Genomic DNA, 72089 nt, shown 5'->3' on the forward strand with positions numbered 1-72089 from the left:
ATGTCATATATATAGTGTCACTATATATAATTCTATATATTATATTTATAAATTATATATAATATATATAACATATATATAATATATTTATAAAATATATATAATTTATATATATTATATAAATTATATATATAATATATATGTATAACATATATATTTATTATATATATAAATCAATGTATATAAATTCTAGTTATATAAATTTATATATATAATTATATATATAAATTTATATGTAGAAATTATACATATATAAATTATATATTTATATAATTTATTATATATTATAAATTATATATAATATATATTTATAATTATATTTAAATACATAATTTATAATTATATATAAATTATATATATAGTGACACTATATATATGACATATATATGTATGACACTATATAATTTATATAATATATATAAATTATATATGTATAATTTATATTATATATAAATTATATATATAATATATAAATTATACATATATAGTGACACTACATATATATGACATATATATATGTATGACACTATATACATATAATTTATAATTATACATATATAATTTATATATATATAAATTATATATATAGAGTCATACCACTAACAAATCTATACAAAGAGATGTACTAACAAACATTATATATAAATCAAATGAAATTCTAAAAAATGTTCAAGAAACCTACAGAAAGGCAGGAAAAAGAAAACAAAAAGAAACAAAAATAGAAAGAAGTAAAACACAAAAAATAAAATGGAAAACTTAAGTCTTGACATATCGATCATCACATTAAATGTAAATGGTCTAAATATATCAATTAAAAGACAGAGATTGGCTGAGTGGATTAAGAAACCATATGCTATGTATACAAATACCACTTGGAATATAATGATATAAGTGGATTGAAAGTCAAAGGATGAAAAATATATATCATATAAACTTCAATACAAGACTATATTAATTAATTGACTATATTAACATCAAATAATTATTATGTAATGATAAAAGAGTTTATCTACCAAGAAGACTAAGCAATCCTAAACATATGTGCATTAAACAATAAAAGTGAAAAACACGTAAAACATAAACAGGGAGAATTGGAAAGATAAATAGACAAATCCTCAAATATAGTTGGAGACTTTCAGACTCTTCTCTCAACAATAGAGAGAACAAGTAGACAGAAAATCAGCAAAGATATAGAACTCAATAACACCATCAATCAATAGGATATAATTTGTATTTATAGAATACTTTAACCTATGGCAGTAGAATACACATTATTTTCAAATGCCTATGGAACATATACCAACAGAATTTTCCTGGACCATAAAACCAACTTCAATACATTTTAAAGAATTAAAACCACACAGAGTGCATTCTGTGATCATAATGGAATTAAGTTAGACATAAATAACATAAAAATGAAATTTTTTAAACATTGGAAGACTAGACAAAATTCTCTTATGTGTCATAGAGCAAATCTCATGGCAATTAAAAAAATGAGCTTCATGAAAATGAAAACAGAACACATCAAAATGTATGAGACAGCTGAAGCAGGGCTGAGAGGTAAATTTACATCTCTAAATGCTTAGATTCGAAAAGAAGAAATACCTCTTATCACCCTAAGCTCCCACCTCAATAACCTGGAAAAAAAAGAGCAAAATAAACCCAAATTAAGCAGGAGAGCAATAAATGTAAAAGCAGAAATCAATGAAGATTAAAACAGAAAAACAATAAAGAAAATAAATGAAACAAAAAGCTATTTAAAAATCTATAAAATTGACATACTTCTAGAAATATCAAAGAAAAAAGAGAGAAAAGACACAAATTATCAATATAAGGAATGAATATCATTAGACACTCTGCAGACATCAAAAAGATAATAAAGGAATACTATGAACAACTTCTCATATAAATTTGACAACTTAGGTGAAATGGACCAATTCCTTGAGAAGTACAAAGTACAACAATTCACCTCATATGAGACAGGTAATTTTAATAACCCTGAAACTCTTAAAGAAATTAAATGCATAATTTAAAAACTCTCAGTAAAGAAATCTCCAGATCCACATTGTTTCACTGGAGAAATCTATGCCAATTCTGAAATAATACTAATTCTATAATATCTGTACAATCTCTTCTAGGAAATATAATTGGAAGAAACACTTTATGATTTCTTAAAAAAATAGAAACTACCTTATAACTTGCAATTGTACTCTTGGGCATATGTTGAAGATTAATGAAAACTTATGCTGACAAAAATTCCTGTGCCCGAATGTTCCTATCGGCTTTATTTGAAATAGCCCCCAAATGGAAATAATCTAAATATACTTCAGTGATAAATGGCTAAATTAACTATGGTAAATCTGTTTCATGGGATATCGCTCAGCAACATAAAAGTACAAACTATTGATGCATAGACATTTCGATGAATCTCCAGATAATTATGCTGTGTGGGAAAAGCCAATCAGAAAACATTACCTACTATATAATTTATTATTAAAGTGATACCATTTTATAAATGGAAAACAGAATAGTGGTTTTCAGGGATTGAGGACAGTATATATGGGGTGAGGATTGAAGTGGAAAGGAGATGTGTGGCAATAAAAAGAAAACATGAGGGATCCTTGTGGTCATGGAAATGTACAGTATCTTGATTATATCAGTATCCTGGTTCTGATACTGTACTGTAGTCCTGCAAGATATTATATTTGGGGACAATGGGCAAAAGGCACACAAGATCTCCTTGTATTATTCCTTGTAACTGTCTGTGAATCTGTAATGATCACAAAATAAACAGTTGAATAAAAAAGCATCTCTGTATTACTGTACAATTTATAACAGAAAAAAAATTGAAGCAATCCAAATGTCTGAAAACAAGAAATGTTAAAGTAAATTAAATTATAAACATACCACAGAATATTATGTAACTTCTTAAAATGATTTCAATATGTTACAGAATATTTCTGCTATAATGTGAAGTGAAAAAGCAGTATACAAAATTGCTCATACCTTATGATCTCAATCATGTTTAACAATTGCACTAGGAAAACTGGAAGACATAGTACTAGTGTATGAATAGAAAAAATAGATTAGTGAAATAAAATAGAAAGTAAAGGATCAGTCCCACATACACAAGGAAATGTAGACTATGATAAAGATGTTATCTCAAATTGCTGGGGCAAAGATTAACTTTCAAATAAATGGTGCTGGGACAATCTGTAGCCATTTTGAAAAAGATACAATTAGGCCCACACCTCACAATGTACATAAGAACAAACTCCAAGTGGATTAGGGATTTGTGATGATCACTTTCTAGTGTCAATTTGACTAGATTAAAGATTTTTAGATAGCTGGTAAAGCATTCATTATTCTCAATGCTTCAGTAGGCACTGAACTCATCCCTCTCTTGTGGGAAGGGAAGCCCAGGTGATCTGGCACTTGACAGAAAAATTGGTCTGCTCTAGACGTGTGTCTATGAGGGTATTTCTGAAGGAGATTGGCATTTGTGCCAGTGAACTGAATGGGGGAAAATCTAGCCTCAGTGTGGTCAGGAGCCATCCAAGCAGATGTGGACCCAGATGGGAAAAAAAGGAGGAGAATGGGCTACTTCTCACTCTCTCTTCCAAAGCCAGGATGTCCACTCTTCCTGCTGTTGGACCGGTTAACTCTAGATTCTCTGACTTACAGACTCTGCGACTTGCACCAGGGTTCTCAGGCCTTTGGCGTCAGACTCAGAATTACACCAGTGGCTTCCCTGGTTCCAATGCCTTTGAACAGGGACTGAGACACACTACTGGCTTCCCTGGTTCTCCAGCTTGCAGATGACATGTTATGGACTTCTCAGCCTCCCTAATCAAATGAGCCAATTTCTCTGATAAATCCCTTCTCATATATATCTATTTATCTGACTATATCCTATCAGTCTGCCTTTCTGGAGAACTCTGACTAAAACCGAATCTAAACACAAAAAAATTAACCACATAAGTATTAGAAGAAAATATGGACAAATTCCTTTATAATCTTGGTGTGCAAAAGGGATTTCTAACTTAGCTCTCAAAATCCAGAGGCAAGAAAATAAAGACTGATCAATTTGACTAAATAAAAATGTAAAAATGCATGGCAAAACTCTATAAACAAAGTTAAAAGACACATTGTATGCTTGTACCACAACATCTCATTTACCTTATAAATACATTAGTCTACTATGTACCCACAAAAAATAGAAATGAGAAAAATTTAAACAACCAAAGTTAAAAGACACCTGGTTGGGTAAAAATATTTACAACTCATGCCACACGGACACAAGCTAATATTCCCAGTATGAAGATCTTTTAAAACTTGACAAAGGGAAAAAATAGAAAAATGGAAAATGCATAAACATAATTTGGTGAATAAACATAATTCACCAAAAAATATATATATCTCCCAATTATATAAATATGTTCAAACTCATTAATAGAGAAATGCAAATTAAAACAATAGCGATTTATTGTTCTTGGATATTTATGTGTGTGTGTGTGTGTATATATATATATATATATATATATATGCACATGTATATATATACATAATGAAGTCCTTTGTCTCTAATCTATGGGTCTCATGTCATCTATCAGCAACCATTAAACTGTGGTACCTAAATGCCCATATATAGGGTAGTGGTTAAATAAATTATGACACATCTGTCAAAAACTGTGACGTGTCTGAGATTTAACCATTTCTGCAAGTCAAAACACTGCCACAATTTCGTAGAATCTGACAGAAGGCATGAGACTCCTTGGTCAGACATGAAGGACAGTTTACTACCTAGAGTAAATGTAGCCAAAGTATGCCATCTTTGGCACCAGCTTTATGAGCCCCAATTCCCACCAGGTAAAGCAAAAAGTAGCAATAACACCTTCATATACTCTGACTGTACAATGATTGACTTCCTGTACAATTGAGGAATTCTGAGATTAGAGTGCATGTATCTTTGATATTAGACACTAAACATGCCTGCCCTTTATTCGGAGGAAGATGCTGTCTCTATATATCAAGACGGTTGGCTATACAAACATATGCAAGATAGTCTGGAACAAAGGGCAGTCAGTGTCTTGCTCAAAAGATGTAAAGAAAGGCAAATATCCCCAAAAATATCCATGCAATGAAGCACTATATAGCTGTTTCAAAAGGGAAATTCTCTATGAATTGATTTTTTTTGTAGAACACACTGTTAGTTGAACACAGCAAAGTGAAAAAACAACCAAGACAACAATAACACCCAAACAAAACAAAGCAATACAAATACACACAAGAAATGAAAACACAAAAACAAAACCAGGTAGTTTACTACCTTTAATATTAGGAAGAAGAAGACTTAAGAAAATAGATACCTGCGCATTTGTGCAAACACACTCACACATCCCCCCACATACAGTCTAAAATAAACAAAATCATAGGAAAGTGGAAGTAGAAATTGTTAATAGTTATCTACAGGGACTGGGTTGGAAAAGCGTTGTAAAGAAAGGACTAATGGAAATGAGACGGTAGGGATAAAGAGAGAACACTTTCCTGATTATACCTTTTTGTTTAGCTTTGACATACCATAGTAATATTTCACATTTCCACTCACTCTCCCCCGGAATCAGTAAAATCAACCAGGATGTGGGAAAATTATAAAATAAATGCATCAACAAATGAACTTAGCTGTATTACAGACAAATAATACAACCACAGTGAATGGGATGGGAAAAAAATAAGTAACTCTGGAAAGTATTATTTTGATGGTATACCATAAGGCTAAAGATAAAAAAAAAATGTACACAGATACCATACTCCAGTTAGCAAATCTGTTTTTCATGTGGAGGAGGAGGAGAAGATATGTACTAGCAATTACGTAACTACTTGATCTGAACAAATTAGTGACTATATTGTAGTTAATGAGAGTTGGTATCATCTTACTGTTGGAGAAAGAAATAACAAATAAGGAAGGGATAGGGGTCTGATGCTAGAACAGAATGAACACTGTGGTGTTACGTTAGAGTATGTAACTCACACATACAGTATGCTTAATATGTATGGAGACAGATATAAAAATAAATATTCATAGGTGTGTATGCACATACATGCATTTCCAAGCTCTGTCTGCTGAGTGGGTTTAAGATTAACCTGCTCTCTCCTCACTGCAAACTTTCATAGGCACAGCACACCCAACACTGTGGTGCTAGTTTCCTAAATGCCATTTTTCAATAAAAGAAGTCAGAGTTCAGTAAACGAGCATTTGATTCTAGGTCAGGGGCAGGGAAAATATAAGATGAGCACTGTAGTACCAGAACTGTTTGAAAAGTGATGGAGAGCATGTCCGAGAGCAGGTGCCAACCTGAAGGAACTCCCACTGGCCAAAGCTGAAAAAATTTGGCTGATAAAATAAATAATGATAGCATGGAATTATAACTCATAAAGTAAGTAAATATGGAATCATTGATATAAATCTATAATACATAAATCAATACGAGATAAGTGGCAGCCCTTGCTTACAGAAGAATTCCAATTAATAAATATAGAAGAAATGAGGAAATTTTAAAATGAAATGACCATTAGGCACATATCACAATAACAACTATTGCAGACAAAATCTGATAGTGGCCACCATCAGTGGGTGAGGTTTGAGAGGAAGCACGATCCAAGATATTTATCAGTTACAAAGATGGGAAGAGTAATTTTACAGGGAAAACAGGTATGACCTTAACCTAAGTGATCAAGGTTGCCATTACCAGTAATAAGACTATCAATATCATGTACCCCCTGAAATGATGCACTGAGCAGGAGGCAGCATCACTTCTGTGGTATTATAAAAAATGCATATTTTCAATCTAATCATTAGAAAAGCCTAGAGAATCCAAACTGAGAAACAGCCTGATGAAAAGTATAAGACCAAGAAAGATAAAGACTGGGGAACTGTCACAGATTGGATAAGACTAAGAAGATACAATAACTAAATGAAGTGTAGGATCCTGGATTGAATCCTGGAATAGTAAAAGTACAATAGAAAAAAAAAAACTCGAGAAATTCAAAGAAGGTCTATAGTTGTGTTGATAATATTGTACCAATTTTAACCTCCTGATTTTGATAATTGCACTAAGGTTATGTGAAGTTTTGACATTAGGGAAAGCTGGGTGAAGGGTATACATGAATACTTTATACTATTTTTGCAACTTTTCTGTATGACGATAGTTATTTCAAAACAATATGTAAAAAAATCTGGATCAAAATAATACGTTCACAATATTATCCTTTGTTTAATAATTCATTTATTACACTTTAAAAATAGTTTCCAAATTTTATTTTGAGCAATTTATAATTTCTCCATTTGAAAACATGAAATATTTTTAAACAAACTAAAAGTTAAGAATACAACAGACAACTATACCATCCAAATTCAATGATGCTAATATTTTGCCATATTTACATCAGTATTTTTTATGGATATGAGATGTTATAGAGACATTAGAATCCTTTTTTCTTGATCTTGTTCATCTCCCTCCTCCTTTCTAGAGACAAAAATTAGTCTAAAAAGGATATATACATGTATAAATCCTATATAGACACACATTTGTCTACAAGTAATGCTTAAGATTGTTTTGTGTGTTTTAAACTATATAAAATAGTATACATGTTCATCTACAAGCCTTTTCACTCAATATTATGTTTTCGGGATTTATTCATGTTCTTTTAAATGTCATATAGTATTTCTCTGCATAGGTGTAACAGTGCATTTAACCCTTTGCCATCGATAGAACTTATTTTTGTCTTGTCTCACCTTTTTGCAATTACAATGTTGCAGTTACATCATGGGCATAACTTCCTGTGAGCATGTGTGAGTTTCTGTAATAAACTTTGTAGAAGTATAAATTCTGAATTGTCGGGTGTGTGCATCTCCAATATTATTATATGTTGCCAAATTTTTTTCCAAAGTGGTTAAACCAATTTGTACTCCCACTGGCAGTGTATGAATTCCTATTTTTCCACATGCTTGCCAATACTTCTATCATTAGACTTTTAAAATTTGCCAATCTGATGAGTGTGAAATGATATTTCATTTTTGTTTTAATTTGCATTTTTCTGCTTAGTAATGAGGTTGAACATCTAATTTTGTCTGATTCATGGTCATTCGTGTTTCTCATTCTGAAAATTACTTTTTCATTACCAACTAACTTTTTGTGACAACTTTATATGTGCTAGTAAAGAAAGAAATGGAACTAAGCATAGAAAATTGACTGTATCACAAATGATACAGTCTTTGATTGTATTGGCCAAGATACAATGTCCATAGTCCTGGGGTACTGTATTTTGTTCCAGATATCTATCTAAAGAATGGTAAGCAGAATAATGAAGAATCTTGAAATCATGAAATATGAGAAATGATTATAGCACTAAGGAATGTTTTTCCAAAAGTGTCTTATGAGGGATGTGAAATCTGTTTTTAAAAAAAATTGACACGCTCTCAGGAGTCAGAGGACATATATGTATTAATGTTTCAAAAGTGCCAAGGCCCATGGCAGAAATTTTGAGGAAAAATGTTTGAACTCAAGATCACAGAGATTTTTTTTTTTACCATTAAATTTATTCTGGGATGGAATTGGTTACCTGATCCCTGAACTTGTTCAAGCTGAGGTTTGTGGGCCCATGTGTCGGGAATGTAGTTAGAGAGATTCATCTGTAGGGGAGGACCCTAAATTAAATAATCTCTAGTCCAACTCAAAAGTCTATGTTTTTATATAATAAACAATTCATAGAATGAAATTCTAGGAAATCCACAAATGAGTCATTTTTTAGTGTTCATAATTATGGTGGCTCAAAACATTGCTTGAGGTAATGGTGAGTCAGTCTTTGATTTTTCTAAAATTTCTCAGCACAACAAATAAGCCTTAATTGGCTAAACCAAACTGAAGTGTTAACTCAGAATTCAAACTTGATTTTCATCATGGCACTTTAACTTCATCCCAGCTTCACTCCTACTCCACGCAGCCCTCTGCCTTTCAGGTCCTATAATTCCTGTGGCAAGATATTGTATATATGATTATGGGCATACACACTAATACCATTATATCTTTTGTACCAAGAAATATGGAAGCCCAGGATAGAGTTGGTAAATAGAAGATCCTTTAGGGAAAGGAGAATGTTTCTATCATTAGGCAGACTCTAATGGAGTTGTTTTTGAGCAACCAATGGGCCCTTTACAAGTGGATTTGGGGAGCAACATAAAGAATTTTAGGTAGTTAGAGGGAGAATTTTCTGTTAGATTTTCAAAAGGCCTTAATGAGTGTTAAGGGAAGTTGAGGAATCTTTTATGAAGATATTTAGCAAGACAAACTTACTCTATGTGCCAGTGATGGCTTAGATATTGTTCTCCCTGAAACTTTCTCTTTGGTGGAATGACCCCTGAGAGGTTCCATCAAGGCCTCATCATTCTAAGTGGACTCTAACACTTGAAGCTCTTATATGTTCTAAGGATCACAAGTGCTTTCCCTCTAGGCCAACCCATTTGGAATTTTAACTAAAGGGCCCAAGTCCAGTGCACTGACTCTTTTGGTATTTACTGTTTACAAAGTTGGTCATGAAGTCCCATATGCTCCCAGATGTCCTGCTGCACTCTTAGATCATGTCTTCTCCTGTTATTTTTTCTTCTGGACCAGATGGAGGCTGGTCCAAGTCGTGTATTGGTCTGCTAGAATTACCTTATGTATTGAGCATTGGCAGTGATGCCTGGTACCCTTTAGATAGATATTTGAAAGCCACTGGCTATTTATTTTTCCTCTCTGGCCAGGAGCCTTTAGAGGAAAAGCCAGATCAGAAGAAAGTATTAAGCTATTTCTATCCTTTTCCCAATTGTGATCCTCACAAAATTACTCCACCCTTCATATTTCTGTATGTCCCTGACAGAGCAGTGTACCTGTTTACAAAACACACAATTCTAGTCCAACCTCTTTCTTTTATGGCTGAGGAAAGGAAAGTCTAAAAAGGCTGAGTGACTTTCCCAAGACCCCACAGTACAATAGCAGTGCAGCCAAAACTAGAATTTAGTTTGCATGCCACTCTTCCGTTAGAAAATCTTTCCCATAAATTCCTGAGGGCAAGCTCTCTCCTTAGCCGTCTAGATAGGCCTAGATAAATCAAGACGCTGCTGTGAGCATGGTTTAGGCTAATGAGGTCAGTGCCCACTGCCGAGGGGCTCCTGAAAATGAGTAGATGTTAAGGTGTTTGTAGACATATTCTGGGTTTAGGGCACATAGTAGTTAAAGGTAAAATCCCCAGGAGGAGAAAAGAAATAAGAACCAGCTGGTAAGAAATGCAGATAATCAGGAATGCCATCACCAGGAGGATTGGTAAATTAAAAGGATTGAGTGAGGAAAAAAAAATAACTTGAAAATTTATGTAAATACAGTGAATCAAAAGATGGCTTTGAGAAAAACATTAACATAATTATGATTCTGAGAGTATAAGATTTTGGCTAGATCATTAATTTGGTTTCACTGGCAGCAGTAAGTGGAGAAGCTAGGAGGAAGTTTGCTGAATAAATGTGCCTGGAGTTGATTGGAATATATGTATCTGCTCTGCCTTGTTCTGTAGCACACACAACACGCACATGCTCTCTTTCTTTCCTTCCTGTAGGGGACACTTGTTGTGTCAGGCACTGTGAGCTCAGAAAGACCTAGAGGGCACCAAAACTTGAGGAGTTACCTGTTTTCTCCTGAAAAACCCAGAAGACTTTTTTTTTTTTTTGCCATTTATGATGATTGCAAATGTTTGAAGAAAGCAATTAATAAAGATGAAAGGATCCACAGAAAAGAGACTAGGAAACTGAGGAGTCAGAGAGGTCACTGCAGAGAATAATGCTAATCCCCTATAAGCAGCAGCCGCAGCAGCAGCAGCAGTGGTGATCTGGAAAAGGATTACCTTCTGGATTTCTGAGATGATTGTGTCCTGGATGTATATTGGCCCAGAGTCTGATTTAAAATATTCCGTCCTGATTTTAGACCATGGCAAACAAAAGAAAGCCTTGCCTTTTGGATGCCACCTGATGTGATTGGAAGGAATGTAAGAAAGACACTGTATCCAACAGTCCTTCCCATGGTGGATCAATAGAATGCCAGAACAGAGAGGGAATTAAAGAGGATCCTGATCTGTGTTCCTCAAGCGGTCTTAGGCATTTGAGGCAAGGCAGTTTTTCCCTACATGTTGTAACAACTCAAAATTGCTCCACCCTTTATATTTCTATATGTCCCTGAGAGAGCAATCCACCTGTGTACAAAACACACAATTCCAGACCAACCCCTTCCTTTTATGGCTGAGAAAATGAAAGCCCAAAGAGGCTGAGTGACTTGTGAAGACCACACAGTACAACAGCAGTGCAGCCAAAATTAGCATTTATGTACACTGCTTCTCCCACATGTGGAGCTGTACCTATAACTATGCTCATAATTTCACTAACAGAGATTCATTCTTTTGTGATTAGATTTTTAATTTCTAGCAATCTTCATCAGTGTCAAATAGTTCTAGGAAGTATGATATATTACTTACCTGTTGAGTTACTTTAGAAACTTTAAAAGATCAGGACAAAGAAATGTTGAAAGAAAAGGAGGGAATGGAACAAAAGGTAAGTTGAGCTCTGCTCAGGTAGGACAACAGAAAATGGAAAACCTGGATTGGGTGCTGGGGTGGGTGGCGGTAGATGCAGACACAGGCTGCAGTTATAAGCGATGTAACAGACAGGTGCACATGTGGCTATAATGCCTTGAGCCTGGCCATCAGACGCAGCTCGGGAAGTCAGTCTCTTGACTGCAGTTTGTAGTCACACCTCATAGAATTTATATCATGAATTCATCTTTGAGGCAGCCTTTTTCTAGTACTCTTGTCCAGTCTGAACTTATTTCTAGCTTCTCAGACTCAGCCTACTTATGTTCAGGATTCCAGCCTGACTTCAATAAATTCCTTCTTCAACTGAGACAGTTTGGAGCAAGCACTTGGAGGAGCAAATCTTGGCATTCAGCCAGAGCTGTGGCTGAGTCTCAGCCCTGCTGCTTCCTAAGTTGCTATGACTTTAGGCACATCTTTTTTATTCTATTTTAATTAATTCTTATTATTATACTTTAAGTTCTGGGATACATGTGCAGAACATGCAGATTTATATGCCCAAAGGATTATAAAACATTCAATTATAAAGACACATGCACACGTATATTTATTGTGACTTTGGGTACATCTTAACCTTTCTGAGGTCTGTTTCCTTCTCTGTAGAATGAGGTGGTGGGAGGGTTTCCAAAAGGGAGTGTGTAGTGTAGCTGGCACCTGGTCAGCACCAAACGTTCTCATCTACTCCTCCCGGCCTAATCATAAATAATCTTCTTGAATAAAATTCATTTTCCATTTTAAAAATCCTATAGCTTTTCCAGCATTCTCTTCAGCCAGTTTTCTTGTTGTTCTTTAAGTGCATGCAAAGAGCCATTTTCTTTCATATTACAGAATCTTCAGCAGCTTACATACATATTCAAGTGCATTCAAAGGAGTTCAGTTTGTCACCGAGTGTCCTGGTTTTTCTATTGCAACTAATTCTCCAAGATACATTGGCACATGGTGCTCAGAGAGCGTTAAAGCTCCTTAAAGCCCTGCAATCACATGTAATAACTGTTTGGTTACACCCTTCCAAATTTACAGGACACTGCAACCAAATTACTCTGCTTGTCCAGTATGAATTCCTTATGATTCTCTGCTCTGAATAAAACAGAGATCAAGTCTTTTCTTTATGTTCCTTTCCTCACAGAAGTCATAGTCCATTATGGGGCACCTTGGAGGGATCTATTACTTTTAGTGAAAGGCAGTTCTTCCACACGGTTTTCCTTAAGGACTTGAGTTTTAGATATATACCTCTGCTTGTGAGACAGGCCACTGATGAGCATCTGTGTTGTGACAGCATGATTATGCATGTTGTGAATAAACATGCTTGTGTACGCTTGTGTGCTGTCACAGCAATGAGCAGCATCCAATAAATACCGGGTTAAGAGTATGCCAGCATCTTCCTAACAGCTGGCACTGCTGAAAAACTCGCCTGCCTTATTAACACTCCACTTATCTGGAATCTGCTCACTGAGCAGAAACAACTTCATAAATTTTTGCAATTTGCATTCCACTTCGCTGTTGCTCATTAATGTTGACCTCATCCCTTCTCTGCTAGAAAAGACCAGCCTCCCATGGCCCCGCCTGCTAGATGTCCCTTACCTCTGCCTGTCGACATCAAAGGCAGAATCAGGGTTAAGGCTTGTTGATGCTTCCAGGGCTGTACAAGAATCATGGCATTTCCCCTCTTCATTCAGGAGAAAGTGACATTTCCAGCATCCCTTCTTCCTCTTACCCATTTGTAACCTCTTCTTTTTAAGGAAGATTAACATGGAGAGGTCCAAACCTTCTTCCAAATGGGAGGGAAAGAAAAAAGCAGGGAGCAATTTGGTTGTCCAGGAAAACAATATTCTAATCCCCTCTCAGTGTCTTTCAGAGATTAGTCAATTGTGTTCACAATGCATGTCATTTTCTCACTTAATCATTCTGATCTAGTTCCCCAGCCTTTTAACCTTTCTCTCCTTTGCCCTGGCTCTCTTATTCCATGTGGTGTTTTCAGCTGTTTCATTAGCCACAGTTCACAACTCATAGCATTCGGTTAAATATATTTTCAGGCCAGGTGCCTTTTCTTATTGGCCTGTGTAGTAGGGGGAAGCTGATTCCTTTTCCCTGCTTCTATCTGCTTCTCCCTCCTCAGCAAAATGTCCTTATTATCCTTGATTGAAAATGGTGGTTTGCCTGCTGTCTCAGGTCTCTCTGAAATGGCCCTGTCCTAGGGTGCCAGATCCTGAGCCTCCGTGGACTACAGAGGCAGCTCTTGAATGCAGTAGAACCTCTGAGCAGTGGCTTCATTAAAAATCATATCACGGACTCAGTTTTTTTCCCTGTCCCTGACTTGATGAAAACAAAACAAGAAGAGGTGGGGAGGGAGGAAGGAGGAAAGGTAGAAGTGAATTGCTTAATGGAGACAGTCTGAATATTTAATATGCTGATTTTATTGAATAAAAGGTGAAAAAATGGTTCTTGTTTGTTGCTTGCCTGTCAAACCATGGCAAACAAGCATTCTTTTCCCTGACTGGAGCTTTTTATTACTGTATGGATTCTAGAGTGTAATTATGCCCTATATCTGAGCTGCATTATACACACAATTACAATACCCCAGCTGAACTATTTATTTATTACCAGAGGAGACATGTGTTCAGTTTCCTAGGAGGCTTATTTTGGGTGATGGCTCTCAATGTTTTGCCCTTCATCAAGATGAAATGTCCAGGATTGACCCCTTGCTTTGAGCTCCTATCCCGTTTGTTGATAGCTTGGATGAACTTTCTAGCCACATTTATCCATGCTGTTAGAGACAAATGCTGGGCAGAAGAAATTTTAGGGCTATAAATGTTTAAAAATGTTTGCACTGTTTTCAGAGCTTTCATGGGAAGGACTTTTTATTCTAGCTATTATCATCTTAGGAAATCTGATTTGAAATCATTTAAGAAAATAGCTTTCTCTAGATACAGCCTGCCTGTCTAGCAGTTCATAAAGAAAGAACATACAGCTAAATAGAATTCACATCAATAAACATTTGTTGAAAACCTTACCATAAGCCAGGCACTGTGTGGGCAAGAGGGCATGGAGATGACGAAGACTCAGTCTTTATCTGGGAAGATCTCTTAGTTCCTCCTGAGAAATAGATCTATAATTAATTCTGAGAAATGTAACAAGTGCTGCAATGTTGGCTCATTCGTTCATTTTTAATTTTTGTTGATATCATACAATATCCAATCACTAAGTGGGGGATATAGATATATTGGGGAAAACAGATAAAGTCTTTACCTCTCAGGTGTGGTCTCATTATAGAAGGGTGATGGAGGACCAGACAGATAATATTAAAGTAAGCAGATAAAAAATTAAGACAATTTTTGATACTTATGATTGCCATGAAAAATAAAGCAGGCAAATGTGGTTGAGAATGTGTGGAGGTAGAAAAGGAAGGGATGGGGTGCTTACCTCAGAATAAGTGTACAGCAAATGTTAGTTCCTTTCTCTGTGAGCAGGTGTCATTTGAGCTGAGATCTAAGGGGTGAGAGAGAGTTTGTCATGGAATAAACTAGAGAATGTCTTGAGGAAAGAGCTCTCTGGATAGACAGAACAGTAAGTGCGAGAGCTCTGAGGCAGGCACAGCAAGAAGAATGTGTGATGGGCCCATAGTGAGGGAGAGAGTGGAGATGAGGATGAGGAGGTAGCTAAGACTGGGTCATTTGTATCCTGCCCGCTGTGGAAAAGAGTTTTGGATTTTATTCTAATTTCAGTGAGAAGTCACTGGATATATCTGATGGGATTGTAGTAAGTAGCTCCACACTTCCTTAGCTTATAGTCAGACACAACTTTCCAAACAAGACCGATCAGATGTTTTCCTCCTGGAGCAAAAGGAGGAGAAACTGAATAAAAATGCCTATGATTCCTCACTTTTCCTAGTGCAAGTCTTATGAGGGCCTCTGCTTAGCATCAGGTATCTTATTTATCATCTTGCACCATCTTGGTTCCTGCTCATTTGTAAGGCTGGTTTTCCAATCTTCTGTTAATTCTGTGAATCTCAAAATTACTTCTAACAAATTCTTTTTGGATTGAGTTAACCAGGTTTTGTTGAAATGAAAAGACTCAAACTGAGACAAAGAGATATGTAGTGCCTTCCTACCTCTTATGAGGGTTGGGCAAAGCCAGACATGTAGATCTTTCTCAAGCTCACTCCAACAGCCTTAAACATGATGACAAAGCATCCCAGATTCTTGCTCTACCATTTCCAGTGGCATTGTTTCCTGTTGTTTTATGCTTTAGTCTTTTTCTGTGTCTTTATTAATATCTTTAGTGGAAATTTGGGAAAAGCTAGATGAAGAATTTTAAATTTCGTGTCAAATTTAGCTGCATATAGTTTTCAAATTAGCCATGAAGTTATTAAATTTCACTTATTTCTGCGCTATTTGGGTTCAAGTTGTCTTAGGTAAAATTTTGGCCTACCTCCCAAAACTTGCCTTACCTAATAGAGTTGGGCTACAACATTGAATCTTTGAGACATTTTAGAGAATCCTGACTGAAGGCAATTCTGATGTGGTTAGAGGAGAAAAGAAACATCTTCAAAGATCAATTTTTTTTTCTGTCTCTCTTGTCTCTTAACAACTTTTGCCTAGACCCTTTTCCTTTGTTAGGTCTCTGGATTCAAACATTGATGGCTGCTTCCTAATGATTTGCTAACTCTTTTATATATTTTTTTATTTTGGTAAAAATATGTCCAGATGCTGCCAGAATAATGCTTTTATTGCTGTGTCTTTAAAGCTCACTACTTATTTGTAAAGAATTTGTTAATTTACTCTTTCTATGTCTAAATACCCACTCTTCTCTCTTTTGGAGTCTCTCAAATATTCCTTTATTTCTTCTTAATCTCAAATTTATAATAACCTTTTTGAAATATGATTACTTTAAAAGTAATTAAATTAGGATTTAAGTATATTTTTTCCACTTGAAAATTTTCCTTAATATTTTTCTTTAAGATGACATGACATACATTTGAAAATAGGTTCTCATCATTTCTCTTATTAATTTTCCTATTTAGTTTGTCCATAAATGCACACCATGGAGTCCAAAGACAAATACTTCATGAACCTTTCTTTGGTGCTCCAAGTGTGTTTTCTCTTGGAGATTATTTTTAGTCAAATTTGCATCAGAATAATAGGCAAGAAGGACAAGATGAATATAATTAGCTGCGGGAGTATGTCTACTATGAAGGTCATGACATTAATGAGAATTTTAGAAGTATCGCAGGGAGAAGTAAATGTTTATTTGGGTTGTTCTTTTTTCTGCCACTCCTTAAAAACTTTGTTTTGAAGACTGAATTTTCATTTATTTTTTAACCAAAGGTAATTAACTTGTTCAAAAATCTTAAACCACAAAGAAATAATCTAAAGCCATGCAAAAGATGTTTAGACCAGTAGCAAAAGACAATGTCAATGGATGGAGCTAGATGTGAAGATAGGAGTTATAACACAGGTTATAAATGATATTGTAATGGGTTAAGTGCAAGATGCATTAGTATAGAAGGAATTTCTACTCCAGTCTTATATACGGAGTGGTTTCCAAAGGTACAGGGTTTAAGGGAGACCTGAAGGAAAAGTAAGAGTCAAGCAGAAGCAGAGTGGAAATGTCTAGGCAAAGGCAACTGTTTAACTATGAAGGCCTGCAGAAGAGTCGATGCTTCCTGGCACCCCCAGTATGCCTGGGGCAGGGCCCAGTGAGGCATGGTGATGGGGAGGAAACTGGCGCTATGATCTACATAAGGCTATCATTATGTGAAATGTAGATTTCTTGCTTTCTCTTCACCAGTCATCCTTCTGGCTATAATTCCTGTTTCTCATCATTCTAGAGTAAATGCTAATTTATTGACAAAGCTGGGGGCATGACTAAATGAGAGAGCATATATGTGGTACAGAAGATAGTATGGGTGTGGTAGAGAAAATTGCAAGATTCTTTCCTTCATGCTGCTCCAAGATTTTCTCTCCTGTTCTCCTGAACTCTAAATAGGATGAACTATCACACCCATGATTATGTCACATTAAACCGCAAAGGGATTTTGCAGATGTAATTAAGACTGCCAAAAGTTAACTTTTGAGTTAATCAAAAGGAAAATTTTCTGAGTGAGCCATGTATAATCGTATCAATTGTTTGAAAGCAGAGTATTTTCACTGGCTAGTAGCAGAAGAAGTCAACAAGAGTCTAAGTGTGAGAAAGAGTCAATGCACCCCTGGTGGCTTGATGATGGAGGTCCCTAGGTGTCAAGGAATGGAGGGACATCTCTAGAACCTGAGAACAGATCATGACTGATGCACAGAAAAGAAATGGAGGCCTTCATCTCCCAATCTCTAAGAAATGAATTCTGCCAACAAACTGAACTAGCTTAGAAGTGGATTCTTCCCCAAGGTCTCCAGATAAAAATCCACTGTGGCCAACATTTGATTTTAGCAGAGGACTAAGCGGAGAACTAAGGTGAGCCCACTTAGATTTCTGGCCTACACAACTGTGAGACAATAAATGGGTATGTGTTTGTGGTAACTTTCTATGCATTAAAAGTAAACTAATATAATGGGATTAAATTTTTGGCCCACTTTGGAATTAGACAGATCCAAATTCAAGTCTTTAGTTTTCCACTCACCATTTCCACGATTATGGGAAAGTTACTTAACTTCTCTGCGTTTCAGATTCCTCATCCATAAAAAGAAATATAATAGTAATAATATTTGCCTTATTGAAGTAGTAGGAAGACCAATTGAGGAAATATACAGAATGTGCTTATCTCAGAATAAGTGAACAGTAAATGTTAACTGTTTTTATTATAGTTTTTATTGCTACCATTTCTTCCATGTAAAACACCTAGCAGAGTGTCCAGCACATAGTAGGTGCTTAGGCAGTGCTACTGCCTTTCAGCTTTGCTTCACCTTCCCTCAGTTTCTTGGTAGCCCCCAGTTCTAACCGCCTTCTTCCTGCCTATCTCCTCCACTTGGTGAATATTGATTTTGAGACTGGAAGGGAAGCATTTATCATTCTTAATTGCAATAAAATCATTACAATGGTGTTAAACATTCAAATAGAAATTAAGTTCCACTGCATAATGCAAAGACAACTATTAATCTGTGCCGGTAGCCAAACCCCAGGAAAAGTGATATGGATAAAATGGATGTGATATATTAATAACATCATGATGCTAGGGAAGGAACTTCGATCTGAGCAAAATAGTTATACTTTATAGGCAAGTCTTTCTGTTTCTAAATGGAAAATCAGCAGATAAATTCCTGCAGCAAAATAGCAGAGTAAAAAGAAAACTTAAAAAAAAAATAAAGAAGGCATTTAATTCCCAAGTAATTATCAACACTGCCTGTGGAAGATAAAATTGCAACACTGTTATATAAAGATTCATGTTCATTCTCATACAAATTAGCAACGAAACTGATTAGTTGACATCTTCTCTGCTCCTCTGTTCTGATCGAATATGATCTCAGCCCTAGAGACTGGCAGGACAGGCTTTCACTCAGGGTCAGGTGTAGGTTTTGTGGGGCCTACAACTGAGACCATTGTTGGAGCTCTCTTTAAAAAGAAGACAAAATTACAAATTCAAAAGTTAGATAGAAAAGTAAAGACTTATTCTAAACAAGAATAGAAAATACACCAATGATCAATTGTTTAAAAGAGAATATCACAGTCATCACAAAGTTCACAAAATGCCTTACTATTATTAATGCCTTGCCTACTACATCTCTATAATATTCTGTCCATACATATTTGGTTACATGCTCTTTGATCATCTCTTCATATGACAACATTTTGTAATATAGTTTTCTTTAGAGAAAATTTCATTTTCTCTATAGCAGTTTTGATAGAAATCTATTTTTAATTGTTTAAAAAAGAAAGAGTTTTCTGCTCCAGAACTTTGTGTTGGGAAGGCCATATCTATAACTTTCTCTGCAGAGTCTTACTTGGAAATGGTTCCTTGTCCTAGGGCAAGCCTTAGAGAATCCCATTCTTTTGATCTCTCTTGGCATAGGTTCCACAGCTGCTGCTGCAGCAGCTGGTTTGCTTCTAAGGTACTCAGTGTCCCATCCTTTTGCCAACACCTCTCCTCTAGGTTTCAAAGAACAGCATCTCTTTTATTATTATGATTTTATTTTTCCATAAGTTATTGGAGTATAGGTGGTATTTGGTTACATGAGTAGGTTCTTTAGTGGTGATTTGTGGGATTTTGATGCACACATCACCCAAGCAGTATACACTGCACCATATTTATAGTCTTTTATTCCTCACCCCATTCCCAGTCTTCCCTCCAAGTCCCTGAAGGCCATTGTGTCATTCTTAGGCCTTTGCACCCTCATAGCTTAGCTCCCGCATATCAGTGAGAACATAAAATATTTTGTTTTCCATTCCTGAGTTATAGCGCTTGAATGATAATCTCCAGTCTCACCTAAGTCACTGCAAATGCTGCCAATTCATTCCATTTTATGGCTGCATAGTATTCCATCATATATATATATATATATATGTATATATATGTATATTTATATATATGTATATGTATACATATGTATACATGTATATATACACATATATATGTATATATATGTATACATGTATATATACATATATATATACACATATATATGTATATATGTATACATGTATATATATACATGTATATGTATATACATATATACATATGTATATATATGTATACATATATATACATGTATATATATGTATACATGTATATATACATGTATATATATGTATACATGTATATATACATGTATATATATACACATATATATGTATATATATGTATATATATGTATATATATACACACACACACACACACACATATAAAAATATATATACATACACACACACACACACACACACACACACACACACACACCACAATTTATTTATCCACTCATTGATTGATAGGCATTTGGGTTGGTTCCACAATTTTGCAATTGTGAATTGTGCTGCTATAAACATGTGTGTGCAAGTATCTTTTTCAAATAATGACTTCTTTTCCTCTGGGCAGATACCCAGTAGTGGAACTGCTGGATCAAGTGGTAGTTCTACTTTTAGTTCTTTAAGGAATCTCAACACTGTTTTATACAGTGGCTGTACTAGTTTACATTCCTACCAGCAGTGTAGAAGTGTTCCCTGTTCACTGCATCCATGCCAACATCTGCTGTTTTTTAAATTTTTTATTATGGCCATTCTTGCAGGAGTAAGGTGGTATCACATTGTAGTTTTGATTTGTATTTCTCTGATCATTAGTGATTTTGAGCATTTTTTCATGCTTGTTGTCCATTTGCATATCTTCTTTTGAGAGCTCTCTATTCATGTCCTTAGCCCACTTTTGGATGTAATTGTTTGTTTTTCTCTTACTGATTTGTTTGAGTTCATTGCAGATTCTGGATATTAGTCTTTTGTCAGATGTACAGATTGTGAAGATTTTCTCCCACTCTGTGGTTGCCTGTATACTCTGCTGACTGTCCCTTTTGCCATGCAAAAGCAGTTTAGTTTAATTAGTTCCCAAATATTTTCTTTGTTTACATTGCATTTGCTTTTGGGTTCATGGTCATGAAATCCTTGCCTAAGCCAGTATCTAAAAGGGTTTTTCCAATGTTATCTTCTAGAATTTTTATAGTTTCAGGTCTTAGGTTTAAGCCCTTAATCTATCTTGAGTTGATTTTTGTAGAGGGTGAGAGATGAGGCTTCAGTTTCATTCCCCTACACGTGGCTAGCCAATTATCCCAGCACCATTTGCTGAAAAGGGTGTCCTTTCCCCACTTTATGTTTTTGTTTGCTTTGTCAAAGATCAGTTGGCTGTAAGTATTTGGGTTTATTTCTGGGTTCTTTATTCTGTTCCACTGGTCTATATGCCTATTTTTATACAAGTACCATGCTGTTTTGGTGACTATGGCCTTATAGTATAGTTTTCAATCAGATAGTGTGATGCCTCCAGATTTGTTCTTTTTGCTTAGTCTTGCTTTGGCCATGCAGTCTCCTTTTGGGTTCTATATGAATTTTTGAATTGTGTTTTCTAATTCTGTGAAGAATGATGGTAGAATTCTGATGGGGATTTCATTGAATTTGTAGATTGCTCTTGGCAGTATGGTCATTTTCACAATTTTGATTGTACCCATCCATGAACATGGGATGAGTTTCCATTCATTTGTGTCACCTCTGATTTCTTTCTGCAGTGTTTTGTAGTTTACCTTGTGGTGGTCTTTAAGCTCCTTTGTGAAGTATATTCCTAAGTATTTTATTTTTTTGTAGCTATTGAATAAGGGGTTGAGTTCTTGATTTTGTATCTGCTTGGTCGCTGTTGGTATTTAAGAGCTACTGATTTGTGTACATTAATCTTGTATCTGAAAACTTTGCTGAATTATTTCATCAGTTCTAGGAGCTTTCTGGAGGAGTCTTTAGGGTTTTCAAGGCAAATGTTCATATCGTCAGCAACCAGCAACAGTTTGACTTCCTCTTTACTGATCTGGAAGCTCTTTATTTCTTTCTCTTGTGTGATTGCTCTGGCTAGGACTTCCAGTACTATGTTGAAGAGAAGTGGTGAGAGTGGGCATCCTTGTCTTGTTCCAGTTCTCAGAGGGAATGCTTTCAACTTTTCCCCATTTAGTATTATGTTGGCTGTGGGTTTGTCATAGATGGCTTTTATTACATTAAGTTATGTCCCTTGTATGTCAATTTTGCTAAGAGTTTTAATGATAAAGTGATGCTGGATTTTGTCAAATGCTTTTTCTGAATCTATTGAGATGATCATGTGATTTTTGTTTTCAATTCTGTTTATGTGATGTACCACATTTATTGACTTGTGTGTGTTACACCATCTCTGCATCCCTGATATGAAACCCACTTGATCATGGTGGATTATCTTTTTGATATGTTGTTGGATTCACTTAGCTCATATTTTTTCTTTTTTTTTGAGGCAGAGTCTTGTTCTGTCGCCAGGTGCCAAGCTGGAGTGCAGTGGGGTGATCTTGGCCCACTGCAACCTCTGCCTCCCAGGTTCAAGCAATTCTGCCTCAGCCTTCCGAGTAGCTGGGCTTACAGGCACACGCCACCACGCCTAGCTAATTTTTATTTTTTTTTTTTGGTAGAGACGGGGTTTCACCATGTTGGCAGGGATGGTCTCAATCTCTTGACCTCGTGATCCACCTGCCTCAGCCTCCCAAAGTGCTGGAATTACAGGTGTGAGCCACCATGCCCAGTCAACTTAGCTAGTATTTTGTTAAGGATTTTAGCATCTATGTTCATCAGGGATATCTGGCTGTAGTTTTTGTTTGTTTGTTTGTTTTTGGTTATGTCCTTTCCTGGTTTTGGTATTAGGCTGATGCTGGCTTCATAGAATGAATTAGGGAGGGTTTCTTCTTTTTCTCTTGTTGAATAGCATCAAAAGGATTGGTCCTAATTCTTCTTAGAATGTCTGGTAGAATTTAGCTGTGAATCCGTCTGGTTCTGGACTTTTTGTTAGTGGCAGTGGTAATTTTTAAATTGCCATTTCAATCTCGCTGCTTGTTATTGATCTGTTCAGAGTATCTAATTCTTCCTGATTTAAGCCAGGAGGCTTATATTTTTCCAGGAATTTATCAATCTCTTCTAGGTTTTCTAGTTTATATACATAAAGATGTTCACAGTAGCCTTGAATGACCTTTTGTATTTCAGTGGTGTCAGTTATAATATCTCCTATTTTGTTTCTTAGTGAGATTATTTGGATTTTCTCTCTTCTTTCATGGTTAATCTTGCTAATGGTCTATCATTTTTATTTCTCTTCTCAAGGAACCAGCTTTTTTTTTTTTTTCATTTATCTTTTGTAATTTTTGTTTTGTTTCAATTTCATTTACTTCTGTTCTGATCTTGGTTATTTCCTTTCTTCTACTGGGTTTGGGGTTAGTTTGTTCTTGTTTCTCTGGTTCCTTGAGGTGTGACTTTAGATTATGATTTTGTGCTCGTTCAGTCTTTTTGAGGCAGGAATGGGCTGCTTGGGGACCCAGAGAGCTCCCAGGGCCTTTCTGCTGCCTCCTATACCCCTGTATTTTGGTTGGCTCTCTAACTTGACTCAGATCCAGGTAAATTTGGGAACATCTCCTGCTTTTTTAACAGCGCTTCAGCTTCTCCGGGGTGGGGGTGTGGTCTGGAGAGGAGGATCTAACTTTCTCACTTCTGCAGTTGGGGTACTCACAGTATTTGGAGTGTCTCACTGGTCCTGTACAGACAGTCCATTTCCTTCAGAGGGTCTGTGGGTCCTGTCAGGATGGCTGGCTTGTTCTTGCAGTGAATCTGGAGCTAAAATTCACAAGGCAAGCCTCCGCATGCTGCTCTGTCCAGAGCTGCAATCTATTCTTGCCTCCCGTCTGCCATGATCCTCTGAATCAGTTCCACCAGAGGAGGAACTCAAGCCTGGTGGGGCTTCTAGCATCTTTTAGATCCTTCCTCTTGGAAGCAATTTTTGCTGAGGGGTGGGTGGATATGGAGGTACTGCTGAAAGTGGGGCCCCAGGCGACCGTAAGAGGTGGCTTCAAGGCTGGTGCAGGGCTGCTAAGGCTGCTGCTGCTTTTTTGTTTCTCTGGAGCAGAACCTCAACAGCCTTGGAAGGAGCCAGGCAAATGGTCCTTAAGCATCATTAACTTTGATGGTAAATTCATCTCTTCTCTCAATCTATCCTCAATCGACCTTTCCAACTTTTACCAAACTTTACTAACAGTTGTTCCCCAAAGATACCTGTATCTTTTCCACTTCTGGCCCTGAACCATTCTGATATCTCTGCCTGGATTTTCTTTTCTCAACATTTATCTACTGAGATCCTGCAAAGCCTCACTTAAATGTTACTTCTCCATGAAACCTTTTCTGATCCTCTGTACCAGATCTTGCCTATATCTGAGTCCCTTTAGCACCTATTGTCCTCAGAGTTTATAGGAACTTTTCCACAATTACTTGCACATAGTTAACATACATATTTATGGAAAATGTGTAGGAAATTTCTCCAGCTAAATAGAAAAGACACCCCAAACAAATAAACAACATTAGTTTCAGCTACATTGAGAATATGAGTTTTGAGAGAAAAGAGCAGTGTTTGGTAGAAACTGCTAACAGGCTCCTGTGTGGGGAAATGAGGTCAAAGTAGTTGAATGATGAGTAGCAGTTAGCCAGATAAAGCAGAGGAAGCATCTCTGACAGAGGAATAGCATATACAAAGGTCCTGAGATAGGAAAGATCTTGTTGACTTCCAGAACCTTAAGGAAAAGCTTATTAGATTATAAGCATCTTCATGGCAGTTATTTTTTATTTGTTTCTATGGCTGTCTCCTCTATTTTTATAAATTCTTTGAAGATGGAGATGATTTTCTAAGCATTTCTGCATCTCCTATGCCTATTAGAGTGCATATGATATGCTCATTAAATGTTTGCTTACTTCCTCCAACCTCATTTGTTAAATGAAGGAAAGTAGAAAGCCTATGTTGAAACACACAGAATGATCAAACTAATTTTTTATATCTCATTGATTCTAAGATGTTCATATATTCACAATTTAACGCCTCTGAAATGGTTACACTTGATAACACCTTACATCTGTATTTGGCATTTTTTTTCTTTCTTAGTAGTACATAAAACAATGGTGTGTTTTATAATCAATGGTGTGTTATATTCAATGAAATGTGGTAGATATCTTCATATGGCTAAATCGTTGCTAATTTGAAGAAATAAGTGAATGATTTTTATAAGTTTTAATGTTTAAGACTGATTTTTTAAATCATTAATTTGAGTCCATTGGTAGATAAAGTCTTACTCTGAACTAATAGGGGCAGAAGAAAATTACAAGAAGCTGGTTCCACTCTCCATCCACTCTAGCGTGTGGTGAAGACTTACTGTTTTATCTGTCCTGAAGTACCTTACGTCCTTCCTACTTCTGAGAACTTCTTCCTTCTCTGGGCACTGTTTCTCCACCCTCTACATTGCTTTCAGTAGTTATTGTGGGAGGTAGTGTTAATACAGTGGGACCCTCCTCCCTGGCCACATGTGATTGGTTCATTTTGTAGCTAACACAAGCATAGTTTCTTCCAAAAGAATCTGGATTTTTGACCACCCCAAAACAGTGTACCAGTTAACATTTTGGGTACCTGTCATGTAAAGTATAAAATTTGGAAAGCTTTGGTGTTCACATTCTGCCATGGAAACTGAGAAACACAGGAGGCCTCTCTGTGGCCAGAGAAGAGAGGCAGACTTGTGGTAATGGGAGAAACACACACAGGAAGGCACTGGGGTCCTATTCGTATCTGTGGACTTCATAAGACAACAGATAACCTTACGGTATGATAAGTTATCCCTTGGCTTAAGTTCTTTGTAATTGCAACCAAATGGCAACGAACTGCAACTAAATGAGTCTCCACTGGTATATACGGCATTCCCAGAGAGTGATCATTCCATACCTGCTTGAATGTCTCCAATGATAGATAGCTTATAATCTCCCAAGGACTCCATTCCAGTGTAGGAAAGTGATGAATTCTTGGCAATTCTATTCATATTGAGATGAAATAGCTTCATATGAACTCTACAAATTGTTACAAGTCATTCGATTGCCAGTACAAATTGAATGACTCTATTCTGTCTCTTACTTTATAGCTCCTCAACCTTAATAATGACTACCCCATCCTCTAACCTTCTTTATCTAGGAGAGACATCCCAGGTTTATCAAATTAGGTCTGTTTTGTTGTTGTTGTTACTTATTTATAAAAGCAGGAGAATGAAAGTGTTAAAGCAAGAAAAAAAAAAAGCAATAGCAACAAAAAATATTACTGTCAACGTGCATTTATTTTGTGCCAGGTACTGTGCTATGCTACATGCTTTATATATATTGGTTCGCTGAATCCTCACAACAACCTTGTGAGATAAAAATGGTTATTTTCCAAATATGCCGATAAGGAAACTGAGGCGTAGGAAGATTAATTTACCTGACGTCACCCAGCCAGTAAGCAGCACAGCTTGCATTTGAAGTTGAGTTTTATCATGTCATAAGGGACATAGCATTCCCAAGATCTGCTTTGGCAAAAGAAAAAGACTCTTCAAAGAGCTCAGTAGTGTTTCTTTTAAATTCTGTAACATGAGACTGAAAAGTGGTCTCAGCAAAACGGCACATTATATAATGAATTTACCCCTTAGAATCACCCATTCCCTTGGGGAAAATGTCCTCAAGATGTGACAGAATCTGCCAGTCCCAGAATAGACCCATCTGTTACCTTGGGTCCCCCGGACAAAATTTTCATGGAAGATATCCTTTTCATCTCTGTGAGACATTGCTGAACAGAATTTTCACATTTGTTAATCACCCTCAAGATGCTAAGTGTTGAGCAAACCAACTATAAAGAGGCAGCTACTAAGTTAAGAACATGAACACACATATGTTTTATCAAAAGAAAAAAAAAAGTTCTGCTGATTCTCCTTTCTCCTAGTATTTTGGTCCATTTAATGTTGCTATAAAGGAATATCTGAGGCTGGGTAATTTATAGAGAAAAAAAGTTTATTTGGGTAATGATTATGATTTTTAGAAAGTTCATGGGCTCAAGATTAGGTATTTGAATCTGGTGAGGACCTCAGACTGCCTTAACTCATGGTGGAAGGTGAAGGGGAGCTGGTGTGTGCACGGGTCCTGATCATATGGTGGTTGTAGGAGGGGTTGGTGGTGAGCGTGGAGAGGTGCCAATTGAATTCTCACTTCAATTCAGTCACCAGCTCTTCCAGGAACTAATAGAGTGAGAACTCACTCAACACCGAAAAAGGACGTTAATCTACTAATGAGGGATCCACCTCTATGACCCAAACACCTCCCACTGGGTCTCACATCCAGCACTGGGGATCACATTTCAATATAAAATTTGGATGGGGCAAACATCCAAAGCACAGCACTGAGCATAAACATGTTTAGAAAGTAAAGTATAGTGAAGACCAGACAGGAAAAATAGGGAGAGGATTACCACAGAGAGATAGAGAGCATGGCAATTTTTATTTATTTATTCATTTTATTTATTTAGTTAGTTTTTGAGGCAGAGTTTCACACTTGCCACCCAGTCTAGAGTGCAATAGCACAATCTTGGCTTACTGTAACCTCCACTTCTAGGTTTAAGCAATTCTCCTGCCTCAGCCTCCCAAGTGGCTGGGATTACAGGCATGCACCACCACACCCAGCTAATTTTTTGTATTTTTTTAGTAGACAGGGGGTTTCACCACATTGACCAGGCTGGTCTCAAACTCCTGAACTCAGGTGATCAACCTGCCTTGGCCTCCCAAAGTGCTGATATTACAGGTGTGAGCCACCACTCCTGGCCGGCAATTTTTAACATTTATCTTTATGTTACTCTGGGTTATAACAACAGTTGCTGTTTTGGGAGTGCTCATATCCTAGGCCGGGTTTGCAAAAGCAAACCCTAAGATAAGAATTCATGTCGAATATGTTAGTAAGTCAGAAATCTCGGGAAAAAACAGAAAGAGAGTAGGGGAAGAGCACAGGGAGCCTGGAAGCATACATTCCCCTTCCGAGTTACTCTCACTCACAGGCAAAGGGAGTTGGGCTTGCCCTCTTCCAGTCAGCCAGTGACTACAGCCATGTCTCTGAGGACTTACATTTCTGGACTGTCTGTGCTTGGACCAAAGCAGCTCCAGTAGTGCAAAGGCAGTTCTCAGAGAGAGATTGTGGGTATCAGCATTTAAGACTGAAGCACACAGAAGGTGGGAGACAGGCGCACAGAAAAAATAAGAGATGTCCAAGGTCATCTGGGTGGAGTACCTACTGTGTTCACAGCAACTTATCGTGTATCATACACTGTGAAATGTTCTTAGTTAATTTATACTACAATCTAGTGAGGTGGGTAATTGTCTCCATTTTATAGGTACAAACAGTTTTTGAGCAGTTAGATAACATTGTCTGAGATTGCATAGTTAGCAGGTGGCAGAGTTGAGATTTGACCTTGGGTTTCTGCTGTGCCAAAGCCCATGCCCTTCCCACTGCATCCTGCGTTACCTCTCTGAAGGTATCTTCTGCTACCCATGATGCTGACCCTCAATTTTCAGTTCAGTCAGCAACACTCCTTTAGCACCTACTATGTGTCTGATGATCTGTTTGGCATTATGGATGTAAAGATGAACAGGATTTAATCCTGCCCTTGGGAAATTACTCTCTTGCAGAGAACAGAACTAAATAGTATAACTTGTAAAAATGCTACTATTAGTTTATGAATTAAGTGCTTTAAGATTATGGAAGGAGGAATAATTAATATTGCTAAAGGCAGGTACAGGAGACAGGAACCCTTCCAAGAGAAACTGGTGTTTGAGTCATGCTTTTCCATGTGAGAAGGATTTAAGCAAGTCAAATTGCTGTTCTCAGGACGTGCCAGGAAGCAACTTATAACACAGACATGGAGAGCAACAACTTGGAGTGATGATGCCACTTTTACATAAGTTCCAAGGTACCTAAAATTTGACTCTGACCTCTTTCAAACTTACATCTTAACTCATCTTCATCAAATACTCAGCAAGCAGGTTTTTCACCTCCAGTCATAGTCTTATCTGTTTATTCCAATTCACAATGGTGCCTTTTCTGATGAGGATGTCTATGAGCACTGAAGAGGAGGCCTGAAACCAATGCATAGTTAAGCAAGTTCAGAGTCAAGTTCAAGGGCCGAGGTCAAGAGGAATGGTGGTATAGGAAGCTAACTGTAAATGAGATTGGGATTGAGTAGAGGATAAATGAAGGCGGTGGTTCAAAAAAGAGAAGAGATGGTAAAGATCTTTTCTGAGCCCTCTTTCCCATATTTTAAGGCTTGAGTTTGACAATGACATTGAAAGTATCCTTAGGACACACACCCCACTTTATCTCTTTCTTTAATCAATTGGCCCGTCAGCTAACTCTGTTACCTGTCCTCTCCTTAGTCAACACTTAAGGAAGGAAATATGATGTATCATTGAAGATTAGAATTCATTAAAATTGTGTAATGTTAAATGCTATTTTCTGGGATTCTGAGTATAGGGAGCAAGTCTCAGCTCTCTGGGATTCCTAAGTGTCATTATAATAATTCCAGGGGCTGTGGAGAAGGGCTTCTGCTGGATAGTAGAAAAGATGAAAAAAATAAAAAAGAATTACAAGGATAAAAGGGACATTAAGAAAACTTTTATTTCTTCCTCCTGTCTCCAGGCAGTATCATGCTGAAATGACATGATAAATGTTGTTTTTGAGAACTTTAACTTGAAGCCATTTACTGGAAATCCTTGTCTGAGGGCTGTTGCTTCCTCTCAATAGATGTTAAACAGATTCACAAGACATTCTATCCTTTACAGTAGGAGGATGGGGCACATACACACACGTGTTTCTGATTAGATTTATAACAACATAAGTGGCATACATTTCATATTGTTACCAAGCAAGTTAAAGCTCACATCATGGAAAAATAATTTGCAAATTTCTTACAAATGCTTGTGTTGTCAAATCTATGCTTTCTATTCTAAAGTTAAGTACTGGGGCTAAGGAGGCCTTTGTCCTTATTAAAAGCAATATTGCAGAACAGTGTTTAAAGATCTGGCTGCTTGGTGGGAAATAGAAAATGTATAAAATTCACATATGCAAATGTCTCACCCAACCTCATTCAAACTCTTAAGTATGATGTTAGTTTTTGCAATAGACATATTAAAAAAACCAATTAATCTGATTATTGTTCCTTCCCATTAAGGACTTTAGCAGACAACCTGAATACTAAAATATCATGAATATACACAGTCACAGTTGAAATTTAAGACATCCTTTTATAAGGGATGCTGTTGACTAAAAAACAGTAAAATACTAGCTACCTTATACAGATAATTATTTATTAAAAAATTGGAGGTTTTTTATTTGGGATTTTACAAAGAAAGTTTATTTCAGGAACACTGGCATGTAGAGTCAAAATTATACAATTTACTGTATACAGTTACCTTGAGGATACTGTGGTAGATTACATGACTCATATTTAGAGGGTCCTTTTTGGGGAGGGATATATTCCCATCCTGCTGAACACAGGTGTGGTCATGTGACTTGTCAGAGCTGTCAAGATGAATGATGTATGTCACTTCTGAGTAAAAGCTTTACAAGCTGGCAAATGTGGCTTACCATGTTTTTTTCCCTCGGATATGACTCCCAACAATGTTGCAGTTGGAGGCTACTCTGTTGGCCTGAGACTGGGAGCAGCACTATGGCCAATCTGTGATGGACAGATAGCATAAACAAGAGATAAATCTTTGTCATGAGTTTTGTGGTAATTTGTTACCATAGCATAAAATAACCAATCTTGACTAGTACCTTAGTCACTTAGACAAAGTACATTCATCATGTCATAGGGCAATCTGACTTGTCCACAACTTCAACACCCAGGAAATGGAAATTCCCTTTACCCAGAGTATACAGGGAGAATCTCTACTAAACTCATTATGGCTAAGATAACTGTTTGTCATGGGCCTAATATATTTTTGTTTGTTTTTAATTATTGATCCTCTTCTGTGTCCTCTGCTTTTTTTTTTTTCTTTTTTTTTCTGTAGTGGTCTGGCCACTCTTAAGTGATCACTCAAGACACTTGATATTAATTGCATTGAACACTAATATAACATTTGCCTTGTTATAGCTCTCAGCTCATATTTTAAGTAGGGTCTTTTCCAAGTCTTCCTGTAGCCCTGGCTAACTCTTTTTATATGCATAACCTTTCTCTGAACCAGTTTTTTTCTTTTTTGCCTCTTAAGACACTATAAAATGGCTAGCTTCAATCATGTAATTATTCCTCCAGAAATAATTTTCCTCTTTATTTGTATGGAGATGAAACTTTCTTTTTTATCTTTCTATATTTTGTCACATAGAAGTAGTATAATATTCTTCTCTCTTTGACTAGAACAAAGAGTGCTAGGTTAAGTTTGTCCTACAGTAGGATTTTGCACTGGTCAGAGGGTGCTATATTACTCCCTGAATAAGCTTTCTCTCAGGTTTGGTCTTTTGGTCCTCTATTTAAATGTTTTATGCTCAGTCTCTGATGGATTGCACTTATAGCACAAAATAACATGGGTAATAGAAATATTTCTCAAGTCATTCAAAGGAAACATAGTCACTTAACAAATATTACAGTAGCTGCTATTTCTCAGATCTTTCTATCCTCAACTTCGTTTTTTCTTCAAAGTTTAAATTTTATTAAGAATTTGTAAAATTGGTGTGCCCATTTTTCGAAAACATCAGCCCAGAAAAGTGTGGTTGTGAAACAAAGACTTTCAAAGGTCAAAATCCAGTTCTTTCACTTTATTTAGCAAGTATGTTTGGAACTATGGTATACAGGGCGACTGCCAAGAGAATCTCTATTAAACTGACTTTTGATTAAGTGTTGAATACTGCTGAGTCAAGATGATGATTATTCACCAAAATGCATCCTAGCAAACACCAAAGGCAGGCATAAACTTGAGGTTTTAATGCTAATTAGAGGCATGTTTCCCAGGTGTGAGGTGTCTATCTGTGAAAAGAGGGAGATAGTAAAGCAGAGAAAAAATGGCGCTAGAGCACCGATGAGCCAATAAATGATTGAGCGGATTTGAGAAGGAGAACAAAAAGGAGATAAATTAAGATGTTGTGGTGAATATGAAGAGCTTGGAGAACAGCTCTAGCTTGCTTCTGTGTATGAGGCTGAAAATAATACAGATGTGTCTGCTGCACTGCCTGATTTTTTCATTCAAAGTTTTCTTCTTTGTTTTTGGTTAGGGCTATAAAATGAGCTTTAGTTTGAAAAATGTATTTTTCTCTGAAATTTATGAGCCCCAGGAGGGCTGATGAATCTGTACACTTGCCTGTACTTTGCTAAGTCTATCTCTTCATTATTCATTCAGCACTTATGAAGAACCTTAAAAATAGGAGGCACAAATCTCATACTTTTCTTTCCCAAAAGTTTAAGCAAATCAAAGTGGCTTTTGACATATTGCAAAATAGCACTTGATTTGGGAGAGAGCTCAAGCATCTGAATATTTTCCCAGGTTTACTGAAGTGTTTTGCTCTAGTTACATAGACATAATACGGTGGCATAATAAGCAAGTGATTTGTGATCTATAGACCCGGGTTCTAGTCCTCATTCTGCTTTTTCTAGCTGTGTGACTTTAGGAAATTCAGTTAGTCTTGCCAGTCCTTGATATCATTATACGCAAAATAAAGCTTTACTGATGTTACCTTTAAGGTTTTCCTCATGTCAGTGTTTTATTACAAAACTCATAATTCAATTCAATTCTCTAAAGCTTTTTTGGCACTATGTGTTAGGCACTAGAGATAAGACAAATATAAGATATCATGTTCTCAAATAGCTCACAGTGGGAAAAGTACAAGAGATAAATGTCCCAGATACTGTGTTACTGTGGCAGAGGGTCTGATTAATCCTATCCAGGAGGGTTAGGGGAAGATCTGTCAATAAAGGTGACAGTAGAGCACAATTCTGAAGGATAGATAAGAGTGACTATGCAGACCAGGACAAGGACATTTGATATCATTATGCAGCTCAGCAGTCTTCAGCTTGGATGTTCCTAAGTCTTCCATACTCTGGCATTACCTTTCCTATAACACTGAGGCTCTACTTCCATTTTCTGTAGAGGTCCATCAGGCTTTTGACACAAATCAACCAATCAACCAATCTGTGTGTGTGTGTGTGTGTGTGTGTGTGTCGTGTGTGTATGTGTGTGAGGTAGGGGGCATTTATTCTTTTCTGAGTTACTCCACACTGAGGGGTGGTTAGACATTTTTGCAGAAGCAGTAATCTTAGCTCTCAGCTTCTGAACCTACTACCTTTGACTACCTAACCTCATTTTTCTCCTCTTCAATTTACCGGAACATCACTAATACAAGTTCATTTCAGAGACAACTGTTACTGAAGGCTGAGAAAGAGTAAAGGGCAATTACAGATTGAGAGGGAAGGCAACTTTAGAGTCACTGTCCTCATAGAAATATGCATCAGATAGAATTTTTCACTAGCCTTCACTTCCAATTACAATAATTTCTCTAATCTCTGTCTCCACCATTCTACCTTATAAATCCTCAGATTTCTTACACTTGGTTAGGCAGAGCCATTCAGCCTCTGTTTGCATTCTCACCTTCAGGCTACGGTCAAGTAGCCTGACTTTCCTTACTAAAGCACCCACTTTTAAGACTTGCTCGGTACTTTCTTTAACTAATTAGTAAAACGAAAAGCATTTTTTTTGGGGGGGCACATTTACCTCTACAACTCATTAGTGAAAACAAAAATGTAAAATAAGATTCACTTAAGCCAAATAGATATTTTTCCTCTTATGTTAGGTGTTGTAGTGAGATAGTTCATGGCTATGGGGTGGTCCTGTTCTAGAAAGCCTTCGGAGACCCAGGCAGTTTCTGTCTTATTGCTTCATTGAACATGATCTGTATTCTCAAGGTCAATCCAGGGTCCAATATAGCGTCTGAATTCCAGCTATTACATCTGCATTCCAAGATGAAAGAATGAAAGAAGAAGGGGCAATGAGTAAGACACAGCTTTCCCTGAAGGAAGGTTCATGGAATTTGCCAAGCCATTCATTGGCTGGAATTTCCTACTTATATCTCCTTTGCCAGAATTTAGTCCCGTGGTTACAAAATTACACATAACCACAAAGGAGACTGGGTAATGGAGCCTTGATTTGGCTCACTTGCTCAGCTAAAACAAGAGAATTCTACTGATACAGAGAGGGGAGGAGTGCATATTAAGAGACATTCAGACATCTCAGTCACAATTTCTTTTCCAGTAGAGATGGGGTTTTGCCTTGTTGGCCAGGCTCGTCTTGAACTCTTGATCTCAAGTGATCCGACTGCCTCAGTCTCCCAAAGTGCTGGCCTTACAGGCATGAGCCACTGCACCCAGCCCAGATTCCTTTTAAAAGATGGGTGTCAAAATTAGGCATAGAGTTGTAAAAAGGGCCTCACCAAACATTTAATATGTATTTTCACTTGCCAAATATGAGCATTTTCTTTTACATCATTGGAATTAGAGTCCAGTTTTGTAAAGAGCATGAACGAATCATCTGTTTTTTGTCATTTTGACAGTCTATTTTTTTCTGTTGTTATTTTTGTGCTGTGTGACTCTAATAATCTATTCTTTCTTTTTTTTTTTTTTTTGTTTTTTTTTTTTTGAGACGGAGTTTCGCTCTTGTTACCCAGGCTGGAGTGCAATGGCGCGATCTCGGCTCACCACAACCTCCGCCTCCTGGGTTCAGGCAATTCTCCTGCCTCAGCCTCCTGAGTAGCTGGGATTACAGGCATGCGCCACCATGTCCAGCTGATTTTTTGTAGTTTTAGTAGAGACGGGGTTTCACCATGTTGACCAGGATGGTCTCGATCTCTTGACCTCGTGATCCACCCGCCTCGGCCTCCCACAGTGCTGGGATTACAGGCGTGAGCCACCGCGCCCGGCCAGTATTCTTTCTTAAAAAAAAAACAAACTTAGTTTTGTACTGTTTCCCTTCAAGCTCTTTTTAATGAGAGCATTAAATCTGAACAAGAGCTTAATTGTAAGGAGTTTAACAGAGTTAAGTATCATAATAGCATTAATAAGGCCATTTTGTGAGAACCCGCTGTATGTATTTGGTATTTGCTCAGAGATAATCATTCATTCATTCTTTTATTCATTCAGTAGATATATATTGGGTACTTACATTTCATCTTGTACAGGTTACAATACCTGTGAAGGCTTGAAACCTTAAAAGTGTCAAGAGAGATATGGCTTCTGATCCCATGGAGCTTACTTTCTAGCAAAAGAGAGATAACAACAAACAAAAATAAATTATTTACGTGTTTGAAAAGAACCTCTAAAGAAATGAAAAAAAGATTCTGAAATACAGAGAAATGGGGGTGGAGGCCTACCCTAGTGACAGTGATCTTGGCATAGGGCCCTCTGAAACGGTGGCATTGAAACAAGATCAAAGGCTGAGACAAAGCCAAGCCCATGAAGAACTTGAGGAAGAGCAATCCAGGCAGAGGGAACAGCAAATACAAAGGCTTTGAGGTGGGGAAGAAATTGACATGATGGCGATGCTGACAGAGGATAGTAATGATACTGTGCTGGCTTGGTCTGCAGGATCTGCATGAAGCTTGCTTTTAAAATGCAAATTAGTTCTAACAGGGCTGATGGAGAACAGTTTGAGCCTAACACAGTTTTGTGTTTGCTTATATGTGATTTTGGCTGAGAGGAGCCCTAGGTGGATGCAGTAAACTGTGCCCAGCTGAACTGAGTGGGAGTATACCAAATGTACATATGCATACCTCAGACATCTACCAGCTATCTCAGTTCACTGTGTGCGTGAGTCACACCCACTCATCCACCTGGTGTCACGACTTTCCTTCTGATTTCAGATAATCCTCTTTTCACAACTTGATAATTCACAAACTGCAGATCTTCTGGTACTCACTTACAAGTTTGCAAGCAAACTTGAAGTCTTTCCAAGTAAAATGCCATATTTATTGTAGTATCTTTGTATTTCTTGACCATTTAAAATGTGCAAAACAGCACCACCATTTCTATTAGTTTCCTACTTCTTTTGAAACCTGCCACTGATGAAGTTTTTGAGTGCTATTCCCCTAGCCCCATACTTCCTACAGTGCTGTGGTTTTAATTACACAATTTTGCACAGTGCAGAGATTTTTAGGAATACACATGTTGCATTATAGCAGAGCTGACTGTACTGGGGAGGTTATCTTTATGCGTAGCCTTATAATCTATGTAAAAGCCTTAGCTTTTTTTTTTCTTTTTCCCTAGCTGTCATGGGAAGCCCCAAACAATTTTAAGCAGGGAACTAACCTGATCTGATCTGTGTGGTGGTGTGGTTTATAGGAAGGGCTAGGGGTTGAAGCAGTGAAACTGGTTGAGAGATTATTGTAATAGCCCAGGTGAAAGGCTGTGTTGATCTGGACTAGGATGGAAGCACTGAAGCAGAAGAGGGGTTTAGAATTAAGCTACTGTTTGGTTTGCTGTCTGGATGTTTGCCAACTCTTATTTAAAGACCAACACAAATTTCTAACTGCTGGACAATCTCTGGCTCAAACTCCTAAAATCTCTGGCTCAAACTACTCAAATCCCTGTTTAATGTGGCTCCATATAAAAAAAAGACCCTCTCTATTTATGAGGGAACCTAGGCCATTTAGCCTTTCTCTGTTCCAGCATTGCTATACAATGCAAGATCACTTTCAAGAAATGAGAGTGCCCTTGAAGGTATCTTTTGTAATCAAAAATGCTAATTTATTTTCATTAATTTCTATTCCTTTCTTTTAAGATACACTTAGGATTAATAAAATAAATTATAAGATACAATGATTTGAATCCTAGGATGCTTAAGGAATTAACTGAAAGAAAACCCTCTGAAAACTCTGTGAGGCTTGCTGAGGGGCCCATGATACCCAGATGCCATAAACCGGGCGGCATATGTTTCTATCTAGAAATACAGGAATAATAGGAAGATTAATTTTCAAAGTCTGAGAGGGATTACAGGGTAATGGGGGAAAATCAAAATGCCTCTTAAAAGAACTAATCTTGTCAAACTAATCTAACTTTTTTCAACAACAGCATGAAAGTTATAATGTGGCTTGGTGCTATAGTGCTTTTGATTAGACATTTGAATGGCATTTTTCTCAACAATCTGGGCAAAGTGATTTTGAACATTTTCTCCCTTGGGGGTACCTGGATCAGAAGGAGGCCTATGCTCACAGAGTTACTGATGAGTGCAATCACCAGATGGGAGGGTTTTGTCCTGAATAAATGGAGAGCAAAATGTAGGTATTGAGGATCTATTTTGTGAATGAGAGCAGGGCAGGCCAGCCTGAACTGTGAACATCTACGATTGTTGAATATTATTAAAGCAATGAGCAGTAGAGACAGAGGTCACCACTGGGTCCTACAGCACACTAGTTACTCCACTTGCTTTACTGAAAGTTGAAGGCTGACCTGGGGTGTGAAGAGAGTGGGGAAGAAAAAGTCAAGGCCTGAAGACTCAGTATTCCTTGAGGTTGGCATGTTAACCTCTGTCCAAAGGAGCAGAGAACATGTCCTGGAGAATCAGATGAATAGAAGGTAGGCAAGAACTAGTGGTGATCTTGACAGACATATGAACTATCTTAGTCTGTTCAGGCTGTGTTTTAGTCTGTTTGTGTTACTGATACAGGAATTAAGAAGAAATCACTTAGGCAGATGGTAAGGGTATGGGAGTCCTTGGTAAGGCTTTTCTTTTTAATAAAAAGCAGTCCCAAATCATTTTCTAGCAAAGAGCAGCCTGTAAAGTTGAGCTGCAGACATAGACAAACAAGCTGGGAGTTTACACAAGTGAATGCTGGCAGGAACTAGGGACTAGATATGTTCAAGATGGTGGCTCCATATTCACTTCCCTGCCGGCCATGTGTATAGTAAGAAGCAGACAAGATGGCACTGGCCAAGGGGTAGGTTCATTTGCACAATAAGATTAGGGTGGGGCAACCAGCCTTCCCCATGTGCTATGTAAATGTCATAGCTGATGGAACCAATCTGTGAGCCCTGCATAAATCAGATATCACCTCCTCAAGCTGGAACCCAAATGCCCATCGCTGATAGACTGGACAAGGAAAATGTGGCACATATACACCATGGAATATTATGCAGCCATCAAAAACGATAAGTTTGTGTCCTTTGTAGGGACATGGATGAACCTGGAAACCATCATTCTCAGCAAACTGACACAAGAACAGAAAATCAAACACCCATGTTCTCACTCATAGGCGGGTGTTGAACAATGAGAACACATGGACCTAGGGAGGGGAACATCACACACTGGGTTCTGTTGGGGGGAAATAGGGGAGGGACAGCGAGGGGTAGGGAGTTGTGGAGACATAGTATGGGGAGAAATACCAGATATAGCTGAAGGGAAGGAAGGCAGCAAATCACGCTGCCATGTGTGTACCTATGCAACAATCTTGCATGTTCTTCACATTTACTCCAAAACCTAAAATGCGATAATAAATAATAAAATCCAGCGTATCCACCACTGGCCGGTCTTTTCTGCTCAGGAGATGCCTCTCTCTCTACAGAGAGAGCTGTTTTCCTTTCTCTTTTTTTCTGCCTGTTAATCCTCCACTCCGAAACTCCTTGTGTGTGTCCATGTCCTAAACTTTCCTGGCGTGAGATGACAAACCCCAGGCATATACCCTAGACAACGTAGCCACTTTATTACTATAAAGCAACGTTTGAGGCTAGGTAATTTATAAAGAAAAGAGGTTTATTTGGCTTGTAGTTCCATAGACTGTACAAGAAGCATGGTGCCAGCATCTACATCTGGTGAGAGCCTCAGGCTGCTTCCATTCCTGGGTGAAGGGAAAGGGAAGCAGGCATCACATAGTGAGAGAGGAAGGGAGGTGCTAGGCATTTTAACAAGCAGTTCTCCAGAAACTAAGGATGAGGACTGACTCCCTCCCATGAGAATGGCCCCACGCTATTCAGGAGCGACCCACTTCCATGATCCAAACACCTCTCACCTGCAACACTGGGGATCAACTATCAACATGAGACTTGGTGGGGCCTCAAATATCAACATGAGACTTGGTGGGGCCTCAAATATCAACATGAGACTTGGTGGGGCCTATATATACATACAGTATATATGTATACATATATGTATGTATATATATATTTATATATATATAAACCATTGCAGACAGCTATAACAAAGGACCTTAGACTGAATAATTTTTAAACAACAGAAATGTATTGCTCATAGTTCTGGGGGCTGCAAAGTGCCAGATTAAGGGTGCTGGCAGATTCTATGTCTAGTGATGATCTGTTCCTAATGAACAGCATCTTCTACATGTCCTCACATTGTGGAAGGGCAAGCCAGCTCTCTGGAGCCTCTTTTATAAGGGGACTAGTCACATTCATGAAGGTGGAGCCCACATGACTTAACCACATCTCCAGAGCTCCACCTTCTAATACTATCACCTTGATGATTAGGTTTTAACATATGAATTTTAGAGAGACACAAACCATTCACACTATAGCATACGATAAACTCCATCTCCCAACTCCCATAACGTAGTAGAAATTAATCAATCACAAACAAAGTCAGATAGGATAAGAAACTACCTTAATTCATGATTAAGAGTCACATGAAATTAAATTAACAATATCTAAATTTGTACGAAAATTAAAGAACAAAAGATGTTTAAGAGCTTGCAATATCCCTGATGAACATTGATACAAATCTCCTCAATAAAATGCTGGCAAACAGAATCCAGCAGCACATTTAAAAACTTATACACCATAATCAAGTTGGCTTCATCCCTGTGATGCAAGGCTGGTTCAACATCTGCAAATGAATAAATATAATCCATCACATAAACATAACCAAAGACAAAATCCACTTCATTAACTCAATAGATGCAGATAAGGCCTTTCATAAAATTCAACATCGATTCATGTTAAAAACTCTCAATAAACTAGGTATTGATAGAACATATCTCAAATAAGAGCTATTTATGACATACCCACAGCCAATATCATATAGAACAGGCAAAAGCTGAATGCATTGTCTTTGAAAAACAGTACAAGACAAGGATGCCCTCTCTCACTGCTCCTATTTAATGTAGTATTGGGAGTTCTGGCCAGGGCAATAAATAAAGGGTATTCAGATAGGAAGAGAGGAAGTCAAGGTGTTTCTGTTTGCAGATAACATGACTTTATATTTAGAAAACCCCATCATCTCAGCCCAAAATCTCCTTAAACTGGTAAGTAACTTTAGTGAGAACAAATTGACACAGAGCAGGGAACAACACATACCAGAGTCTGTTGTGGGGTGGAGGGTGAAGGGAGGAAACTTAAGAGGCTGGGTCAATAGGTGAAGCAAACCACCATGGCACACGTATACCTATGTAACAAACCTGCATTTTCTGCACATGTATCCCACTTTTCTTTTTTTTTGAGAAGAAATAAAGTTAAAAAAAAGGAAAATGATTAAAAAAAGAATTTGTATTCTCTAGCAGGGTAAAAGAAGGGAAACACCTTGTCATTTGTTCATCTTATCTTTTTTATGGTTTGAGTTTAAATTTGTAATTATGATTGTAATACCTGGTTTGAATCACCCTTAGCAACAATATTATATAATATGCAAGATAGACATGCTTTTCATAAAAAAAAAAAGCCTTTTGGTGAATAAATTTAGTAATGATTACAATTTATTGAACCCTTAGGTTCTGGGTCCTGTGTCAAGTCTGTTTTATTCACTATCTAGTTTAATCTTCTTTTTAAAAAATTTATTTATTTTACTTTAGGTGCATACTATATCTGGCATTTCTCCCCATGTTTTCCCTCCCCACCCCCCATTGTCTCTTCCCTACCCCACCCCAACTGTCCCCTGTGTGTGATGTTCCTCTCCCTGAGTCCACGTGTTCTTGTTGTTCAACATCCACCTATGAGTGAGAACATACAGTGCTTGGCTTTCTGTTCTTGGGTCAGTTTGCTGAGAATTATAGTTTTCAGATTCGTCCAAGTCCCTACAAAGGACACGAACTCATCATTTTTTATGGCTGTGTGGTATTCCATGGTGTATATGTACCACGTTTTCTTTTTCCAGTCTATCATTGATGGGCATTTGGGTTGGTTCCAGGTCTTTGCTATTGTACACAGGGCTGCAATGAACATACGTGTGCATGTGTCTTTATAGCAGAATGATTTATAGTTCTTTGGTATATACCCAATAGTGGGATTGCTGGGTCAAATAGAATTTCTATTTCTAGATCCTTGAGAAATTGCCACACTGTCTTCCACAATGGTTGAACTAATTTACACTCCCACCAACTGTGTAAGAGTGTGAGATGATATCTCAGTGTGGTTTTGATTTGCATTTCTCTAATGACCAGTGATGATGAGCATTTTTTCATATGTTTGTTGGCCTCATATATGTCCTCTTTTGAAAAGTGTCTGTTCATATCCTTCACCCACTTTTGAATGGGGTTGTTTGTTTTTTTCTTGTATATCTGTTTTAGTTCTTTGTAGATTCTGGATATTAGCCCTTTGTCAGATGGGTAGATTGCAAAATTTTTTTCCCATTCTGTTGGTTGCCGATTCACTCTAATGATGGTTTCTTTTACTGTACAGAAGCTCTGGAGTTTAATTAGATCCCATTTGTCTATCCTGGATTTTACTGCCATTGCTTTTGGTATTTTAGTCATGAAGTCCTTGCCTATGCCTATGCCCTGGATGGTTTTGTCTATGTTTTCTTCTAGTGTTTTTATGGTGTTAGGTTTTATGTTTAAATCTTTGATCCATCTGGAGTTAATTTTAGTGTAAGGTGACAGGTAGGGGTCCAGTTTCTGCTTTCTGCACATTGCTAGCCAGTTTTCCCAACACCATTTATTAAACATGGAGTCCTTTCCCCATTGCTTGTTTTTGCTGGGTTTGTCAAAGATCAGATGGTTGTAGATGTGTGGTGTTTCTTCTGGGGTCTCTGTTCTGTTCCATTGGTCTATGTCTCTGTTTTGGTACCAGTACCATGCTGTTTTGATTACTGTAGACTTGTAGTATAGTTTGAAGTCTGGCAGTGTGATGCCTCCACTTTGTTCTTTTTGCTTAGGATTGTCTTGGCTATGCAGGGTCTCTTGTGATTCCATATGAAATTTAAAGTGTTTTTTTCCAGTTCTGTGAAGAAGGTCATTGGTAGCTTGATGGGGATAGCATTGAACCTATAGATTACTTTGGGCAGTATGGCCATTTTCACGATATTGATTCTTCCTAACCATGAGCATGGAATGTTTCTCCATCTGTTTGTGTCCTCTCTTCTTTCGTTGAGCAGTAGTTTGTAGTTCTCCTTGAAGAGGTCATTTACATCCTTTGTTAGTTGTATTCCTAGGTATTTTATCTTCCTTGTAGCAATTGTGAATGGGAGTTCGCTCTTGATTTGGCTCTCTGTTTGTCTGTTATTGGTATATAGGAATGTTTGTGATTTTTGCACATTGATTTTGTGTCCTGAGACTTTGCTGAAGTTGCTTATCAGTTTGAGAAGATTTTGGGCGGAGAAGATGGGGTCTTCTAGATATACAATCATGTCCTCTGCAAATAGAGACAGTTTGACTTTCTCCTTTCCCAATTGAATACCTTTATTTCTTTTTCTTGCCTGATTGCTCTGGCTAGAACTTCCAATACTATGCTGAATAGGAGTGGTGAGAGACGGCGTCCTTGTCTAGTGCCTGATTTCAAAGGGAATTTTTCCAGCTTTTGCCCATTCAGTATGATATTGGCTGTAGGTTTGTCATATATAGCTTTTATCATTTTATGATACGTTCCATCAACACCTACTTCATTGAGCGTTTTTAGCATGAAGGGCTGTTGAATTTTATTGAAGGCCTTCTCTGCATCTATTGAGATAATCATGTGGTTTTTGTCTTTGGTTCCGCTTATGTGTTGGATTACATTTATGGATTTGCGTATGTTGAACCAGCCTTGCATCCCCGGGATGAAACCTACTTGGTCGTGATGGATAAGTTTCTTGATGTGCTGTTGCAATCTTTTTGCCAGTATTTTATTGAAGATTTTTGTGTCAATGCTCATCATGGATATTGGCCAGAAGTTTTCTTTTATAGTTGAATCCCTGCCGGGTTTTGGTATCAGGATGATGTTGGTCTCATAAAATGAGTTAGGGAGGATTCTCTCCTTTTGTATTGTTTGATACAGTTTCAGAAGGAATGGAACCAGCTCCTCTTTGAACGTCTGGTAGAATTTGGCTGTGAATCTGTCTGGACATGGAATTTTTTTTGATTGGTAGGCTATTGATTGCTGCCTCTACTTCAGCCCTTGTTATTGATCTATTCAGGGTTTCAGCTTCCTCCTGGTTTAGTTTTGGTAGAGTACAAGTGTCTAGGAATTTATCCATTTCTTCGTGGTTTACTAGTTTATGTGAGTAGAGGTGTTTGTAGTAATCTCTGATGGTAGTTTGTATTTCTGTGGGATCTGTGGTGATATCCCCTTTATCATTCTTTATTGCATCTATTTGATTCTTCTCCCTTTTCTTTTTTATTAATCTAGCTAGTGGTCTATTTTGTTGATGTTTTCAAAAAACCAGCTCCTGGATTTATTGATTTTTTGAAGGATTTTTTGTCTCTATCTTCTTCAGTTCTGCTCTGATCTTAGTTATCTCTTGTCTTCTGCTAGCTTTTGAGTTTTTTTGATCTTGCTCCTCTAGTTCTTTCAATTTTGATGATAGGGTGTTGATTTTAGATCTTTCCTCTCTTCTCTGGTGGGCATTTATTGCTATAAATTTCCCTCTTGATACTGCCTTAAAGGTGTCCCAGAGATTCTGGTAAGTTGTGTCTTCATTCTGGTTGGTTTCAAAGAACATCTTTATTTCTGCCTTCATTTCATTGTTTATCCAGTCAACATTCAGAAGCAAGTTGTTCAGTTTCCAAGTGGTTGTGCAGGTTTGAGTGTGTTTCTTGATCCTGAGTTCTAGTCTGATTGCGCTGTGGTCTGATAGACTGTTTGGTATGATTTCCGTTCTTTTGCATTTGCTGAGGAGTGATTTGCTTCCAATGATGTGGTCAATTTTAGAGTAAGTGCAATGTGGTGCTGAGAAAAATGTATATTCTGTGGATTTGTGGTGGAGCGTTCTGTATATGCCTATTAGATCCGCTTGATCCAGCTCTCCATGCAAGTCCTGGATATCCTTGTTAACTTTCTGTCTCATTGATCTGTCTAATATTGACAGTGGAGTATTGAAGTCTCCCACCCTATTATTGTGTTGGAGTCTAAATCTCATTTTAGGTCATTAAGAACTTGCTTTATGTATCTGGGTGCTCGTGTGTTGGGGGCGTATATATTTAGGATAGTTAGCTCTTCCTGTTGGATTGATCCTTTTACTATTATGTAATGTCCTTCTTTGTCTCTTTTGATCTTTGTTGGTTTGAAGTCCATTTTGTCAGAGACTAGGATTGCAACCCCTGCTTTTTTTTGCTCTCCATTTGCTTGGTAAATCTTCCATCCCTTTATTTTGAGTCTATATGTGTCTTTGCATGTGAAATGTGTTTCTTGAATACAGTACACTGATGGGTTCTGACTTTTTATCCAGTTTGCCAGTCTGTGTCTTTTGATTGGGGCATTTAGGCCATTTACATTCAATGTTAATATTGTTACGTGTGAATTTGATCCTGCCATTTTGTTACTGGCTGGTTTTCTTTCTCATTAGTTGACTCATTTTCTTCATTACATTTTTGGTCTTTGCCCACTGGTTTGCTTTTGCAGTGACTGGTACTTGTTCCTTTCCATGCTTAGTGTTTCTTTCAGGTCTGGTGGTGACAAAATCTCTCAATAATTGCTTGTTCTTAAAGGATTTTATTTCTCCTTCACTCGTGAAGCTTAGTTTGGCTGGATATGAGATTCTGGGTTGAAAGTTCTTTTCTATAAGGATGTTGAATACTGGCCCCCCCTCACTTCTGGCTTGTAGAGTTTCTGCCAAGAGATCTGCTGTGAGTCTGATTGGCTTCCCTCTGTGGGTGACCTGACATTTCTCTCCGGCTGCCCTTAGCATTTTTTCCTTCATTTTGACCCTGGTGAATCTGACAATTATGTGCTTTGGGGTTGCTCTTCTTGAGGAATATCTTTGTGGAGTTCTCTTTATTTCTTGAATTTGAAATTTGGACTGCCTTGCTTGGCTTGGGAAGTTCTCCTGGATAATATCCTGGAGTGTGTTTTCCAGCTTGGATTCATTCTCCCTGTCATATTCAGGTACACTGATCAAGCATAGATTAGTTTTTTTCACATAATCCCATATTTCTTGGAGGCTTTGTTCATTTCTTTTCACTCTTTTTTCTCTTGTATTGCCTGCTCTTTTTATTTCATTGAGTTGATCTTCAATCTCTGATATCCTTTCTTCTACTTGATTGACTCGGCTATTAAAACTTGTGTTTGCTTCACATAGTTCTCATGCTGTGTTCTTCAACTCTATCAAGCCATTTATGTTCCTCTCTAAGCTGGTTATTCTAGTTAGCATTTCATCTAACCTTTTTTCAATGTTTTTAGTTTCTTTGCATTGAGTTAGAATGTGTTCCTTTAGCTCTGAAGTTTGTTATTATCCACCTTCTGAATCCTGTTTCCGTCATTTCTTTGCACTCCTTCTCAGTCAAGTTGTGATCCTGTGTTGTTGAGGAGTTGTGATCCCTTGAAGGAGAAGAGGTCTTCTGGTCTTTGATGGTTTCACATTTTTTGCACTGTTTTTTTTCCCCATCTTTGTGGATTTACCTGGCTGTGGTGTCAGAGAGCTGCTTGATGAGGTCGTTTGTCTGCCTGTGGGGGCACTACTGGGTTTCTAGGGACCCCTTCAGGTTACTAGAGAAGCTTCCTATGTCTTTTTTGTTTATGCTGGGAGATTAGGCCCGCCTCTTCCTCTGACCTGTAGGCACTGCTGGGTTGTCGAGAACGCCGTCCCGTTGCTACGTAGGCTTCCTCTGTTTTTTGTTAAAACATGTAGCCCAGTCCCATCCCTCTAGTGGTGGATTATGCCCTTCTTCCACTGGGCTGGATCATTTAGGGTTCATCTCAGACTGTGGCACTGGCTACGCAACCCACTAGAGTCAGAGCTTCAGCCCTCTGGGGTTTGTGGGGGAGGGTAGGGACCTGCGCAGCTGCACCCGGCAGTCTCTCCCTTTCAGCTTTCTGTCTCGCCAGTCATGGGGTAGGGGTCACTCAGCTGCTCCTGCTTACAGCTCCCTCTCTCTCCGGGTGGGGGGAGGGGCGATAGCTCAGCCTGCAGACTCTTGTTCAACTCTGCACTTGTAATTCCTGGCTCTTGACTGGCAAAGATACTCTGTTCTGTGTATGGCTGAGGCTTTGGGGAAAGTGCTGTATCTGGACCGGACCGCCAGAGGTGGAGCCTCCCACTCACCAGTCAGATTCACTTTCTGGGTGAAGCAGTACCCCTCCCCACCTCAGTCTGCCTTGAGTGGGCTTTGCTCACCCTCGGACCAGACCCGTTGAAATGCACCTGGTACCTCGGTTGGAGCTAGGAGATCTCTGGGTTTCTGCATCTCTCTCACTGGGTGTTGTGCGCTGCAGTTGTGTCTAATCCACTATCTTGGATCCTCCCTCCTTTTTTTTTTTTTTTTTTTTTTTTATTAAGAACATGGAAACTGAGGCTCAGAGAGGGTCTATTTCACACCTAAATTCCCAGAGTTAGAAAATGCCTATTGTTGAGGGATTCTACTACTAGTTTACCCAAGTACTAAAAGAAGATAAGAAAAGGCCTTCCTTTTGAATACTGTGAACAGTTTTGAAAGTGGTACTATTCAGATACTACAGGTATTCTCTACTGTTTTTCGAGGAAAGGATACATTTAATGTCAGCATTTTTTTTCTTTTTCTTGAGGACAGATGTAGCTTAGGGTAGATATAATATTGTGAGCACTTTTTGAAATATTGTTTGGCTATTCTCATTCTAAATTTTTAGGGGCAGTAATAGGCTTGCTGGTTTGGTCTCAGGAGTGGTCTGAACTGTGAAAATGAGTAAGGACGCTCCTGTGGGACAGTTCTTCAGGTGACATTGAAACGACCCAGTTCTCTCCCTTCACACTTGTAGTTCTCAAGAATAACTGTTGAATGTTCTGGGAATTCCACATCCTGAGATAAGGAGGGTCCAACTGAGACAGCCTGATCCCTCATAGAAACAAGATGTCTTTCCATACTCTAGCTCAGTGAATTATGATGTCCCTGAATATGAAACCTAGAGCAGACTGCTGTCTGGAGTACCTCAGCTATAATGCAAGTGGGCACTTGTAGCCAAACCTTTATCTACTTTGGGCAGTTTTTCTGGGGCTTGGGGGAATGGTTTTTCATGAAATTTAGGATTATGTTGTCATTCTTATGCCTATTTTAAGTGATAAACTCATTTCATGTAAATTGTGTGTGTGTGTTCTCTCTCATTGGTTGTAGACACCTTAGTAACCAGTGTACAGTGAGCTTGTTTCACAAATCCCTGCAGCCTGTGTCTGTGATCAGGTTCAGATCAGTCATAGTAGGCACCACACTTGCATCTCCATCAGTGCATCCACCAGCTCCTGTCTATCCCACCAGCGCAGCCCTCATTTGTCTATCTCCAGCAAGGCTGCTAAAATGAAGCATTGGCTGCTTACTGGTATCGTTATTTCCTGCCAAGATGCAGTAGAAAAAAATGGAAACAATTATTATTTGCTTGACTCCTTTATCTTATTAATAGAGACAGACTTTGTTACTCTTTAGGAAGTCAAATATTCCTTCAAGTAGGTTTTGCTGAATAATGCAGAATTGTTTTTTATTTTTAAGCTATCAACTACCTTTTATTTTTAAAACTGTTTATTTTAAAGCAATTTATTCTTAGTTTAAAACATATCAAAACCAAATATTAGCTCTAAATATGGTCCCTACGATTTTAGTTCCTGCAATACGTGACCAACCACTTCCTGCCCTTAGACATGGAGAAATGATCCTAACAAAGTTTTCCAAAACAGGAACACCTCTGCTTTTATTTTTAACCATTCTACCCTTATTAAGTGGCTTTAGTTACAAAGAGCTCCAATAATTCTCTTTCAAGTAGCAGACCTGGGTTTCAAACTCGGGTGCAGCTAATGTTAAATCCTGTGTTCTTAAACTTTATCCTCTTCTGTGTGTCAGGGTGATGTCTATTTTTTAGGCTCCTTAGACTTTAAATTTTAGAACTAAAAGCTAAAGCTTTTACTCACTAATAAAAGTATAAACAGAATTTTAAAACATTACATGGATGTCTACTTTTATAAAACCTTTATGTAAATTTATGATAATATTTATACACACATACACATATATATGTATCTATATTCAAATTAGAGGTTCTTTCCCACTGCCCCTAGAAAAGGAAAAAGTTATATATATGTGTGAGTGTGTATGTGTGTGTGTAAGTTAATTAATAAACTCTTTACATGGCAGGACTTTCAAAAACAATAATTTTTTTTTTTTGTAAAAGTGCAATTAGAAAGATTTGTTTAATGAATCAGAGATTTGTTCAAAGTTGACAATATCTTTTTAGGATTTTTTTTTCTAAGTATCCTTGACATGAAAGCAAAGGAATCTCAAGATTTGGGTTCTTGCTTGGCTATGCCAGCAACTAGCTGGAAGATTTTAGGTGAATCCTTTTACCTTTATATAGGACAGGAAGTTTTGAGAGTTATATTACAAGGCTTTGAAGGTAACTTTGATCTCTAAGCATCCACAGATTTGTGAAAATAATTATTTCTACTCTAAAACATATAAAGAAGGTCTTCTCTTTGAAGAAACCTATTATGATAGAAGCAAACTGAAATTCATTGACGTACTTTAACAAAAGAGAATACCACACAGAATAACTTTGAAATGGTGAAATGTTAGGAAAGTAACGTTTTTTGTGGTTTATGGGTTGAGATCAGAAAGTTCTTAGGGTTGAATATGAGAACTGACTGAGTTCTTTAATTGATTTCTAAAGTCAAGTGTCTATGTCAGTGAGGTAAGTTTCCGGACAAAAACAAGGAAGTGTTGTGTGAATTACAAGTTGTTCTGTGGTGGTAACTATAAAACCCATGGGTGCCTTTGTTCCCATTTTCACCTATCATACAGTATTAGTGTGAACGCTCCAGAGAAACAGAACTAGTAAGATATTATATATTTCTATATATAAATAGATAGATTATAGGGAATTGTCTTACATGATTATGGAGGCTGAGAAGTCCCAAGATTTGCAGTTGGCAAACTGGAGACCCAGGAGAGAGTCCAAAGACAGGAGAAGACTGATGTCTCTGCTTGAAGACAGTCAGGCAGAGAAAGATAATTTTCTCTTACTCTACCTTTTTGTTCCATTTGGATCTTCAACAGACTGGATGAAGCCCACCCACATGTGAAGTGGAGTGGGGCGGGGGGCAATCTGCTTTACTCATTTTATGGATTCAAATGTAAATCTCATCCAGAAACACTCTCATAGAGACACTTAGATGTCCGGGCATTTCATAACCCAGTCAAGTTGACACATGAAATTAACCACTGTATATACTATTTTGTAATTAACTGCACTTTTCTCTGTGACTTCTTGAAGACATAAATTGTTACTTGCTAATAACTAGGATTCTAAAACAGAGCAAAGGACCTGTCCTATATGTACAGTGTGTTTAATGCATGTTTAGAAAAGAGTTAATGAGTCCATGAATGGAAGAAATGGGAAAAAGTGTTCTAGTATAGATTAGGTTGGGGATAGATGAGTATGGAAGTTGGGTAGAGAATGATTTTCTACCTCATAGCAATTTGATTTTATTATCTTTTAAGAGAGAGAAAACCTTTCAAAATGGCTTCATTTACTGTTGCTTATTTGAATAGATGTGACATTCCAAAGATGATATTTCTTAATAGCTGTGATTAACATATCTAAATACCTCTCCAATGACTCCTGAAGCATTTTTCTTTTGTTTGAAGTTTTATTACAATTTAGACTGGTAGTTTTGAAGAGCCAGGCTGGTAGTTTTATTCTTATTCTTCTTTCTGATTGAAATATCACTGTGTAAATGGATATCCCAGGGATGGGGGTACCCTCTCCCCCAAAAATGAGAATCTGGTCAGTTTTCCTATAATTGAGAAAACACATTCTGAAATACAATTATAATTTTAAAAATCTTGTATGTTCTATTAAAAAAATCAAAGTCTACTCAGTGCCTACTATTAAGCATAAATTAAGTTTAATTTGCTTGCCCAGCCGTTTACTCATGCATCCAGCTGAGGGAAACTTCAGACCAGCCCAGACCTTGTCACGAGTGCTCAATTAAAAGTCTGAGTTAATAAAGCTGTCTTAATTGGCCTGACAGAACTAGCAATATGACCTTATCACCCAGCTACACCTCTCTAATCCTGGATTTAAATTTCCATAAAGGACAGATAGTAACTAGCAAATTTCTGTTTTCTTAAAAACACACCACATACACAGTTATAACATTCAATGGCTCAGTGCATATCTTTATCCACCAATCTAGAGTATGTTCTGGAGGTAGTTAAATTAACTTTGCTATCAAAATGCTAAGTTTGATAGCTCATTTATCTTTCTGTCTCACAACTCGACATTACAATACAGTGGTGATTGATCTTGCATCTTCCAGGTACCATATAGTATAAAAACTAAGAGAAGATTAATTAAAAGCTGTCTTACCCAGACAGGTTTTTAAATAAGTTTTAGATTTACACTATATATCAGCTGAAACAGAAAGAAATTCTAAGACCAGGAGCTCTGTAACACCAATTGGATTTTTCTTTCATGTAGAATATGTATACAGTGGTCCTGATGACCATTATTATTCTTTCACATGCATTGAATACCAACATGAGACAGAAAGGCACTGCGGTGTGTCCTCCCGTTGTCTCTACTCTAACGCAGCATAACACACAGCACATGAGAGATCCGTTGTTGCCCTCATGCACAACCATCACTGCTGAAACGTTCTATAGTTTTTCTTTGAATTAGGAGTTTGAGGGATTTTAAGTGGATAGTGAGATGGAGGAAAATGATGTCTAAACCCTGGATTGGAAAGAGAAAACTCACACATATATGTATTTAACATTTATGGAATGTTCTTTTCTGAATTGGGGAGAGGTATCTGACTTTGCAAATAAAAATTGCAGCTACTATTTTGTGAAGTACTGGGTCACATGATTTGTTTTCATCATCTCTATTTTTTACAATTTTAAGGGATTAAGTATTATTATGCCCTTTTTGTAGATGATGAAACCAATGTTCTGAAGTGTTAAGTTCCCAGGCTAAAGCTTACTGACTAGTAATCAGCAGAGTGGGGATTTATGTTCTAGGTTGGCTTACTTGGTTCTAAGGCCATGTTGGCTTCCACTTCCCTGCAGAACAGCAAGCACACTCTTATACACACCACAGATAATTTTTGAAAGCCTAATAAAATATTCAATTTATTATAGGATACCTGAGTTTACATTTATGAAACTTTATTCACAAGAAATTGTTGCTCCTGTGAGATATGCCACATCTCAAATTAGTTTTCCTCTCTAATGTCCAGGGGATTCTTTGTGGACTTAAGAACCCCAAATTATTTAATAACCTTAATGGGTAGAATTTTCTGGTTTTCATCTAAATGATTTAAGTTCCTTGATAAAAAAAAAATCACTAAGTTCTATTTTTTCTGCATTTAAGACAAATAATTGAGCTGTCCTTTCAAAGCTTTAAGCTTATCATCCTAAAGATTGTTATGGATTAACTGTAAAGGAAACCCTATTATATGGACATCTCTTTTCTTTACAGTTATAAAGCACTCATCATATACCATAAATGACTCTCCTTACAGTATCTATAGGTTTTTATTTTTTAGGAAAAAAGAAGACTTCTTTAGTTTTTAATCCAGATGTAAAGGAAATAAAAATAAAATGTATTGAACTCCTAATGAGTAGTAAGTGATGTTGCTGACAATCTAATTAATGTCAAATAACTAACTCAATTTATCAGGCATGTACCGAATATCTTCTGAATATCAGGAATTGTGCTAGGCATTTTTGTAAACACAAAGTTGTTTAAGATGCAGTTCTTTTCATGGAAAAATCTCCCCAGGTAGTATGAGATAAGATTATATCCACACACAAAACAAATAGGTAAAGTGGACACTTTGGAAATGGTCTATGAGAAAATAATTTTCTTCAATAGCCCAGACATTTGCTTTATTGTCTGATTCTAAAGTTAAAATATGGATAGAGGCTGTGTGAAACAGTGAATCCTGGCCTTTCCTCAGACTAGGATTTCTTTTCAGGAGCAATGCTTACCAAGGGCTGAGATGCACGGAGGGAGCAGGGACCACCTCAAGATGTTCTCTGAATAAGAAAACAGTCCTTGAGTTTCCTGTTTAGACAGGAGGGTATGCCTGTATGTATAGCTGTCCTTCCCTATGAGATTCTTTTCCCTGCTTAATCAAATATGAATGTAACCAACCACTAATCTATGTACTGCTGTGAAGGGACTTTGCAGATGTGATTGAAGTCCCAAGTCAGTTGACCTTAAGGTAGAGATTATCTGGGCGGGCCTGACCCAAACTGGTAAGACCTTTAAAAGGAGAGAGTGTTTTCTGGCTGGGAACAAAACAAGTCAGAGAGAAACAAGCACAAGGATTTGATGCACTGTTGCTGGATGCAAGATGGAGGGAGCCATGGGACAAGAAATGAAGATGGCCCCAGAAGCTATGAATGGCCTCCAGCTGACAACTAGCAAGGAAATGGGGAGCTCAATGCTGCAATCCCAAGGAGTCTGGATTCTGCCAACAACATAAATGAGGTTGAAAGCAATTGTTTCTGAGTGTCCAGACAGCCCAGGCCAGCTGATACTTTGATTTTAGTCCTGTGATCTCTTGAGCAGAGAACCCAGTAGATTCTACCTGGATTTCTGGTGGATAGAACTGTGAGCTAATAAATGAGTATTGCTTTAAGTCTCTAGGTTTATTGTAGTTTGTTATGCAGCAATAGAAAACTAATGCATCATCAAAACCTGTGGGGAGGTGAACAACAAAGAGATCGGTCTGGTCTGTACTCAGAAACTACTTATTCTCCAATGAATGAGAAAATTGAAGCCTTATTTTATATGCTGGTTAACATGGAGTGAAAAAAAAGATCCTAAACTTTGGGGTCTGAAAACCTGGATTTAAATTCTGGCTCTGCTATTTATGAACTGTGCTACCTGGGACAACTCTATTCAGTCTTTTTGACTGCATTTGCAAAATAGGCTTAGTCCTATTTACGGAGCAGGGGTATCATGCAAATGCAGTGAGATAATATATAAAATATAGTAAGTACTCAATAAACATGATACTTGTTTGGTTTAATAATAGATTTATAGCATTTCTTTTTAAATTGTATAGCTTTGTGGAAAATCTCCTCATTAGAGTACTGATAGCTAATGTAGCGACCTCAATATCTTTAACTTCTTAAACTTAATGGGAATAGGTTACCTAATGTAACCACTTTAAAATTTCCAAAAACGACAGGAAAAGCTACTCATCTCCCTGGTATTGAGGATACTTCTTGCAACTATTTTAATCTTGGTACTTACTAGGTGCTGTTAGTCAGGGTTTGCTATTGTTTCTGAATTCATGTCTGAGTTGATCTCCTGTTGGGTGGTGATGAGGGCTTATAAAGTGTATATTTGTAGAAAGAACTGTGTCTTGAATCATCATAATCAGCAGGTGTCAGTAGAATATATCTTAACACAGCTTGAAAAATGAGGAGGACTATTGCAGAAAAATTTTTGTTCATGTCTACCCTGGAACTTTTCTAAGCAGTGGTCCTAAAAGTGAGATCCATCATATTCGTATGCAGTATAAAATCTTGGGCCCACCACAGACCTACTGAATTAGAAATCCTGGGGGTATGGTACAGCGATCTGTGTTTTAAAAAGGCCTTTCTGTGGTACATTTTAGTCTTCAGAACCACTGAGCTAAGGGATTGGGGTGACTCCTAGCATCTCCTGGAAATTTGAAGTGGAATTTTCATTTCGCAAAATGACGAACACAATCACAGAGAATTAATGAGAAAGATTATGAAAGATCCAATTCTATAAAAGACAACACAATCTTAGTTGATATGTCTCCTAAATTTTTCAGGTATATTAAAATTTTGTGAAATGGATCACTGTGAAAATATATCAAGAAACTCCTTTTTTTTTAAAGAAAAAAATAGGTGGCAAATTCTTTTGTAGAGTTAAAACTCTGATTTATCTGTTTTGTAAGCAGATTTTTATGCATTGAATTTTCTTTGGAGAAGGCAGATTGTATCTTGTAGTTTTATGCATTGGAAATACTTCTGAAGAAACATTTGATTGGTTGATGTAGGAGTCAAAATATGCTAGGTTGTTGGAAACAGAAAATTGTCATTTTTACTATAAATGTTTTTAAAATGGAATTTGATACTTTTTCCATAGTGAAATTTTCAAGGCCTTTTCTTTTTTTTCTTTTTCCTAAATGTGGTGTACAGAAGGGTGAAGCAGCATGGCATATTGGGAAGAATGGATCAGTGCCCTCAGCTCTCTCACTTTTCACCTGTCTGACCTTGACAAGTTCCTTACTCCTGGAGATTAAGAATCAGGTTGTGGTCTAGCTTCTCTAGGTCAGTGTTTCTCAAACTCAAGCATGCAGCAAAATCACTTGGAGAGCTGATCCAAATACAGATTGTCTGGGAACAGGGCCTGATAACAGATGCAGCAGCCCTTTGCTAGTGACCCTGCTTTAGCTAATAGTCCAATTTTGGGTTGGACTGGAAAAAACGGCTGATTCCTATGTTTGTTTCATGACCTATCTATAGGAATATTGCAGAAGGCTAACTCACAGATTGGTTTAAAAAACCACTTCCAAAGGAAATTTATGTTTAAGTAAGAGACTGCCTTCCTTCTGAATGAATTGATGTTTCTCTCAAGCAGGTGGTATGAGGAAAACATCCTTTGTAATACTTTGTTTTTCAAGGTCCATGAACTAAATGCACCCACAGTAACATTTAAAGCTATATTTTAGTGCAAAAGGTTTGTTTCTTTAAAATAATTATGTAATTGTTTCAAAAATAAATCAATACTGCATAATATGATGATTTCTAAAGATTGACTTACACATTGTAATTTAATATTTAGAAATTATTTGAATTGAGAGATTCTAGTTTATTAAAATAAAATCACCAACAAAAAAGTAGAGAAGTAGACTATCTGCTCCAAGGCAGAAAAAAAAAAAAAGATTTTAGCCGTTGTAATATAAAAGAGTAGCTTCCGTGGATAGGAGCTTTCTCTTTTCTATCTTTCACAAAATAGTATCAAGTATATTAATAAGCAATTATAATAGCTAATATTGATTGCTCACTATGTACTAGGCACTATTCTAAGGACTTTACTAACTTAATATTTTTGTATAATTCTGTTCTGCTTATTTACTTTTAATTGACAAAAAGTGTGTGTGTGTGTGTGTGTGTGTGTGTGTGTGTGTATATGGTATACAACATGATGTATTAAAATATGTATAAATTGTGGAATAGCTAAATCAAGTTAATTAAAATATCCATTACCTTATATATGATTATTTATTTGTGCAATTCAATTAATTTTCACAAAAACCCATCTATGTAAGTACTACTATTATTTCTTGGACAAAGAGGCTTGCATTACTTGCCCAAGATCACAGAGCTGCAAACGTCAGATCCAGGTTTCAAATGCAGAAGTCTTTCCTGAAAGCGCGGGTTGTAAGCTCCTGTGCAACATTGGCTCCTGGAGCAGAGTGGCTTCTGCTCTGGTGCTCAGTGCTGAGTATCTCTGAGACTTGCCCAGGTGGGAGATCCCCTATCTCCAGATGACCAGGGCAACTCACACAGAGCCCAATCTTCCCAGCCTGTGCCCCTCACATCAGACCTTTCCCACTGCACTACCACCCACCTACTAACAATACTTAACATCTGTACTGTGCATACCACATCACCTTATTTAACTGACTTCTTTCTCCTTGGGACATTCGTCCCTGCTAGGAAACTTGACCCCAAATCTACTCCATGGGGTCTAGGTCAAATAAAAAGGAATCTTTACACTTGTCCTTGCTCCGCTACTCCTGAGCTTTCTCACTTTACTCTTGCTGTTACCCACTCCACCATTCCAGTGTTCACCAGCTTCTTTTTCTGGGTCTTACTCTCTGTTTCTAACTGTCCAATGGGCCTTCTGGACATGAAGATGCAAGTCAGTACTCCTCATTTGCCTATTGATCCTTGGTAAAGACTTTGGATTTACCGACTGACTCCTCTTATTCTAGGCCATTTCAGGCAAATATATACACAGGGCCCAATTCTTGCCTACTATGGTGCCAAGCAGTGGTGGCAGAAGGGGTCAGGTGGGGAGATGAGATGGAAATTTAGAGTCTCATGCAAACAAAGTTGTTAATAATTTCACATCTCCTCTTTTCTCCCCAAGTACTGCAGAATTTTAATGGTGGCTTTGCCATGGTCCATGGGTATATTTTACACAGAACATGGACTTCAGAAAGATCAAGTTAGGGGAATGTTTCCCATTGCCCTTCAGTTCACATTTATTCTAGCATGCATACGGTGTGGCTGAAGCTGACTCTTATTATGTATATATTTTAATTAATGGAAAGTAAAAACAATCTAACATCACAGTAGAAATCGTGTTTTATTGAATTAAGTGTTCCTGTAGGCATTCTCTGGCAGAAGGATCAAAACTGGCCTAGCAGAGACACAGCAGCATTTTCTAAAACCCTTTAAGTCAGGAGCTCACAAAATGTGGAAGAGGAAACTATCAACAAATTACTTCCAAAGTTCCAATCTCCTTTGTTTGTTCAGGTCATTCAGAATATCATTATCACATTAATGGAATTTTCTTATTTCTATTTGCAGATCCTTTTGTATGCACATTGTAATCTGATTTGAAAGGAAGGGGAAAGAAACCCTTCTTCATTTTCATGTTTTCTGAAAGCTTAATTCACTTGCCAGATGTGTTGAGTGAACAGATTTATAGGCTATCATGAAAGAGATGTCCTTCACACTTTCATTTCTCTTGCCCCTCATTTTCTGACTTCTATTTCTTTAATTCTTATTTTATCATTTAGCTGTTACTTATCCATGTTATGATGTGAGCTTAGGTTAGAAAATTCTATAGGTCCCTGTAGTCATAGCTGAGTAGGAAGTGAAAGTCAAACTCCAGTTGCTGAGTATTTGCAGATAACTCAGGCAAAAGATAGCTTTAATTTTAACTGTATTTAAGTGTGTGCCTTCTCACTCCATCCAAGTAGTTAAATTGACTGTAAGGATAGTCCCAGGTTCACTGCAAAAGAACTTAATTCTTCATTTGATTTTACCCAGAGAGAACATTTTTATAGCGTTGTGATTCAGGGATGATAATTTCACTCGCAAATGGTGTGTTTTAAGCAGTAAACAGATATTACTTTTCAGACCCCAAAGATAAGTTTAGGCGAGGCTCACATCATATGGTGCTAAATCTAGAGCCTGATTTCAAACAGGTTGACTGTGTTTCTTTATGGTGCAATATGACTGTGTCAGGAAGTGGAAATTTTATTTTGTGCTAGCAATGATAAGAAGGAGCAACAGCCTTAACAAGAGTTGATCAAATGTCCCGATCAAACCTTGTGTCTGCAGTCTTAGAGAATTACAGCTCATATAACAGATCTTATAGAAAATCTTTTCATTTCTATGAATTTCACTAAAGCAGAGAATTTCCTACCTACTTTATTTGGTCTCCTTCCTCCCATAAGTAATTACTCTTTATTTTAAGTGACAGACTCACTTTAATTTTGCATTTTTTTCATCTTTATATAGACCTTGGCCAAGATTAATCTGTCCAGAATATTCTGGGTACTTGGCTCGGCTGTTTCAGGATTGTAAATGGGATACAGCAGGCGGCTTGCCCTTCTCCTGGCTTCTGAGTTAATTTGAATGTAAATTTTATAACAAAAGGGTATCTCCCAGCAGCCTTTTTCAGTCCTTACTAAAGACAATGTTCAGGATTGCTACCTATACACAGACAAACTCATATTACCCTGTTGGAACTTGGGAAATCTTTGATGCTGTGATTTTACAAGTGTGATAAAAAAATTCATCCATTGTTACTTCCTCCTCTTGTCCATTTTCTCCATTCTCCGCATCCCTCCTTTCATAATTTGTAATCTCTTCCCTCTTCTCATTACTTTCTTATTTGACTATCCCTTTGCTCATTCTTTTTAAAAAACACTTTCTTTTCTGTATACTTTCCCTTTCTCTCTCAGGTTAATTCTTCTTCTCTTTGGGCCCCAACTTTTAATTCCCACCTTTTCTCTAGTTTGTTTCTCCCTTTTCCTGAAAAAGAAACCAAGATGGTTTAGCGTGAACTGATTTTACACCTTCACTTAAAATCAGTGCCCTGCCGCTGTCCAGTAAGCACATAAATTTGCCATTTGACTAGCCTATTGTTTGTATGCACGTCACACGTGATCTAAGGATGTGTGTGTGTGTGTGTATGTGTGTGTGTGTGTGTGTTGGGGGAATAGAAAGTAAGGAGAGAAAGTACTGTCAGATTGATCACATCATATTCTCAGGGCACCAAGTAAAAGGGTCAGAGTTCTTGAGGTAGTTAATATCCCTAGTCTAACATTTTTATTTTGCTCTTGGGGTAAAATAACATTAAAAGAAAAACTTCAGGTGACTTAAATTTAACAGAGTTTAATTGAGTAAAGAACAATTGGCAAATCAGGCAGCTCCCAGAACCATAAAAGATTTAGAGTGATTCCAGGGTTGCTACAGGGTGGTATAACATTTATGGACAGAAAAAGAATGGAAACAGTTGGATTGGTTGTGGCAGGTGTTTGCCTTATTTGAACAAGATTTTAACATTTGGCAGCCTGTGATTTGTTAAAACTTGGCTGCTGTGATTGGCTGAGGCTTGGCTACTTGTTACAACAGTAGGTTACAGTCTGTTTACCTATCACATTAGGTCATAGTTCATTATGTACTGAGAAACTTTTAAACCATACTTAAATATGTAGAGGTGCTGCTTTAGGCCAAACTTAATTCAATTTAATAATGGCAAAGAGAAGGCACTTTAGCCTTTTCTTTGCATGTTCTCTGCTTTTCTTTTTAATCTATCATCTTCTTACTCCTAATTAAGACAATGAGATACTCCATTAAAAGCAGGGACTGAAGCCAGGAGTGATGGCTTATGCCTGTAATCTCAGCTCTTTGGGAGGCTAAGGTGGGAGGATGGTTAGAGGCCAGGGATTTGAGACCCTGTGAGACCCCATCTCTACAAAAATTAAATAATTAGCTGGATACAGTTGCCCATGCATCTGTGGTCTCAGCTACTTGGGAGGCAGAGGAGGGAGAATTGCTTGAGCCTAGGTGGTCCAGGTTGCAGCGAGCCGTGATTACACCACTGCACTCCAGCCTGGGTGGTGACAGAGTAAGAGCCTGTCTCAAAAAGAAAAAGAAAGAAAGAAAAAAAATAGCCTGGGCTGAACTTTTGGATAATGTTGTAGTTTGTGTACTTCTGAAGGTACTGGAGGTAAGAGACATTCTTGGACATCACACTTGATGACTTCACTTCCTGAGGGTTTGATTTTTAGATGTGGTTTCACCCTGATGTTTTCCTTCCCTTTTCCTCTGTACCAAAATCTCTGTCTCTCACATAGTTTCACTCTTATGTCTTTATAGAATTTGAAGGAAAAATAAGATAGTGACTTTCCTTAGAACTTCATTTTAGAGATGAGGATATTGACTTATACAAAAATCAGGTAATTTATTTAATAATAAATTGATAAGAATTATGGGGACTATATTTTTCAATCTAAAACTGAGACCCATAATCTGACAATAATACTCATAACAGCATTAATGACAATGACAAACACAATGATAATCACTGCTATTATTTGAACACACATATTGCCAGGCATTATGTAAGTACATATAATTTGACCCTCTCAACAAACCTCTATGTTGTCAGTCATTTTTTATTCTAATTCTGTATATAATGGAAGCATAGACAGAAATCTACTTTATGCATGACAATGGAGCAAAGGTAAGTTGTAAACCAGAGTCTGTCCAGTTCTAAACTTGTGCCTTACACAGTGGTGTATTGGAGCCATCTTGTGCTGGATCATGAGCGATGACTTTTAGCATCTCTTCCAAACTCAGAGTTCAGTGACATCAGGTTAGTAGCTTGAAATCTGCCATAATAGAAGTATTTATACCATGGAAATTGGCAAAGGCTAAATATTAGGGCATGGTTTTCTTTGCCAGAGAGCTGATTGTTAAACATTTACTGACATACCACTGCCTACATGTGTTTTTACAGCATTCTTTTATCAATGAAATGGGATTTTTAAATATCATGATTCTCCTAGAAAATCTGGATCATGTGATCACTACAGTGGTATTAGTGGAAAAAACTAAAATTCAGACATCTGAATACTCCTGATTTAATGCTCTTTTTGCCTTTTCTTGCTGGAATTTATTTTCTTTTATAATCTTAAGTCCACAAGTTATGTGTTAGACAAGGGCTATTTGGCTAAGGAACAGAAACTTAATCCAATGTAAACTGAAAAGAGAAAATGTATTGAGAAGGTCCAGCAGCGCTGTGGATCTCCACCCCACAGAATCCTGTAGCAGGAAGCATGTCCGCCTGAGGGAGTGGAACCTATGAACTGGAAAGTCAGTCCTGAGCACCTTGGCCTCGTTGCTCTTGAACTTTCTAGTTTCATATTGTTGCATCTCTCTGCATGTCCATGTTGGCAGACCAGCCATTTCTGCCTCGGTGTGATGTAGCCAACACCCTGATTCGTTGTTATTCTCATTCCAAGCAGGTGTCACTAGGCTTACTATTTTGAGTTCCCATTTTCCATTTTCCAGGAGAAAGTCACTTATAAGCTCAACAAGGGCCAGTTGTTCAATCAGCATGCATAGATGGTGAAAACAGAACATCTTATAAGCAAAGCTGTGGAAAGATGTTTCTCTAAGAAGGCAGGAGTGGCTGGGAAATTTTCCTTGTTTTTAGTACACTGACTTGAAAGGGGGCAGTATGAAATATTGAGGAAGAAAAGCTAGATTGTTAGGAATTTGAGGGAAAAACCTGGGTCTTATTTCTAAATATGTGACACTTCACCCTGTGCTTGGTATTCCAAAGGCACTGAAAATAAAGTCCACAGGTAGCTCTTGTGGACAATTTTCCAAAAAGTAAAAAAAATTCAAAAAAATGTCTCCATGGTGAATTTTTATAATTTTTTGTTTCCTCAGCACCCTAATTTTCTCATATCAGAAGCAGGGCTCAATCACCCTGGACACAGCTTGCAGCTCTACACCACAGCCAAATGGCCCAAACCAGTGACTGGAGAGAATTTAGAGGCATCGCGCCTGCCTCGCAGTTGGGGCTGTCTGCTTTCCTGCTTCTTTTAAATGAAACATTGGGCATCTGCCCTCAAACTTAAAGTGACCCACAATCTGTCCTCTTATACCTACTGCTAATTGTCACATGCTTTTCTCTCTCTCTTTTTCTTTTTCCTTCTCTCTCTGCCTGACTCTTCATTCCTGCCTTGTGTGATCCAGGGATGGAGGACTGCCCTCCCACCTCATTATCCTCTTTGCCCAGAAGCTGTAAGTAAAAATCTTTGAACTTGTTTCCTATTCCAGTGGTGTACTGAATCTGTATTTTCCATCTGGAAGAACTAGGGGCTACCCTAGACCAGGTTTTCTTCAGGATGCTGGGAAGAACACAGGATTGGGCTCCCAGTGCTGGAGCAATGGTCAGGCAGGCATAAATTGGACATGGGTCAGATGAAAGCCACAGGAATGTCTTCCAGTATTAAGAAGTTTCCCGTGTGAGAATCTGTCTGGTCACAGGTTGAACAACTAGTCATTAGACTGTCTGCCAGGTAAAAGAAGGACCCTGTGAAAGGCACACTGTAAACGCCCACGTTCAGCTCCCTTTTATTTCCCATTAGGGCAATGTTGTTCACTACTCTGAACCCCTATTTAGCTAAGGGCTCTCAAAACTGTTTCTTCAAAAGGGAAAATAGAAGGCTAGTAAATAATTCTATGAACAAAGCCATTCTAGTGGCCAATACAGATTATTGCCAATGAGATCCGTATGGGTCATCAAAAGGATTATGATGTCATTTTCAACACCCAGATGTACCCTTCAATTGGAAGTCCAGTTTGACATAAAAGTTTACCATTTTCAAATCCCCTCCCACACTGCTTGACCCCCTTACAAGGTTATGACTAAAAGCAGAACCATTTAAAATAATCATTTTATGAAATTACATGCAAATAGAAGAAATCATGTCCAAATTGAGGAAAATGACCATGTTTTTCATATTCAATCTTTAGAAAATAGCTTTTAAAATAAGTGCTATACCATCCTTACTTTTTTCTGGTTAATGAGGAGCAAAACCTGTGCCCTCAGGATCAGGAGCCCTAGAGTTCAAATGATCAATGCAATTGTAAAAAATTCTTACCCTGCATGTTGAACTTAAAATCTCATAAGAAAAGATTTTATTTGTGCTATTAGAATGTTACTGCCTAAAGCCTTCACTTTTCCAGAAAATATTGCTAAGATTTAAAACAATTGCAATAAAACCCAGTCTATATTTTTTAAAGTTTGAAGAATGGTGGCTTTGTCTGAGAATTTGAATTTATTTTTACTTTTTTCATTATATGAGTGTATTATTAATACTTTATCTTTAAAATGCAATGAATATAATTCAACTGTTAATTTTGCAAGAACTGATTTTTTATACTGAGCACATCTACTCACAGCACATCTTGCTTTTAACTTCCATGTAACATAACCTTTTCTGCTTAAGCAACTCTTCTAGTGACATTATCACCATCTCACTAAGTTTATCCTTATGTGGAATTGCAGCCTGCTAGGAACTGGAGGAGGTATGTTCTGGTTGACTTGTTTTAAGATCAAATAAAACAATCAGTTACTCTATTCTTTCTAACTTATCTTCCTCTTTCTCTTTCTCTTGTTTCCACCTTTCCCTTGCCAGGTGTGAGACAGATGGTCATTCAGTGGAGAATAAACAAGGACCCTTTAATCCATCTGGTGCTCTGACTGTCTCACTTTTGGTGTTGCATGTATTTGGCTACCAGTGGGAATCCAGGGGACTGTGTGGTGAGGATGAGTGAGGTCATATACTGAGCTAAATTTTTTTCCCCAGTACACAATGGAATGGCCACGCAAGTTGGTAAACACTAAAATATTTTGCACTAGTGATAAGTAGCAACTGATTAGGGCCCCTGAACACTAGGCTGTTCCCTTCATCCACCATCCTGGATTCCTGTGTCCTAACTCTGAAATACCCGGGACCTGCCTTCCCACAACCAATTGGATTGGTACCTGATGCAAAAAGAAGCCTTAGGACTTCTTTGACTGCTTTTTAAAACCACTTTATTTATTTCTTTTTATCCTTCATGCAACCCCACTAATTCTTCTATGTGTTAGAAGAGTAGTTGTTTTAGTTCATTTTGCATTTCTATAAAGGAATACCTGAGACTAGGTAATCTATAAAGAAAAGAGGTCTGTTTGGCTCACAGTTCTGCAGGCTGTAAAAGCCTGGCACCAACATCTGCTCAGTTTTTGGTGAGACCTCAGGAAGCTTTTACTCTTGGCAGAAGGTGAAGGTGGGACAAACGTGTCACATGGTGAGAGAGGAAAAAAGAGAAGAGGTGGGTGCCATGCTCTTTTAAACCACCAGCTCTTATCTGAACTTATAGAGTGAAAACTCACTCATTACCACAGGGGAAGCACCAAGTCATTCATGAAGGATCCACCCCATGACACTAACACCTCCCAGCAGGCCCCACATCCAACATTGAGGATCACATTTCAACAAAAGATTTAGCAGGGACAAATATCCATATTATATTAATAGTCAAAAGCATAACTTCTGGTATGATGCAAGCTCTCCCTCTCTCTCTCTCTCTCTCTCTCTCTCTCTCTCTCTCTGTGTGTGTGTGTGTGTGTGTGTGTGTGTACACACACACGCCCAGTATATATATACGAATCTCAGCCTAGCTATGGACCAAGTTCCTTAGTTTCCTTGAGCCTCAATATCTTCAACTATAAAATGTGGAATATAATATTTGTCTTGCAGAGTTGTTGAGATTATTAAGTGAAATAATATATGCAAGGTGTTATCAATGCTCCTGGCAACAAGTGAATTTAACATTAATTATGACTATTATTGTTTTCAAGCATGCTGCTTCATGCTTGAAGGTAGCCCTGTGAAATGTGTTCATGTCTATCCAGCTGCCCAGAAACCAAGGTTGAGATTGCCAACATTAAGCATTCTTCCTTACTCTGAAATCTAATTCAAAACTTTACTAGAGTTTAGTTCAATATCTAATATATTTTACTCATTAAAATTGCTTTCTTATTTTATAAAGTTTTCATTGCAAAAATTCCTGAAACTTCTGTGCATCAATGCCTGATTACACACACAAACTCCTCTTCACAGATTCTCTTTTCTTCTGTGTGCTTATTGTGAGCCATACCCACTCCTACCTCCCTCTTATTGTTTATCTGTTTTCTCCCTACTGGAATTCTCTTTCCATTAATTCTAATCTTTACACTTTAAGCCCACTGTAAATTCCTGCCTCCTCTGGAAAAAACCTCCCCAAATATCCAGTCTCAATAATGCCTTCTCTTTTGGCCTTTAGCAGAATTTATAGCCTCGGATCCCCAATTTAGAACCAATTTGCTCCATTGTTTCCAATGAGTGTTTTTTTTTTTTTTTTTTTTTAACAACTAGATTTTTTTTTTTTTTTACAACATGTCTTGAAGGCATGGACTGGATTTTAGACAGTAATAGGAAGTATCATAATGGGGCTTTGATGGCCAAGCATTTTTTTGAGAGGTCACAAGGAACATGGGCTTTCCAAAATATGAAAGCACTTTAGATAGAGAAAGGAAAAATATTTCTTGAAAGTTGATAAGTAAGCAGAGCACGTTAAAACAAAACAAAACAAAACCCTTTTCTTGGAATTAGAGAGGATGGAGTAAGATGGCTGAATAGAAGGCTCCACCAATTGTCCCTAGCCCGGACCCCCCAACCCAAGGACACCAAGTAAACAACTATCCACACAGAAAAAACCACTTTCATAAAAACAGAAAATTTGGTGAGCAGTACCTGTTTTTAACTTCATATCATTGAAAGATGCACTGAAGAGGTAGAAAGAACAGTCTGGAGTCATCATGGATGCCATCCCTCTGCAATGGGGTCCTTGGTGCAGAGCACTGAGGGAGGAAGAACACAGCAATTGTGAGGCATTAAATTCAGTGCTATCCTGTTACAGAAGAAGCAAAAACTTGAACAAACTCAGCTGATGCCTGCCCACAGAGGGAACATTTAAAACAGCCCTAGCCAGAAGAGTACTTTAAATCTCAGTGACTGGAGCTTGAGTGCCTTCAAACCTCGCCACAGAGGGCTACAATGCACTGTCTCCAAGTAAACATGAAAGGCTAGCCCATAAGGACTGCAACTCTTAAGCAAGTCCTAGTACTGAACCAGACCCAGAGACAGTGGACAGTGAACAGCAGGGAGGAGGGAATGTGACCTAGTGAGACACCAGCTGGGGCAGCCAAAAGAGTGCTGTCATCTCCCTTCCTTTAACCCTAGGCTGCAGAGCTTGAGGGCCCAAAAGACACCGTTTTTTTCCATTTCAGGAGGGAAAGGGAAAGAGTGGGGAGGACTTTGTTTTGCATCTTGGATACCAGCTCAGCCACAGCAGGATAGGGCACCAGGTAGAGTCATGAGGCCTCCATACTAGGACCTAGATTCCAGATGAGATTTTTAGACACATCCTGGGCCAGAAGGGAACCCACTGCCTTGAATGAAAGGACCCAGTCCTAGCAGCATTCATCACCTGCTAACTGAAAGGTCCTTGGGCCCTGAATAACCAGCAGTGATACCCAGGTACTATGTTGAGGGCCTTGGGTGGGTCTCTGAGACTTGGTGGTTTCAGGTGAGACTCAGTACATTACCCATATGTATAAAGGAAATATTAGAGCTAAAGAGAGAGATAGGACCAAATACAATAATAGTGGAAGACTTCAAGACCTCACCTTCAGCATTAGTTAGATCTCCCAGACAGAAAATCAGCAAACATCAGACTGCGCTAAAGACCAAATGGATCTAATAGATATTTACAAAACATTTCATCTAAGAGCTGCAGAATACACATTCTTTTTCTCAGCATATAATATTCTCAAGGATAGACCATATGTTAGGTCTATAAACCAAGTCTTTAAACATTCAAAAAATTAAAATAATATCAAGGATTTTCTTTGACCACAATGAAATAAAACTAGAAATAACAAGAAGGAATTTTGGAAACTATACAAATACATGGAAATTAAAGAATATGCTCTTGAATGACCGGTGGGTCAATGAAGAAATTAAGATGGAAATTGAAAAAACTTCTTGAAAAATTGATAATGGAAACACAACATATCAAAACCTATGGGATACAACAAAAGCTGTACAAACAGAGAAATTTATAGCTACAAGTGTCTACACTTTAAGAAGAAAAACTTCAAATGAACAATCTGACAATGCATCTTAAGGTACTAGAAAAGAAAGAGTAAGCCAAATTCGCAATTAGTAGAAGAAAGGAAAGAAAAAAGATCAGAGCAGAAATAAATGAAATGAAATTTAAAAATCCAAAGGACCAATGAAACAGAAATTTGGTTTGTAGAAAAGTTAAATGAAAGCAACAAACCTTAGCCAGACTAATAAAAAAGGAGAGATGTAAATATATAAAATCAGAAATGAAAAGGGAGACGTTACAACTGATACTTTAGAAATTCAAATTATCATTAGTGGCTGTATGACAGTATGTCATACAGAGGAACTGTATGACAGTAAGTTGGAAAATCTAGAAGAAATGGACAAATTCCTAGCTACATACAACCTTTCAAGATTGAATGGGAAGAAATCTAAAAGCTGAACAGACCAATCACAAATAACAAGATAGAAGCCATAATAAGAAGTCTCCCAGTAAAGATAAGCCTGGGATATCATGGCTTTGCTGCTGAATTTAAACATTTAAAGAACTAATACCAGTTCAATTCAAACTACTCCAAAAAATAGAAAATGAGGGAATACTTTTAAACTCATTTTATAAAGCTAATAATATTCTGATACCAAACCATAAAAAGACACATCAACAAAAGAAAATGACAGGCCAATATTTGCATGAATATTGATGTGAAAATTCTCAACAAAATACCAAATTCAACAATGTGTTAGAAAGATTAGTCATCATGACCAAGGAGGATTTCTCCCAGGGATGCAAGGATGGCTCAACTTATGCAAATCAATGAATGTGATACACCATATCGACAGAATGAAGGATAAAAATCATATGATCATTTCAATTGATGCTGGAAAAGAATTTGAAAAAAGTAAACACCCTTCATGGATGGGAAGAATATATATTGTTAAAATGTTCGTACTACTCAAGGTAATATACATATTCAATGTAATTCCTATGGAAATCTAATGACATTCTTCATAGAAATAGAAAAAAAATACTAAAATTTATATGGAATCACAAAAGACCCAGAATAGCCAAAATTATTATAAGCAAAAAGAACAAAATTAAAGGAATCCCATTACCTGACTTCAAATTATACTACAGCGCTATAATAACCCAAGCAGCATGGTACTGGCATAAAAACAGGCACACAAACCAATGCAACTAAATAGAGAATGCAGAAACAAATTCACACACCTACAGTGAACTCGTTTTTAACAAAGGTGCCAAGAATATACATTGAGTAAAAGACAATGTCTTCAATAAATGGTGCCAGGAAAACTGAATCCATATGGAGAAGAATGAAACTAGACCCCTATTACTTGCCGTATACAAAAACAAAATCAAATAAAAATGGACTAAAGACTTAAATCTGGCCAGTCGCGGTGGCTCACACCTGCCATCCCAGCACTTTGGGAGGCCAAGGCAGGTGGATCACCTGAGGTTAAGAGTTTGAGACCAGCCTGACCAACATGTTGAAACCCTGTCTTTACTAAAAATACAAAGAATTAGCTGGGCATGGTGGCAGACACCTGTAATCCCAGCTACTTGGGGGGCTGAGCCAGGAGAATCACTTAATCATTTGAACCCAGAATGCAGAGGTTACAATGAGCTGAGATTGTGCCATTACACTCCAGCCTGGGCAACAAGAGTGAAACTCTTGTCTCAAAAAACAAACGAACAAACAAACAAACAAAAAAAAAAACAAAAACACTTAAAATCTAGGACCTCAGTGTCTTTTTAGGTCATCTTCAAAGGGTAAGAAATCAGAAATATTCCCTGGATATTCCCAAATGCATGTCTTAGAAATTAAGTCTTCCTGGACTTAATGGACTTGATATGGGTCTGGTGTCCATCCCTGAACCAGTCACGGTGGCCAGGGAAATGGAGAGGGATTGTGCTGATTGGCTTAATCTAGTTCATGCTCTACCCTCTGATGTCTTGGGTTAGAGTCAGGTTCACTGAAAATACACAGGCTGGAGCTGAGGAGTGCAAATTCTTAAGCAAAGGAAACTCTTGTTATCATAAGGGAATATATGCTGACAGGAAAGTGTCCTACAGCTATCGATTCCTTCTTTATTCCATACTACTTATATCCCACCTCAGAATGGACAAGTCTTTGGTCTTGTCCATTGGTACTTTTATTCTAACAGTAGAGAATTTTCATTATTTTTTGACTACCCAGAATTTAGACTTTAGTTGCAAAACTTCTTAAACTATGTTTCTGTGTTCTTAATTTACTATGTAGATTGCACAACATCAAAGTGAAGGGTGCTAGAGCAAAAGGCAGTGACCTTGTCTATCTGCTTCTCTGTTTTGTCCCCAGTACTTAGTAGGTTTTCAATAAGTATTTAAGAACAAAATAGAGGTTTCCTCTCCTTCAGCGCACTTTCTGCAAAAGACGTACTTCTTATTATCAGGGAATGTGTCTTTTGTTTCTCAGCTGTTCTGGGAAGAGGTGATAGTAGTAGGAGCTTTGTAAACAGCCTTGATCTTTGTTGGGATGAATGCATTTCCAGGGAACGTTACTTGAAGAGTGCCTGCTTTATGTGAAAGTTGCTGGCTGTAGGTTACTTCATGTGTCTCACACATAACCGATATTTCTCTTTCTTGTAGCTTCTCTGGGGTTTCATTATTTAGCTTGCTCATGCCCACTGACCGTGAGCTACTATTAGCTGGGCCCTAATATCCGTTGGTACAAAGAATAGCTTTGTAGTGGCACTAATAGTTTTTCTAAATTTGAGGGAAGGAAGAAAATGAGACTTTGCCCTTCTGAACCTCTTGCCAGTAAATACCATGAGTTACATACAGATTTTTGTGTGTGTGTCATATTTATAGTTTTATATAATTTTCTTTCAGGTAACAATCAAAGGGTAATAAAAGGATATTGAAAGAGGGCTGCAGTTTTTATCCAAAGACTGGAAATTCATGGATGTTTCTTCAGTTTTTGATTATGTAGACCCTACAATTGGCAACCCCAGAATGAGCCACAAAGTGGCAAACTGAGGTCTCATTTCTGGATGAGTAGCACCCCTTACCTGGATATGGCCCATTATGGTTCACAGGATTCTCTTACACCAGTGCACTTGTTCCACCAATGTTCCTTCCATCCTTATTGATAGCCTTGTGAAGCAGCCAGGGCAGGGATTGTTACACTCATTTTGCCCAATGAGGAAATTGAGATTTAGACAGAAGTTACATGATTTGCTGAAACGTCACAGATAATGGTTTACAGAACTGGATTCAACTCAGGCTTCTAGCCAGGTTTCCTAGCCTAGAAGCTTTTCCAGAGTAGGTGTCTCGTTTCTAGAGTCCACTGTAAGCCCCTGAAGGAAAGGTCTTGTTGACGTTCACTCTGTAGTTCTTATGGAATCACCCCTAGCTGTCTATGCATCCATAGTAAAGTGTCAGCTTCCACAATGAATTTGAAGCAACTGGCATTTTCACTAGCAGTTTCTGCATAGTCCCAGGGAAGACCCACTCACTTCTTCATCATGATCGCCTGCAATGCAACATTTTTGAACTGACTCTCTTCCATATCTGTTCGTAAGCCTTGTGCACTCTTCCTTTCTTTGTGGGACCTTTAGGCCTCCTTTTATCATGAGGCTGATTTGAATGAAAGAGATGAGTAGCAATACATACTTACACCCTGTAGTCTAAGGGGTTTCCCAGCTTACCAACATCCAGGGAAATAGGTTGATTCATTTAGTTTTATATTTTTTAAGCAGTATGAAAGTATTAAAAAATACATTACTGAAAATTTAGAAAATTTACTGTATTTTTCCTTATACATATTGTCAGAATATTAATAAGCATACATGCATATTGTATTTGACTTTTTCCATTTAATTTTTTCATAGATATTTTTACACATTTCTACACGGTCGTCATTGAGTACCTACTATGTGTGAGGTGCGGATGTAGGCTGTTTTTAATGGTTTTTTTAGTCCATAAACTATAAGTTACTCAACCATTCATCTATAGATGTACATTGTTTCTGATTTTTCCACTATTATAAATAAAAGGGCAATGCATATATTTGGAGATACAGCTTTTTCTATACTTTCTTTCAGATAGATTTTAGTAAGTGAAATTACTGGGTCAAAGAGCATGAGTATTTTTATGGCTATTAGTACTTATTGTAAATTGCTTTCCAGAACAATTTTTCAAATTTACAGTGCTATAAGTATTGTATGCAAATATCAATTTCACTGGACCCTCGACATCATCTGATTTAATCATTCTGAAAAATGATAAGAGGCAAAGAAGAGTGTCATTTTTTTTTTTTTTTGAGACGGAGTTTCGCTCTTGTTACCCAGGCTGGAGTGCAATGGCGCGATCTCGGCTCACCGCAACCTCCGCCTCCTGGGTTCAGGCAATTCTCCTGCCTCAGCCTCCTGAGTAGCTGGGATTACAGGCACGCGCCACCATGCCCAGCTAATTTTTTGCATTTTTAGTAGAGACGGGGTTTCACCGTGCTGACCAGGATGGTCTCGATCTCTTGACCTCGTGATCCACCCGCCTCGGCCTCCCAAAGTGCTGGGATTACAAGCTTGCGCCACTGCGCCCGGCCGTCATTTTTTTTTAACTTGCATTTTGTTGCTTAACTTGGGAAGGCTGAACATTTTTGCATGTTGTATTTTTAGTTTGTATGTGAATTGCCCATTTTCTTTTTAGGGTACTAGATTTATAAATGGTGTCATTGCAGGCTAAGGTAAATAGCTGCAGCAGCCAAGTTCTTGAAAATGACCAGCCCTCTCATGTGACAGTTTTGTTTACTTCCCTTGTCCTCACCGTATTACAGGCTAATAGAACAGTGGCATTGTTGCAACTATTTCCACAAAGATGTTAATGGTCCCCTTTCCTTCTGCTTTGACAAAGCAGCTGTGAAGGAGCCAGGACGTCAGCATGCAGCAACTGCCTCAGGAAAAAAAACCCACAGTGGTAGGAAATTACCCTAATAGGGTGAAAATTAAGAAACGACCCATGGCACAACCTGTTTCCAGGATACGGGAGGTATTTTCACGCCTTACCAATTATTCTCTTAGAATCAATTTGGTGGTTCCTTAAAAAAAATTAGATTTGAACTTGAAGACGGTTAAAGGGAAAAGGATAAAAGCTTGGAAAATATTTAATTTTGTTTAATAAAGAAATCATTTTTGTCTTCCCTACTGAATAGAAAATGTAGCTCTTTTAAACTTTTCCTTGGTATTTATTTTGTGCAGAAACAAATAGTATCATTTTCGCTTATACATGTTGGAGCTCAGGTAGAGGGCAGACACCTGCAGAAGGAAAAAATCAAAGC

This window comes from Sapajus apella, unplaced genomic scaffold (assembly GCF_009761245.1).
Source record: "Sapajus apella isolate SASKATOON/1434 unplaced genomic scaffold, GSC_monkey_1.0 scaffold40, whole genome shotgun sequence".
NCBI lineage: Eukaryota > Metazoa > Chordata > Mammalia > Primates > Cebidae > Sapajus > Sapajus apella.